This window comes from Gorilla gorilla, chromosome 1 (genome assembly GCF_029281585.2).
Source record: "Gorilla gorilla gorilla isolate KB3781 chromosome 1, NHGRI_mGorGor1-v2.1_pri, whole genome shotgun sequence".
Taxonomy (NCBI): domain Eukaryota; kingdom Metazoa; phylum Chordata; class Mammalia; order Primates; family Hominidae; genus Gorilla; species Gorilla gorilla.
Window position 1 is genome coordinate 181,027,194 of NC_073224.2, and position 72,089 is coordinate 181,099,282.

Below are 72,089 nucleotides of genomic sequence, written 5' to 3' on the forward strand. Positions count from 1 at the left end.
CTTTACTTCCAAGTATGTGGTCAATTTTGGAATAGGTGTTGTGTGGTGCTGAAAAAAATGTATATTCTGTTGATTTGGGGTGGAGAGTTCTGTAGATGTCTATTAGGTCCACTTGGTGCAGAGCTGAGTTCAATTCCTGGGTGTCCTTGTTAACTTTCTGTCTTGTTGATCTGTCTAATGTTGACAGTGGGGTGTTAAAGTCTCCCATTATTATTGTGTGGGAGTCTAAGTCTCTTTGTAGGTCACTCAGGACTTGCTTTATGAATCTGGGTGTTCCTGTATTGAGTGCATATATATTTAGGATATTCAGCTCTTCTTGTTGAATTGATCCCTTTACCATTATGTAATGGCCTTCTTTGTCTCTTTTGATCTTTGTTGGTTTAAAGTCTGTTTTATCAGAGACTAGGATTGCAACCCCTGCCTTTTTTTGTTTTCTATTTGCTTGGTAGATCTTCCTCCATCCTTTTATTTTGAGCCTATGTGTGTCTCTGCATGTGAGATGGGTTTCCTGAATACAGCACACTGATGGGTCTTGACTCTTTATCCAATTTGCCAGTCTGTGTCTTTTAATTGGAGCATTTAGTCCATTTACATTTAAAGTTAATATTGTTATGTGTGAATTTGACCCTGTCATTATGATGTTAGCTGGTTATTTTGCTCGTTAGTTGATGCATTTTCTTCCTAGTCTCGATGGTCTTTACATGTTGGCATGATTTTGCAGTGGCTGGTACCACTTGTGCCTTTCCACGTTTAGTGCTTCCTTCAGGAGCTCTTGTAGGGCAGGCCTGGTGGTGACAAAATCTGTCAGCATTTGCTTGTCTGTAAAGTATTTTATTTCTCCTTCACTTATGAAGCTTAGTTTGGCTGGATATGAAATTCTTGGTTGAAAATTCTTTTCTTTAAGAATGTTGACTATTGGCCCCCACTCTCTTCTGGCTTGTAGAGTTTCTGCCGAGAGATCCGCTGTTAGTCTGATGGGCTTCCCTTTGTGGGTAACCCGACCTTTCTCTCTGGCTGCCCTTAACATTTTTTCCTTCATTTCAGCTTTGGTGAATCTGACAATTATGTGTCTTGGAGTTGCTCTTCTCGAGGAGTATCTTTGTGGCATTCTCTATATTTCCTGAATTTGAATGTTGGCCTGCCTTGCTAGATTGGGGAAGTTCTCCTGGATAATATCCTGCAGAGTGTTTTCCAACTTGGTTCCATTCTCCCCATCACTTTCAGGTACACCAGTCAGATGCAGATTTGGTCTTTTCACATAGTCCCATATTTCTTGGAGAGTTTGTTCATTTCTTTTTATTCTTTTTTCTCTAAACTTCCCTTCTTGCTTCATTTCATTCATTTCATCTTCCATCACTGATACTTTCTTCCAGTTGATCGCATCGGCTCCTGAGGCTTCTGCATTCTTCACGTAGTTCTCGAGCCTCGGCTTTCAGCTCCATCAGCTCCTTTAAGCACTTCTCTGTATTGGTTATTCTAGTTATACATTCTTCTAAATTTTTTTCAGAGTTTTCAACTTCTTTGCCTTTGGTTTGAATTTCCTCCTGTAGCTTGGAGTAGTTTGATCGTCTGAAGCCTCCTTCTCTCAACTCGTCAAAGTCATTCCCCATCCAGCTTTGTTCCGTTGCTTGTGAGGAACTGCATTCCTTTGGAGGAGGAGAGGCGCTCTGCTTTTTAGAGTTTCCAGTTTTTCTGCTCTGTTTTTTCCCCATCTTTGTGGTTTTATCTACTTTTGGTCTTTGATGATGGTGATGTACAGATGGGTTTTTGGTGTGGATGTCCTTTCTGTTTGTTAGTTTTCCTTCTAACAGACAGGACCCTCAGCTGCAGGTCTGTTGGAGTTTGCTAGAGGTCCACTCCAGACCCTGTTTGCCTGGATATCAGCAGCGGTGTCTGCAGAACCGCGGATTTTCGTGATCCGCGAATGCTGCTGTCTGATCGTTCCTCTGGAAGTTTTGTCTCAGAGGAGTACCCGGCCGTGTGAGGTGTCAGTCTGCCCCTACTGGGGGGTGCCTCCCAGTTAGGCTGCTCAGGGGTCAGGGGTCAGGGACCCACTTGAGGAGGCAGTCTGCCCGTTCTCTGATCTCAAGCTGCATGCTGGGAGAACCACTTCTCTCCTCAAAGCTGTCAGACAGGGACATTTAAGTCTGCAGAGGTTACTGCTGTCTTTTTGTTTGTCTGTGCCCTGTCCCCAGAGGTGGAGCCTAGAGAGGCAGGAGGCCTCCTTGAGCTGTGGTGGGCTCCACCCTGTTCGAGCTTCCCAGCTGCTTTGTTTACCTAAGTGAGCCTGGGCAATGGCGGGCGCCCCTCCCCCAGCCTCACTGCCGCCTTGCAGTTTGATCTCAGACTGCTGTGCTAGCAATCAGCGAGACTCCGTGGGCATAGGACCCTCCAAGCCATGTGTGGGATATAATCTCCTGGTGCGCCGTTTCCTAAGCCCGTTGGAAAAGCGCAGCATTCGGGTGGAAGTGACCCGATTTTCCAGGTGCCGTCTGTCACCCCTTTCCTTGACCAGGAAAGAGAACTCCCTGACCCCTTGTGCTTCCCAAGTGAGGCAATGCCTCGCCCTGCTTCGGCTCGTGCATGATGCGCTGCACCCACTGTCCTGCGCCCACTGTCTGGCACTCCCTAGTGAGATGAACCCGGTACCTCAGATGGAAATGCAGAAATCACCCGTCTTCTGCATTGCTCACGCTGGGAGCTGTAGACCGGAGCTGTTCCTATTCGGCCATCTTGGCTCCTCCTTCCGATTTTAGATCTTTCCTGCTTTCCTCACCTCCATGTCCTGGAGTCATTCTCAAGGATAGCATTATCTTTATTATCGTCATCATCCATCATCGTGATACTAAAACCCACCACTTCCTATTAGCGAATGCAAATAACATGCTAGTGAGCATGCTAACTCTCAGTATCACTGCAAATGCTGTTCTCCTAACCAACACTCCTGCCCCTTTCTCCCACCTGCCACTCTAATACACCAGGCCTTCAGGCTGAGGTCAAAGGTCACTCTATCCTCCGGGCAGGATTAAACTTTCCCTCCTGTGTGTTCTGTGAGGCCATAACATGTCTTCCTCGCATGCATGCACTGCAGCATTGCAACTGCTCTCTCCCTCCTGTCTCCCCCGTTTTTCCACCTTGAGCTCTTTGGAGGGTATTGATCTTTTAATCATTGTGGCATCCCTAGCACCTAAGCATTTAACATGGTGCAAATTAAACACCCAGTAAAATGCTGGAAGAAGAAAATGAATCAATGCCTCCTCTCAGGCTAGTCACCTCCTCTATCCAAACCTGCTCTTGGCAACTCCTTTTCATGGAGGTACTGATTTCTGAGAACAGCATGGGGCAGAAGTCCTCGGCAGATTCCTGCTTGATCAGGATCCAAACCTCAAAAGTAAGGAGGGGGTAAAAGGCAGTATTCTAAGTGCTTTGTATGTCATTAGTCTCTACTCATTTAGTCTCTACAACTACCCTATGTAGTAGATTATGTTATTATACAAGTTTTACACATGAGGAAACAAAGGCACCAAGAAGTTAAGATCTGCCTAAATTTCATAGATAGTAAGCTGGGAGATGGAACTTGTGATTGAGCTGGGGTTTGAAGACAAGCAAACTGCCTCCAGAGACCCTGTGTGCTTGACATCCCACTCCACCGCCTCATACATGTATTAAGTGCTTACTATGTACCAGGCACAATGCAGATGTTCTACATGCAATACATATTTAATCCTCCTAACAAACTTGAGATGTACTATTAATCACCCCCGCTTTAGAGACCAGCACAGCCACATCTGGGTTAAGGTTTCACACTTATAAGGAGTCTCCTGACTGAAGTGCAAGAGTTGGCTTTGACCTCCATTCAAGGCTCAACTGAGTGAATGGTTTGTGGGGAATATCTTCCCTGAGAACAATGCAGGTTTTCAGCAGTAAAGTGTCCCTATCCCATTGCCCCAGACCAGACCTAGAGAGCCTGGAGGGTGGTCAAGAAAGAGTATGGACAGCTCAGAATTAAAGCTGGTAGCCAGAGGCCAGTGCCAGAAGCCGCCCTCTTTGAGCTGGCTATAGGGAGAAAGGAAGGGGTTTGGAGTCAATAGACCTAGCATCAATAACACTGCCCCTTCCCTCACCCCCTCATGAGCTCCATAATTTTGGATTCTTTAAACTTTTGTGCCTTAGTTGAGGCATTGGTAAGTTGAGGGAGATAATATCTCCTTTACAAGGCTGTTATAAAGATTACATGAAATGGGGTATGTAAAGCCCCTAATACAGAGGTCCCCAACCTTTTTGGAACCAGGGACCAATTTTGTTGAAGACAATTTTTCCACGGATTGGGGTAGGGGAATGGTTTCAGGATGAATTCAGTTCATTACATTTACTATATACCTTATTTCTATTATTATTACACTGTAATATATAATGAAATAATATACAACTCACCATAATGTAGAATCAGTGGGAGCCCTGAGCTTGTTTTCCTGCAACTAGACAGTCCCATCTGGGGGTGATGGGAGATAGTGCCAGATCATCAGGCATTAGGTTCTCATAAGGAGCACATGACCTAGGTCCCTTGCATGCAGTTCATAATAAGGTTCACTCTGTTATGAGAATCTAATGCCGCCACTGATCTGACAGGAGGCAGAGCTCAGGCAAGCAACAGGGATCATCTGTAAATACAGATGTAAATACGGCTGTAAATACTTACTGGCCCACCACCTACCTCCTGCTGTGTGGCCTGGTTTCCAACAGGCCACCGACCAGGATTGGGAATCCCTGCCCTCATACATGCCTGGCATATAATCATGATTTAATGTTAATATTAAAAATAATAACTGAGGCTCACAGAAGGAATTGGCTCAAGATTGTACAGTCCCTTCCTACTCAAACTCTTCTTTTTGTAGTTTCTATTTTCATTGTTGACTCCAGCACCCTGTCAGTTACCATAGTTTAAAAGCTCAGAGTCCTCTTTGTCATGTCCTTTCCCCTGAAAGCCCCCCTCCCACCTGACTTCCAGTTTAGGTAGCGAGCAAGTGCGCAGTAATGGGTAAGTCTATCTGCTGGGTTGCATCCTCATTGTTTCTGGCCCCTTCTATCTCTCTTCTGGACTAATGCAATAACCCTCTCAAGAACTAGAGGCCAGCACAGTGCCTAGTGTTTAGTAGGTACTCAATAAATATTGCTGAATGAATGCTGTCATGCTCTCTTTAGACATTTTCATTCTCAATTGAAACTTTCCCTGCAAACAAATTATCTAATCCAGAGATAACTTCAAATGCCTTGCCATGCACACACAAGGCCCCCTCCCACCAGTTCACATGTGGTCCCATCTCCCCAGCTGACCACACCCCATGTCATTTCCTGTTGTATCCTTCATAATTCTCATCATTCCTCTGCCTTTTTTCATTCTGTTCTCTGTGCTTGGAATGCCCTTCCCTTCCCTTCTAGGTCTGCTCTGTGAATCCCTAGTGACTTTTCAAACTACTGTTGATTGATTCCACAAATATTTATTGAGTACCCACTATGTGGCAGACACTGTTCTAGGCTCTGAGGCTATACTGGGGAACAAAATAGAAGTCCCTGACCACATGATGCTTACAGTTTACTGAAAAACCAGTAGCAGAAGCATCTGACCTGGTTAGAAATGGGTGGGAGGAGGCGGACTTGCAGCTCTAGCAACCTCCCCCAAGAACCTTTTCTCAAACGCTCCTTCCATTCTCAGATAGCATCATCCACCTTCATCCTGGTGCCCTCTCTGTACCTGGGACACCTGATTGTAACTGACAGTTTACATGTCTGTCTCCCAGTGATGGCTGGGAGTGTTTTCCTTCTGTGTCTGAAGTTTGTTCATTGGAAGGAAGGAGTAAAGAAGGAAAAAAAGAAAGGAGAGGAGGCTGGAGGAAGGAAAGATTTCCAAGTAGTGGAACAGGAAAGTTTCAAAGAAAAGGAAGGGCTGGAGAGGTGAGTGAGATTTCAGATTCCTCCTGTAGACAGATTGAAATTTATCCTTTCCACAAACACTCACACCCTAACTTAGATAACTCAGGTATTCAAATGGCTGAAACCAGCTCTAGAACTCTTCAACCCTGTTGGTCTGGATCGTCGGCATTTAGCATGCTTCTGTGGCTCCCAAATCTGGATGGCTTTTAGCCGATCCTTCACAGTCACTCTGAGAAATAAGTCAACTTCACCAAAAAGTTGAGGTCACTGAGGAGAAGGGCATGGGAGAACAGGAAGAGAATTAACCCTTGGCCTTTCACACAGAAAGGACCTAATTTAATGCTACAACCTCCCCAGTGTGGTATTATTAACCCTTTTGTGGTGGAAAACACTGGAGGTCAGAAGTAAGTAATTTGCCCACAGTTTCCAGATAGTGGTAGAGATCAGATCCAAACATATCATCTAGCCCAAGATACCATACCCTTATCTCAGTCCAAGTTTAGGGTCTATAGCAGTGTTCCTCAGCTTGACACTGTTGACATTTTGACCTGAATAATTCTTTGTTGTGAGAGCCTATTGTATTAGTCCGTTTCTACACTGCTGATAAAGACATACCAGAGACTGGGAAGAAAAAGAGGTTTAATTGGACTTACACTTCCACATGGCTGGGGAGGTCTCAGAATCATGGTGGGAGACAAAAGGCACTTCTTACATGGCAGCAGCAAGAGAAAATGAGGAAGAAGCAAAAGTGGAAATCCCTGATAAACTCATCAGATTTTGTAAAACTTATTCACTATCACAAGGATAGCATGGGACCGGCCCCCATGATTCAATTATCTCTCCCTGGGTACCTACCACAAGACCTGGGAATTCTGGGAGATACAATTCAAGTTGAGATTTGAGTGGGGACACAACCAAATCACATCATTCTGCCCCTGGCCCCTCCAAATCTCATATCCTCACATTTCAAAACCAGTCATGCCTTCCCAACAGTCTTAACACATTTCAACATTACCCCGAAAGTCCACAGTACAAAGCCTTATCTGAGACAGGGTAAGTCACTTCCACTGATGAGCCTGTAAAATCAAAAGTAAGCTAGTTACTTCCTAGATACAATGGGGGTACAGGTGTTGGGTAAATACAGCCATTCCAAATGGGGGAAATTGGCCAAAACAAAGGGGTTGTAGGGCCCATGCAAGTCCAAAATCCAGTGGGGCAGTCACATTTTAAAGCTCCAGAATGATCTCCTTTGACTCCAGGTCTCATATCCAGGTCATGCTGATGCAAGAGGTGGGTTTCTATGGTCTTGGGCAGCTCCACCCCTATAGCTTTGCAGGGTACAGCCTCCCTCCTGGGTGCTTTCACGGGTTAACGTTGAGTGTCTTTTCCATGCACATGGTGCAAGCTGTCAGTGGATTTACCATTCTGGGGTCTGGAAGATGGTGGCCCTCTTCTCATAGCTCCACTAGGCAGTACCCCAGTGGAGACTCAGTGTGGGGGCTTCAACCCCACATTTCCCTTCTGTACTGCCCTAGCAGAGGTTCTCCATGAGTACCCTGCCCCTGCAGCAAACTTTTGCCTGGGAATCCAGGCATTTCCATACATCTTCTGAAATCTAGGCGGAGTTCCTAAACCTCAATTCTTGACTTCTGTGCACCTGCAGGCTCAACACCATGTGGAAGCTGTCAAGTCTTGAGGCTTCCACCCTCTGAAGCCACAGCCCAAGCTCTATGTTGGCCCCTTTCAGCTATGGCTGGAGTGGCTGGAACACAGGGCACAAAGTCCTTAGGCTGCAAAAAGCATGGGGATCCTGGGCCTGGCCCATGAAACCACATTTTGCTCCTGGGCTTCCAGGCCTGTGATGGGAGAGGCTGCAATGAAGGTCTCTGACATGGCCTGGAGACATTTTCCCCACGGTCTTGGGGATTAACATTAGGCTTCTTGTTACTTATGCAAATTTCTGCAGCCAGCTTGAATTTCTCCTCAAAAAATGGGTTTTTCCTTTCTACTGCATCATCAGGCTGCAAATTTTCTGAACTTTTATTCTCTGTTCCCCTTTTAAAATGGAATGCTTTTAACAGCACCCAAGTCAACTTTTGAATTCTTTGCTGCTTAGGAATTTCTTCTGCCAGATATTCTAAATCATCTCTCTCAACTTCAAAGTTCCACAAATCTCTAGCATAGGAACAAAATGTTGCCAGTCTCTTTGTGAAAACATAACACAAGTCACCTTTACTCCAGTTCCCAACAAGTTCCTCATCTCCATCTGAGACCATCTCAGCTTGGACCTTATTGTTCATAACACTATCAGTATTTTTGTCAAAACCATTCAACAAGTCTCTAGGAGGTTCCAAACTTTCCCACATTTTCCTGTCTTCTTCTGAGCCCTCCAAACGGTTCCAGTCTCTGCCTTTTACCCAATTCCAAAGTCTCTTCCACATTTTCAGCTACTTTTTCAGCACTGCCCTACTCTACTGGTACCAATTGACTGTATTAGTCCATTTTCATGCTGCTGATAAAGACATACCCAAGCCTGGGAAGGAAAAAGAGGTTTAAGTGAACTTACCCTTCCACATGGCTCGGGAGGCCTCAGAATCATGGCAGGAGACAAAAGGCACTTCTTACATGGTGGCAGCAAGAGAAAATGAGGAAGAAGCAAAAGGAGAAACCCTGGATAAACCCATCAGATCTCATGAGACTTAACATTAGGCTCCTTGTCACTTACGCAAATTTCTGCAGCTGGCTTGAATTCCTCCTCAAAAAATGGAGTTTTCTTTTCTACTGCCTCATCAGGCTGCAAATTTTCTGAACTTTTATTCTCTATTCCCCTTTTAAAATGGAGTGCTATCATGAGAATAGCATGGGAATAGCACGGGAAAGACCAGCCCCCATGATTCGATTACCTCCCTCTAGGTCCCTCCCACAACATGTGGGAATTCTGGGAGACACAATTCAAGTTGAGATTTGGGTGGGGACACAGCCAAACCATATCACCCGTCCTGTATATTATAAGATGTTTAGCAGCATCCCTGGCCTCTACTCAGTAGATGCCAGCAGCACTCTCACCTTCCTATACATAAATGTCTCTAGACATTGCCCTACATTGTCTGGAGGACAAACCTCCCCACTGGCCTATCCCAAATGAGCAACTTGGACAAGTTGCTTGGCCTCTCTGGGCTTCTGTGTCCTCCTCTGTAAAACAGTCTGGGTGAGTGATCTCCAAATGCTCCATGACACATCAGGGGGTAGGTAGTAATTTTATTTATATTTGTATTCTTAATCTTATCTATGTATATTTCATTTTATCCAAGATAAGAAATTAACCTTTAGTATTAAAACAAAGTATAACAAAAATATAGTATTTGCTATATAAATTTTGTTTTTTGAGGCAGGGTCTAGCTTTGTCACCCAGACTAGAGTGCAGTGGCACAATCTCAGCTGACTGCAGCCTCAACCTCCCAGGGCTCAAGTGATTCTCCCACATCAGCCTCCACAGCATATGAACCTACAGTCATGCACCACCACGCCTGGTTGATTTTTTTAGAGACAGGGTTTTACTATATTGCCCAGGCTGGTCTTGAACTCCTGGACTCCAGCGATTCACCCACCTCTGCTTCCCAAAGTGCTGGGATTACAGGCATGAGCCACCGCACCCGGCCTGCTATACAAATTATTGGCAGAACACATATATGTTTCTAAATAAATATGATTGATGAGGACATGTTTCATATATTTACTGAGAGAGATGAGCAGCCAGAAGGGTTTAGAGACCACCCTGTCCAATGGTTCTAAGGTTCCTGTCAGGTGCCTATCCTCGGAGTTTGGAGAATGAAGGAGAGCCCTCTGCAGGATTGCAATGCCAGTGGCACTTGTCATTTCTGAGCTTCGGTTTCTGCGTCAATTAAATGGAGAGAAGAAAGAACCTACCTCATGTGATTGTTACATGGATCAAAGGAGGTAATGCATGTGCAGTGCTTAGCACAGTGTGTAGAATGGCACTCAGAAATGTTCTCACGTTTTAGGCCAGGCATGGTGGCTCGCGCCTGTAATCCCAGCACTTTGGGAGGCCTAGGTGGGGGAATCACCTGAGGTCAGGAGTTCGAAAACAGCCTGGCCGACATGGCAAAACCCTGTCTCTACTAAAAACACACAAAAAATTAGCAGGTGTGGTGGTGGTTGCCTCTGGTCCCAGCTACCCAGGAAGCTGGGGCAGTAGAATCGCTTGACCTGAGAGGTGGAGGTTGCAGTGAGCCAAGATCACGCCACTGTACTCCAGCCTGGGTGACAGAGCGAGACTCTGTATCAAAAAAAAAAAAAGGAAAGAAATGTTCTTATGTGTTCTATTACAGATGAGGAAACTGAGCCTACAGAATATTCCAAAACCCTCCTTAGGTCTCCTACTTTTGTATGGTGAGGCCCATATTCAAACCTTAGTCTCACCTTGGTCCAGCGCACCTCCCCACCACTTCAACCCTATGAGACTCCAGAGAAATTACCAAGGAAAGAGATCACTGTGTTCTTGCCCTTACACACCTGTGTCTATAGTATCTGGCACACAGTAGGGTGTATTAAACATCTCTTGAGCTTGGTTGAATAAATAAACTGGCTCCCAGCCCCATTTCATGTTATATTTCTGTCAGCTTTGATTTATACTTTCCTTGGGGAACACAAAATGCAAAGCTATTGCTTTAAACGGTAGACAATAGGAAGGTGTTCATTAAAATTTTTTTAAGTAAATAAATGAATGAATGAACAATCAACCAAGACAGTTTGTTTTGGAGTCAAACCTTAGTCATAGTCATATTTCACAAAAATTCCAAAAGTGTTCAGGAAATGATACTCTCCAGCACCCTAGAATGTTCCTTCAAAGCTTGTATCATGGTTTATAATTGTATGGTCATCAGTTTTTCCTCCCATCCCCCTCACATAGACTGCAGTCTACACAAAGTCAGGGACTATGTCCTTTGTGCTCATTGTCATATCTCTAGTGCCCTGTACTATGCCTGGTATACAGTGGCACTCACTAAGTGTATACTGACAGAACATGTGAGTCCATAAAGTGAGATATCATTCTAGCATCTCTTGCATTTTAGAGCTCAGGCTCAGAAGAGGGAAATGTCTTGGCCAAGGTCTCTCAGCTGGCTGGTGTCAGAACCAGGTCTATTGACATAATTTATTTCTCCCTCCCTTCCTTTACCCAGGAATACTGGGGACTGTGACCTTCCAGGTGCTCAGAATCCCAGGGATGTCTCTAAAGAGAAAGGAACTCTCTTGAAAATCCCTTGGGGGAACCAGTGGAAGATTTATGACAGCGGGGGAAGGAACCCCTCCAGACTTTATCAAGGCCCAAGCTGAGAACTCAGCACAGCCTCATCCTCTGCCTACCCTAGCTCCTAACTCAAAAGAAGTGACTAAAAAGTGCTTTGCAAATGCACAGTTGTCCCAGAAGGAGGCATCTGTTAGTGCACACCAGCCCTGCGCTCCCCAAAACCACGTAGCTCCTCTTCCACCCACTCAGTCACCAGTCTTTTCTCTGGTCATACCAATCCATGTGAGCGGTGGTTGGCTATGCTATTTACTGCTTGTGTGAAAATTTGGGCAAAATTCCTGATATCACTATGCCTCAGTGCTCTCTATGTAAAATGGACACAGTAACAGTGTCTACTTCACAGGGTTGTTCTGAGAATTTGGAGTTAATATATGTAAATGGCTAAGGGCAGTATCTGGCACATTTGTGCTGTGGAAGTGTGGGTTTCTATGACTCTGTGCTGAGCACTGACAATACCCTCCTTATCTCTTAGGCCACTCCATTGTGATCTCTATTATGAATGCATGTCTGTGGTCCCAGCAAATACCTACTTCCCTACTGTGTGTCAGGTCCCATGCTTGCTCATCTTCCCAGGGCCATTACTCCAGAAATTCTCTCCTTTCTCTCTGGTATCATCAATGTTTGCCTCTAAGACTTCATAATTCTTAGTAGCACAAAAAAAAAAAATACTGTTATTTCTCCTATACACACACAAACACACACACACACACCCATGCACACTCTTCTTTTGAGCCCACATCCTCCTCCAACTCTGTCTCTTTGCTCTTGTATAGCCAAACTCCTCAAAAGAGTTGAATATAGGCCCTACCTTCAAATTCTCTTCTCCCCTCTGCTATTGGATTTACCCTGGTCAGGCTCTTGCCCCCACCCTATTCCAAACTGCTCTAGTTAAAGTGAACAGTGACAACTCACCATAAATCCAGTGGTCAAGTCTCAGTCTGGATCTTAACAAATGAGGCAGCAGCATTTGAAACAACTTTTCACTTCCTCCTCCATGACACTCTTTTTGCATTTGGCTTTCAAGAACAGTTTCTTAGTTCCCCTCCTATCTTGTTGGCTTTTCCTTTGTCTCCTTGGAATGTTCCTCCTCATCTTCCCAAACACTTATGCTGGAGGCCCTGGAGCTTGGTCCCTGCCTCTTCTCTTCCGTATCTACCTTCATGCTCCTGTGATCTCATCCAGGATCCTGGCTTTAAATACCATCTGTACACTGTGGACATCCAAATGTCCAGCCTCTCCCCTATCTGCTCAACACCTCCATGTGGCCATCTTTAGGCATTTTGCTTTTAATAAGTTAAAAAACAAATCAATTTCCTGGAAGTCCTAGCCAGAGCAATCAGGCAAGAGAAAGAAATAAAAGGCATCCAAATAGGAAAATAATAAGTCAAACTATCTCTCTTCACTGATAATTTGATTCTATACCTAGAAAACCCTAAAGAGACTCTACCAAAAGGCTCCTGGAAGTGATAAACGACTTTGGTAAAGTTTCAGGATACAAAATCAATGTACAAAAATTACTAGCATTTCTATACACCAATAATGTTTGAGCTGAGAGCCAAATTAAGAATACAATCCCACTTACAATAGCCACACACACACACACACACACATCTAGGAATACATCTAACTGAGGAAGTGAAAGATCTCTACAAGGAGAACTATAAAACACTGCTGAAAAAATCATAGATGACACAAATGAAAAAATCTTCCATGCTCATGGATTGAAGAATCTATATGGTTAACATGGCCATACTGCCCAAAGCAATCTACAGATTCAACATTATTCCTATCAAACTACCAAGACCGTTTTTCACAGAACTAGAGAAAACTATTCTAAAACTATTTTAAAATTCATATGGAAACAAAAAAGAGCCTGAATAGCCAAAGCAATCTTAAGCAAAAGAACAAAGCCAGAGGCATCACATCATCCAACTTCAAACTATACTTTAAGGCTACAGTAGCCAAAACAGCATGATATTTATACAAAAATAGACACATAAACCAATGAAACAGAATAGAGAACCCAGAAATAAAACTGCACACCTATAATAATCTGATCTTCAATGAAGTTGACAAAAGTAAGCCTTGAGGGAAAAACTCCCTATTCAATAAATGCTGCTGGGATAGCTGACTAGTCATGCGGAAGAATGAAACTGGGTGCCCACCTTTCATCATATACAAAAATTAACTCAAAATGTATTAAAGATTAAATGTAAGACCTCAAACTATACAAATCCTAGAAGAAAACCTAGGAAACATCATTCTGGATATCGGCCTTGGGAAAGACTTTATAAGTCTTCAAAATCGATTGCTACAAAAACAAAATTTGACAAGTGGGACCTAATTAAATAAAGAGCTTCTACACAGAAAAAGAAACTACCAACAGAGTAAACAGACAACCTACAGGTTTGTTTCCTGGGTATGTTTCCTGGGAGAAATTATTCATAGACCATACATCCGACAAAGGTCTTATATCCAGAATATATAAGGAACTTAAACAACTAAACAAGCAAAGACAAATAACTTGATTAAAAAATGGACAAGAGACATGAACAGACATTTCTCAAAAGAAGACATATAAGCAGCCAACAAACATGAAAAAGTTCTCAAAATCACTAATCATCAGAGAAATGCAAATCAAAACCACAATGAAATACCATCTCACACCAGTCAGAATGGCTAATTATTAAAAAGTCAAAAGACAACAGATGCTGGTGAGGCGACAGAGAAAAGGGAATGCTTATACACTGTTAGTGGGAATGTAAATTAGTGCAGCCACTGTGTAAAGCAGTTTGGAGATCTCTCAAAGAACTTAAAACAGAACTACCATTTGACCCAGCAATCCCATTACTGGGTGTATATCCAAAAATAAATAAATCATTCTACCAAAAAGATGCCTGTACTTGTATGCTTATTAAAGAACTATTTACAATAGCAAAGACATGGAATCAACCTAGGTGCCCATCAATGGTGGATTGGATAAAGAAAATGTGGTACACACATGCCATGGAATACTACATGGCCATGAAAAGTATAAAATTATGTCCTTTGCAGAAACAAGGATGCAGCTGGAGGTCATTATCTTAAGTGAATCAACACAGAAAAAGAAAACCAAACACCACTTGATGTGGTTTGGCTCTTTCCCCCTCCTAAATCCCATCTTGAATTATAACCTCCATAATCCCCACTTGTTGAGGGAGAGACTTGGTGGGGCGTGATTGGATCATAGGGGTGGTTTCCCCCATGTTGTTCTCGTAATAGTGAGTGAGTTCTCACAAAATCTAATGGTTTTATAAGGCAGTTTTTCCTGCTGTCTCTTGAACTTCTCTCTCCTGCTGCCATGTAATACATGCCTGTTTTCCCTTCCACCATGATTGTAAGTTTCCTTAGTCCTTCCCAGCCATGCTGAACTGTGAGTCAATTAAACCTGCTTTGTTCATAAATTACCCAGTCTCAGGTAGTATCTTTATAGCAGTGTGAAAATGGACTAATACACCACATTTTCTCACTTATAAGTGGGAGTTAAACATTGGGTACTCATGGACACAAAGGTGAAAACAATAGACACTGGGGACTGCTAGATGAGGGAGGAAGGAGGAGAGGAAGAGTTAAAAAACTAACTACTGGGTGCTATGCTCAGTACCTAGGTGACAGGATCAATCATGCCCCAAACCTCAGCGTCATGCAACATACCCAGGAAACAAACCTGCACAGGTACTCCCTGAATCTAAAATAAAAGTTGAAATTATTTTTAAAAAATAAAAATTATAAAAGAATTTTAAAGTATGTTAACAATTTCTAAATATTTGAGAAGTTTCTATTATCGATTTCTTGTTTAATTTTGGTATAACCAGAGAACGTGCTTTGTGGGGCTTTAATTTATTAAAAATTATAAGTTTATTTTATGACCCAGAATATGATCTATCTGGGTATATGCTCTGTGGGCACTTGAAAAGAATGTGTATTCTGTTGTTCATGGGTGGCGTGTTCTACAAATGTGCATTAGATTAAATCAGTTGACAGTGTTATTCAGGTTTTATATATCTTTGCTGATTTTCCATCTATGTGTTTATCAATTATTGTGAAAGAAAATTTTGAAGTTTCCTAAGTATAACTGAATTTTTCCATATCTCCTTTTAGTTCTTTCAGTTTTTGGTTCATTTATTTTGGATCTTTGTTAGTTGCATAGTATATTTGAGTGTTTATCTTCTTGGTAAATTGACCCTTTTAACATTATAGAATGTCCCTATAATCTATCTATATCCTTATATTTAAAATAGGTTTCCTTCAACCACAGAAAATTTAAGAAGTAATTTTTTTAAATCAATTTCCTGCCTTCTATCTCCCCCAACACCTCCAAATTGCCTCTCTTGCTGTCTCCCATCTCAGTTAATGGCCTGTCAAACTTTCCATTTGCTCAGGTACAGAACCTTTGGAGGTATTCTTAACTCTTCTCTCTTTTTTACACCACCTTTTCAATGTCAGAAAATATAGTCTGTTCTTCCTTCAAAAGATGTTCAGGGTCTGCCCACTTCTTACCATCTCTGCCACCTGGACTGAGCACCATAACCCTCACCTGGGTTGTCCCTACATCTTCATAACAGGTCTCCCTGCTTCCATCCTTGTTCCTCTGCACTCTGTTAGTGACACAGTCCCCAGAAAAGTCCTGTTAAAGCAGGAGTCACACCAAGTCACTCCTGTGTTTGAACCCTCCAAAGGCTCCCATCACAACCATAATATAAGCTAGAGTCACCACAATGACCCATAAGGTCCTGGATGATCTACTTCCCCTTTCTCTGCACCACACAGATCCCTGTTTTCATACTGCCTCCACTTCTGTGCCCCCACGCTGCCTCCTTGCTGCTTCAGAAAGGAGGCTGCTGCTCCCCCGTCAGAGGAGGCCATGCACAGTTTCCCCAGCTCCACTCCTGCTTTCACTCTGGGCATCTTCCCACCCACTTCAGTGTGCACGCCCTCACCCTCCAACCCTCTCTCCCCTCTTCCACTTTCATTTTCTCCTGGCTCTTCCCCCATCCTGACACCCTGAGTGTTTCCCTCACTTACCTGCCTGCCAGCCCTCTCTGGAATCTGAGTGCCATGACAGTGTGTGTGTACTGGGGCAAGGGGGTTGGACAGGTTTATTTAAGGCCCCACCAGCTGCACATAGTCAGCACTCAGGCAATGTTCGGTAAGCGGATGAATTTTCTGTTGGCTTTGTCTTCCTCTATAGGTTGTGAGGGAAGAAGCTGCCTCTTCTCATGGGTGCTTTCCTGTTGGTGCCCAGTGGACAGGCTTCCACAGCCTCTCATGGTATTTGTCAGATGAATGAACAAATGAAAAGAGAAAAGAACACACTGAAGAGTTCTGTCGCAGCTGAGGCTGCCTTGGGCTGAATATGTCATCTTCTTCCAGAAGCCATGGTCCTCCTCAGTGCCTTCTAAGGCAAGCCACACGTGGGGACTTCGGCTTTACAGGGTATGGCCTCCAATCATCCCCCAGGGGAATTGCCCTGCCCACAAGCCCAGCCATGCTCTTCCAGCATGTCCCCCTAAATGCCTTCTCCTCCACTACGAGGCCCTTCCTGATAAGTACCTCGGCCCTCCAGGCCCTCTCTGACTCTCAGTCACCTTTCCATCTCTAGCCTCACCCCGCCATGTGCCTGGTGAGTCAACCTGGGAGGAAGTCTCCAAAGTCTCCCTTCAGCTTCTGCCCTTGGGCAGAGTGGGGCCCAGAATGCCTCTTCCAGAAAGTTCCCTGACCCACTCCTTTCTAGTGTGGGAACTCAGTCCCTTCTGTCTGCCCCCTTAGCACCCTGTACTTACCTATATTGTGTTTCAGTGCCTGATTCACTTGTATATCCTCCCACTGGACTGTGAGCCCTTGAAGGAAGGAACCAGGCCCCTTCTTTCTCTGTATCCCAGTGCCAGACCCTAGAGGAAGCTCAGGAAGCACTTACTGACTGATTGACTGGATAAATTTATTTAATAGAACTCAGACCATGTTCTGTGATAATAATAAATCCTCATATTTGTATAGCAATTTGCAGTTTGCAAAGCAATTTCCAATTCATGATCTTATTTCACAACAACTCTTCAAAAATAGCAACTCATTTATTCATTCGTTCATTAACTCATTCACTGACGCTGTGTCAGGCACTGTTATAGGCACTGGAATGCAGGTGCAAACAGAACAGACAACTATGCCTGCCTTTGTGGAGCTTACTTTCCTACAGGAGGGATCACCATGTCTGTTTTACAGATGGGCAGACAGAGGTTAGCTCTGGGAGGCTAAGCAACCTGGACAAGGTCACAGAGCTTACAGGTAAAAGACCCCCCAATCAGGATGAGGGATGACTGATTCCAAGTAGAGGGAAGACATTTTTCACTACGGTTACCTCAGGGATTGTGTCTTCTGTCTCTCTCTGTCTCTCTCTCTCTCTCTCTCTCTCTCTCTCTCTCTCTCTCTCGCTCTCTAAGTTAACAACAAATAAAAGGAAACTTGGCAGAAATCCACACCCTGGGACTACCTTGGAACTCCTTCCCTTGTCTGATGTGTGTGTTTAACAAAGATGTGAGAAATACCTGCCAGGTCTCTTCTTGCTGGAGCCAAGAAGACAGAAGCCACCCAGCATTGTGAGCACGTCTGCTTGTGTGCAAACCCGCAGGCATTTTTAGCAACTTTGGGGAACATAAAGAAAGCTGTTGGTTTTGTTTGCACATATTTTTCGCCTCTGCAGAAGGCTTCTCACCAAGCGGCAGCCTCAGAGTTGCCTTCTATTTGATCTTAAGACACACAGAGTCATTACAGCTCACTAGCTGAGCTACAGTTGGCAAACTGCTTAACCTGCTCTTACTTCTGTTGTTGGGAAAACGAATCTGATGATAAAAGTCTCTGCCTCTCAGAGTGGCTGTGGGAATTAAATTCAGAAATGCCAGCCTGCCTGTGAGGCTTTGAGACTGGAAGGAGGCAGCTTGGGGAGGAGAAGGCCTTGTTAGAATCTGAAGGAGCTGGGATTCCAGTCCATCAGCTGCAGAACCTTTGGCAGGTAACTTAATCACCTTCACTCCTCCAGCTTCAGTTTCCTTCATCAATGGGAATATTAGTACATATCCCAAAGGCTTGTTATGAATGTCAGCAATAATGGATATATAGTGTCCAGCCCTGAGCCTCCATGTAATTATTGTCTAGTAAATGGCATGCAGTGTGCATTATCATCATCATTATTGTTATTTGTATGTGGGTGGTAAGGTCAAAAAGGATTTTAGAAATTTGAGACTAAATATGTTGAGCCAAGTATTATGTCTTATGTATGCCCATATACCTGATGCTCAAAACTCTACCCAGCAGCTGGCAACTGCTCAGTAAAGTTTGAAGAACTGGATTAGATGAAGGAGGAGGAGACCAAATCCCTCAAAGTGGTTAGCTCAGGCTTGAACAAGAACATGTGTTTACCACATATTTACCATGTGGCACACCTTTGTCTTTACTTGTGTTTGCTCCCCATAGAGACTCACAAGGCAGATATCATTATTATCCACAGTTTACAAATTAGGAAACGGACACTAAGTCAACAAATGACCTGCTCAAGGTCACACTGTTAGTGGGTAGCAGAGCGAGGGCCGGAACCCAAGAGAGTCTGACTTCTGAGTCCACACTCTTAATAACCTCTGCCCTGCACTGCCAGGAAGGGTTCTGGTTTGAGGTTTCCTCTTATTCTAACCTAGTTGATTTCCTGGCCCTCTGGTTGTTTTTGATGTTCTATGCCAGCAGGAAGAGCAAACCTTCTCTCCCCATAGCAGCTAAGTAAGTGATCTGCATGGCCAGCCCGTGTTACTGTTTTGGTGTATTTGTGTTCTAATTTTCCCCCATAACAGTAGGCACTGGGAGTGAAAAAGGAGACAGCCATCACCTATCTATCCCCCAGGAGGGGATAACCTCCTGGGCAGTCCCATCCCCCTGGAAGCAGATGTTACTTCCTGCCACCACAGGGCACAGGGGTTCCTACCCATGCCCCTCTCCTGGGAAGCATGCCCTGGAACATAGAGCTGAAGGAGAGGACAGACTGGGTGAACCTGCCCCAGAGACCCCCTAACCAGAGGCTGGGAATGAGGAGATACCAAATCCCACCTCTGCTCCTAACTCTGCAGCTGCTTCATTTAGGATATCACAGTGGATGTTTCCAACAGCCTTCTGTGCCGTCTCATGTCTAGCTGTAGAATCATGTCTCCTCAGTGCAGAGAGGGGAAGAGGCTTGCCCCCAATCACACAACTATCAGTGGAGGAACCAGGACTGCCGTTTTTGTCATTCCCAGGCCCACGACCCTTATATAGTGTGATACCGGAGATGGAGATCAAATGCCAAAGGAGTTGTTTTAAGGACTATATCAGTTCTGTTTTGGAGTGGCACGAAAACATGGCAGCTCAGAGTTCCATTTCTAAAGTCAGAGCAGCTGGAGTCTGAATTTCAGCACTGCCCCTAGTTTAGGGACCTTGGGCAAGTCACATAATGTCAGCAAGCCTCCAAGTGGAGGAACTGGTACCCTTGCCTCACAGGCTGCTATGAGGATTAGTTAATTGAGTTCATATAAGGCCCTTAGCCTACTTCTTGGCAAACAGAGAGAGGTCCAAACATATTAGCTTTATTTCTTCCTTAATTCTCCAAACATGTATTAGATAGTAAAATGGGCATTTTACAATATTTCATTCAATATTCACAACAAGACTCTAAGGAATTAAGATATCCACTGAATAGATGAGTAAACACAATGTTAGAAAGGTTGAGTGACTCCTCCAAGGTCTTTTAGTTAGTAATTGGAGGTCTGAATTCTCTGACTCGAGTCCTTATTTTCTATGCTAGTTCATGGAGGCATTTTGTGTTGTTTCATTGTTTTGTTTTGTTTTAACACAAGGTTGGGGTAGATGAACTAATATTATCTTGCAAGTTGACATAAAATGCCCATGTGTGAGATTCCTGTTATTAACTCCCATAGTGCCTACCTTCTATCTCTCCAAGCTTGGTGCACTTAGCATCTGCCTCATTAAAAATGTATATTCCAAGGCCCTGTCTCCAGATCCACTGAACCAGAGTTTCTGGGTGCAGAGCTGTTTACCAAGCTCTCCAGATGTTTCCAAAGTACTCTTAAGTTTGAGAACCACTTCGTTTGGGAGTCAATAATCCAACAAGCACTGATTGACTGGAAGAGGGAAGACAGTTTTCAAAAAGCAAAAGTCAAACAGATAGCAAGCTTGAAAAGCCATCTTATGTGTCAGTATCAGGTATGACCAGGAGGGACAGGGGAGAAAAGGACCGAGGACGCTGAGAGCGAGCAGAACTAGTGACCCCCAGTTGCCCCAGGTGTAGTGCCAATAGGGAGTTCAGGCTGAGAGTAGTAAATATCCATCAAGGTAGTTTAGCAACGCTACCAGGGGTATCCCCAGGGGCAAGGAAAACATCATGTTACCAGGTCTCATGGCAGGTGATAGGAAAGAGCCAGGAAGAAAGGCAGCAGGGACCAAATTTGAGCTTCTGGGAAACTGGCTGGAGGAAAAGGTAGGTACTGGGGCTCTGACAGAGTCCTGGTTTCCATAATAGAGATTTAAGAAGATCATCTTCATCAGGCAAAAAACCAGCTTGCAAGTCCAAGGCACAAAGTCAGAGGGGAGCTAAGAATAGGGAGAACTTGATTCCAATATTCCAGCAAAAGCCCAAGGGATATGGGCAGGGGAATGTCTATGGTGGAAACTAAGTGGTCCCAGCAGCAAGATTTGCAGGGCTGCAGGGGGAAGGAGTCAGGAATTTATAACGCACCCAGTTAGCCACTCCTTCAAGCCAGCCACTTACCTGCCGCACATTGGGGTCTATTTTGATACCGGTCCTGCCGTGAGCCTTGTGACTTCAGTTAAGCCCCTTCATGACTCCAGGCCTCGTTCTTCCTCTGATTCATGAGGGTCCATATGTAATAACTCTAATCGAGGTCCCTAGCAGCTCTTGCAGCTACCTCCAAGAGTTTCTGTGAGAATTAACTGTAGACATGCACCATACAGTGATGTTTCAGTCAATAACGTATCACATATATGACGATGGTCCCATAAGATTATAACACTGTATTTTTACTGTACTTTTTCTATGTTTTGATACACAAATACTTACCATTGTGTTACAATGAGCTACAGTATTTAGTACAGTAACATGCTGCACAGGTTTGTAGCCTGGGAGCAATAGGGCATACCACATAGCCTAGGTGTAAAGTAGGCTATCCCATCTAGGTTTGTGTAAGTATACTCTATGATCTCACAACAATGAAATCTCCTAACGAGGCATTTCTCAGAACATATCCTTGTCATAAGTGAGGCATGACTGTACTATATCTCTAAATGAGCTAGAACCTCTACACATTCATTTATTTATTTATTTTTGAGACAGAGTCTCACTCTGTTGCCAGACTGGAGTGCACTGGTGCCATCTCGGTTCACTGCAACCTCTGCCTCCCGGGTTCAAGTGATTCTCCTGTCTCAGTCTCCTGAGTAGCCAGGACTACAGGCACACACTGCCATGCCCAGCTAATTTTTGTATTTTTAGTAGAGACAGGATTTTACCATGTTGGCCAGGATGGTCTCAATCTCTCGACCTCGTGATCTGCCCTCCTTAGCCTCCCAAAGTATTGGGATTACAAGTGTGAGCCACCGCGCCCCACCTACACAGTTTTCGAATTTGTTATCTTGCTAGTTTCTATCTGATCTGTATACACACATCTTCCTTCCAAACCCAAGCACAAACAGAACACAGGTCTCCAGTAGATTTCAAACCAATGTTTCTCCTACTGGCCAGTCTGACTTGCCCTGGTTCTGTGACACGGGTGACAGCAGAGAGCTCTGCTGGGGGCCTGAGAACCTCATCTTGTATTAATGCAACAACAGAGAAAAAAAAAAAGAAAAACAAAAGGAAGAAGGGGAACAAGAAGGAGGCACCAAACACGCAACACTTCTTGAGGAGGTACCCAGGTCTACAAGGAACATAGGCACACTCCATGCAAGTGACCGACTCCAGGAGACCAGCTCCATGGAAGCACTTGGTTAATTTGGAAATGTATGAAATTATGGGGGCAAACTAGTCTGCTCACCCAACAAATAAATACTAGGAAGAGGAAGCAAAGCTGAAATATTTCCAGGCTGAACGGCAGCAAGAGGAGGGGACAGAGGTTTGCCTGTGTGGCAAAAATGACTGAAATTTTACAAAGATTTTTAAAGTTAATGATAAGGATATCCTGGCTGGTGTGGTGGCTCATACCTGTAATCCCAGCACTTTGAGAGACCGAGACAGTGGGATAGCTTGACTCCAGGAGTTTGAGACCAGCCTGGGCAACACAGTGACCCCACACATCTTAAAAAATAAAAACAAAGAAAGAAAGAAAAGAAAAAGAGGGGTATCCTAAGTACTCAAAGTGTCAATGGGGGCCATCAGGTGGGTGATAAAGTGCCTTTGGAGCACACAACTCTGGCAATTATGAACTGTGATATTGATGACAAGGTGTAGCACCTCACTTAGCCTTAGTTTTCAATATGTAGATGTAGTTACTACCTGTTTGTTAAAAAAATTAAAGATAACTGTACCATATCTCATAGAACTTAAATTATTGATTTCAGCATCTCTGAAATTAAGATATGTCACATTTTAGAGTCTATGAAACAACAGTATGTAAAACTCATTACACAAACTGGACACTCAATACTTATGGACAATTATTATCTAGTAAGAGCCAGAAGTTGTGCCCTGTAAGACATCCTGCAGCACACTTAAGGCAGCTGACAGCAACACCAGGATGGCCAGATTGCTAGAGAACAGGAACCACATCTTCTGTTCATGGTACACTATTCATGGTCTGTTGCATGAGTGGATACACCTGAAGGGCCCTGAAGCTCATCATTCCAAATCTGAGATTCCAGATTCCATGGGCATTAATGTTACCATAATAGTACCAACCACCAAAAAGTGTTATATTTTCTGAATCCAGAATCAGGACACACAATTTATCATCTACAAAATGAAATAAGACACTCAATGTCTGATCTAACTTAAGTCATCTGCTGTGGTCAGAACCATCTAGAACAACCCAAATTTCTTAGAACCATATTACTTCCTACCTCTGAATGTTTGCATATGCTCTTCCCTCTGTCTGGAATTCCCTTTCTCCTCCCTTCCTTTCTCCTTTCCTTCTCCTGTGCTAGAGGCATTGGATACAGGATGGGCAAATGGACAAGGCCCCTGCCCACACATCAGTTCCAGCCTGGCAGAAAAGATAGTTAAACAAGGACTAACAAGTAAGGGCAGAAACTGCAGGGAGTGCTGAGATTAGGCAATGTGGTGAACCTCTGTCTCTCTATACTGGCTCCCTGACAAAACCCAGCTTTTCTTTCGAGATACAACTCAGTATCCTCTTTTTTGTGAGGCTTTCTTCTGTAAGGCTGTTCTGGACCCCTCAAGTTAGGCTGACTTCCCCATCAACGGACTGCAACCCTGGGGTAGCACCTTTCACTCTGACCCCGCTTCTAGACTGTGAGCTTCTTGAGTGCAGAAATGTGTCTAATTCATAGCTTGGTTCCTAGGACAATGGCACGCACATAGTAAGTGCTCAGTAAGTGTTGCTGCATGAAGATGATTTGATGAATGATTAATTTTGTGACTAGCGGATTTCTCCCTATGAAGAACCTCAAAAAAATACAAATAGCCAATTGTGTTTAGCTCCCTTTTTTACTGGGTCTCAGTATAGTCTCTGTAAACAGGGAATTAGAGTAATCAGCATATTTCCTCTCTTTTATTTTCCTATTTTGTCTTTCTTTTCTTTTGTTCTTTGAGTAGAACCTTTCCATCAACTGCAATTGTACCCAGAAGCCCAAGGTGTAATGTAAATAAAGTCTGAACTTCTCTGAAGCTAGAGATGGGACTCAAATCCTCAAAGCTCATCTCCACTTTCCTTTTGCCAGGAAGAATACATTTCGATACCCTCCATCCTCCCTGTCACCCTAATGCTAAATCAGCCTGAAATTAACTATATCTCAAGTAGCCGGAACCACTGGGACCAGGTATTACAGCCGGGAAAATAATAACAAATATTTATAGAGTGCCTAATACATGCCAGGGCAGCCAGGGCTTTTTAAAAAGGATCTTGTTTCTTTTTTTTTTTTTTTTTTAAGATCTGTTTAATTTTAATTCTTTTTATTTTCAGTTTTTATGGGTACATAGTAGGTGTTCTTTTTCCTTACCACCCCTTTCTCTTAGTCTCAAATTATTTCTTTTCAAATTAAAACTAATCTTGTATTGTTAGCCACCTTAAATACTTTTGAGAACAAGTTAACTTTATAAACAGATACTAATACAAAACACAGTATTCATTTAATCCTCACAACAAATCTGTGGAGTTAGTTTTAGAAATTCTGTTTCATACCTGAGATCAGCGGGGCTCAGGGAGAAAGCGAAGTTGCCCAACATCACTCCAGGAAGTTCGCAAGCACAATCCTAGCTCCCTGCTAGTGGGGCTTGCCATGCCTGGCACCACTCTCACTAGCAGGTTTACGTTTACTAATTTATTTAATCCCCATAAAACCCAGTGAGATGGATACCGCTGCTGTCGCCACTTCACAGATGAGAACACAGAGGATTACACAGGTGAAGTAGCTTGTCCAGGGCCACATGACCAACAAATACTGGGCCAGCCCTCGAACCAAATTATCCTGATCCATGCCCATGCCTGTGTTTGTACCAATGTGGAGCCCATCTGGCCAGTCTGACTTGCCCTGGTTCTGTGACGTGGGTGACAGCAGAGAGCTCTGCTGGCGACCTGAGAACCTCATCTTGTATTAATGCCTTCTTGCCTCAGAAGCCTGCTGCCTCGGAAGCCCTTAACTTCCCTCCTCCCTTTAAGGGCCTTCTCCTTCCCTCCTGAGCGGGGCTGGAGGAAATGCAGAAAGGCTGGGGCCATCAGAGTAGAGTCAAGGCAAGTACCATGATCATTAAGCAAACCAGACCATCTGGGGGCAAATCTGAGTCTCCCTGCAGCCTGGCTATTGACCTCTCCCAGGTTAGTTAATGTAAGTCTCCATTTTCTCAGCTACAAAATGGGGATTATAATAGTAACAATCCCAGAGGTATTGTAGTAGGGCATGAAAAGTGCTTAGAACAGTATCAGTCGGCCTCTTGGATCCGTGGGTCTTGCATTTATGAATTGCACCAACTGCAGATTGAAAATATTCAGGAAAAAAATAATTGCAAAGTTTCAAAAAGCAAAACTTGAATTTGCCATGTACCAAGTACTATGTTAAATCCACACAAGTGAAGTGATGTCTAGACATTGTGTTAGGTGTTGTAAGTAATCTAGAGATGATTTAAAGTGTACAGGAGGATGTGTGTAGGTTATATGCAAACACTACCCCATTTTATCTCAGGAGCTTGAGCATCCTTGGATTTGGGTATCCACAAGAGTCCTGGAACCAATTTCCCTGCGGCAATGACTGTATACAATAATTGTTGGCTACAGTTATGTGTATGTAAAAAGCCTAGCGATTAATAGCTGCTGTCTATGTTACTACAGTCGAGTCTTTGTCTTGGGGGATTCCATATATCCATGGAACTTTTGACCAGGGGGAAGCTAGAATTAGCCAAAAAACTGAGTCAGGATGGGAATCCTGATCTTGTTCCTTCTTATTCAGGTTATTTTCCTGTGGGCAGCCTTCCAACAAAAGCCTATTCAAACTGACAAATGCTCTCAAGTAAACCTTTACTGTCTGCCAGACCCCGCTTGAGCCTCTAGGTCCAGAAAAACCAAAGAGGCACAGGGTATCCCTTCCATTTTTTGTTAATTGTGGGAAAATACTCATAACATAGTATTTATCATTTTAACCTTCATAATTGTCCAATGCAGGGACATTAAACACATTCACAATGTAGTGTGAATCACCTCTATCTACATCCAAAATTTTTCGTCATCCCCAGCAAAAAAACTCTTTACCCATTAAACAAAAAAACCCACCTTCCTTCCATTCCCCCCCAGCCCCAGGTGACCTCTATTCTACTTTCTGTCTCTAACCACATTTAAAAAGAATGTTTTTGGCCAGGTATAGTGGCTCACGCTTGTAATCCCAGCACTTTGGGAGGCCAAGGCAGGTGGATCACGAGGTCAGGAGATTGGGACATCCTGGCTAACACAGTGAAACCCCGTCTCTACTAAAAAAAACAAAAAAAAAAAAAAAAAAAAAACAAACAAAAAAACCCACAAAAAATTAGCCAGGTGTGGTGGCAGGTGCCTGTAGTCCTAGCTAATCAGGAGGCTGAGGCAGGGGAATCGCTTGAACCTGGGAGGCAGATGTTGCATGAGCCAAGATTGCGCCACTGCACTCCAGCCTGGGTGACAGAGCGAGACTCCATCTCAAAAAAATAATAATAAAAAAAAAAGAATATTTTTATTGTGGTAAAATATACATAACCTCAAATGTATCATTTTGACCATTTTTAAAATTACAGTTTAGTGTCATTGAGTACATTTGCATTGTGCAGCCATCACCACCATCCATCTCCAAAACTTTCATTTTCCCATAGTAAAATTTTGGACCCCTTTCCCCCAGACCCTGACATCCACCATTCTACTTTCTGTCTCTGAACTTGACTACTCTAGCCTCCTCATATAAGTAGAATCATACATTATTTGCCTTTTTGTGTCTGGCTTATTTCATTTAGCACAATGTCTTCAAGGTTCATCCATGTGTAGCGTGTTCCCTCCTTCTTAAGGCTGAGTAATATTCTATCATATGTATACACCACAGTTTGTATATCCATTCATCCATCAATGGACACTTACTTGTCTTGCTTCCACCTTTTGGCTGTTGTGAATAATGCAGCTATAAACATGAGTGTGCATTTCTCCCTATCTTTGAGCCTCTTGTGGTCTAATGTGGGGGAGGGACATGTAGATCCACCTTCAAGTTGCCTTCAATGAGCTTCTGTTTCCTCATCTGTAAAATGAGGGTCATGTGGGAATTAAATGAAACAATGCATGACTTAGTGCAGTGCTTGTCACACTGTAAACATTCTATAGATATTAGCTCTTGCTGCAGCTACAGCTGCTATCAGGCAGAGATTTTTCAAAAGAAGAGAGGACTGGAAATGGGATGTTTAGCTTGAGATCTCTCATAAACATCACATCAACCTACTCTCACAAACATCCTGGCAAGTAGGCCTGAAGATCTCGATTTTCCAGACAAAGATACAGACTCAGAGAGGCCCTCAACTATGAGACAGAAGAAGTGAGCCTGCAACATGGCTTGCTAGGGCTTCTTACTTTGTCAAACTGTGTGAGCCAAGACAGAAAGGCCCAGGGGAAAGCAGCAAATAAAATCTCCCTTGAATGCAGGGCTGTCCTGGGGTAAAGCAAACACACTTGTCCCAGGCAGCTGGAGGAAGGAGCTGGGAGGGCAGATTGAGGAAAGGTGTTACACAGAGGCAGGAGCACAGCCTAGGCAAAAGCCTAGAGGTAAGAGGTATAGCATCTGCAGGAGAAATGGCAGGATGCCAGTCAATGAGGTGCAAAGGGCGTGTGCATGGAGGGTGGGGCCAGGCCACAGAGGGCATTGCAAGGCGGACCAGCCCAGTCCAGTTCCTGGGCCTGAGAGGGCTCTGAAGAACTGCCCAAGGTGGCATTTCAGGGAGATTAGTCAGACTGATTGGACAGACGTGCTTGCCTTGCAACACTTTCCTGCCTTCAAACCACAAGCAGTATTTTAAAAATTAATCTTGTGTCTTACCAATATTATGTACATAGTTCAAAAAGTCAGATAGTTCTACAAAGCCCATTCCCCAGCCCCATTTCCCTCCACGCTCAAATCTTACCACCCAGAGACAGCCACTGTTCAATATTTCTTCCAGTATTTAAGTCCGTGCTTCTAAATATTATGTCTACACGTCTCTTTCTTAATTTTTTCATTAGTTATATGGCCTATTGACTTTCTATTACAAAAGAGAACGACTTAGCTCTGTTCTGTCATGGAAACACTTTACCTTTCCCAACTTTCCAATCTAGATATAACATTCCTTTTGTTAGATTAGTTTTTATAGCATTGTGACCACATAAATCACAGCTAAGCCATATTGTATCATGATTAAATTTTTGCTTTTATATGACTTATTCTTTTCACTGAAACTGATGCCTCATTTAAAAAAAATCTATTAGCTTTATTTCCTAGGTACACACATCCCTCTCCCCTCAGTGAGAAATTTGAGTCTGCTCTCAGAATCTTCAAGCACATCAGGTAATCAAGCCATCCATCTTGCTTCCTTCTGGAGCTCTCAGTGGTCCTGTTCTCACCTGGATGTTTGTTCTCTGTCTGCTGCCAAGATGTAGCTGTCCCCTGGATATGGCAAGGGCATCCCTGACGCCAGACAGGTGAACATCATTCATCTATAGATTTTACTCAGAAAACACCTACTGTGTGCTTCCAGTTGCCAAAGAGGTCCCATGCTGGAGGCTGGTGATGCAGAGATGACTTGGATACAGTTTTTACCTTCGAAGGGCTCTCAGCCCAGTTGGGGTAAATACAGTTAAGTGATGGGCCAGAGGTAAGCCTGGACGTTATGGGAACTCAGCCTTTGGAAGAGCCAGGAGTTATGAAAGGCTTCCTGTAAGAGGTGATGCTAAATGAGCCTCGGCTCATTAGGAGGAGTTTTCCAAGTGTTATGGGAACAGATTCCTGGTAAGAGAACATTATGTGCACAGTCACGGGAGCATGACAAGACATGACTCCTTCTGGAAATTTAAGTAATTAATTAGTGATGATCATGTGGAAGGGTTCCAGTCGAGGGGTGGGCAGGGTCCTGTGTGCCAGGTTAAGGGACCTGAGGGCAGTGGGGAGCTACTGAAGGATTTTAAGAAGGGGTGACATGGTCAGGCCTGCATTTAGAAGGGCTAGTGAAGGGGACATTGAGGTCTAGCAGACGATAAAAAGGCCTGAGCTAACACTGGCACTGGGAGTGAGGCATGGGGCTCAAGATACCTTTTAAAGAAACCAAATGGACTGGACTTGGGGACACAGGGGATGTGGGGATGACCGATAATTCCCAAAGGAAAAAGTGTTTCGATTCCACATATGTCTCCTGGGAAACCTGAAGGTACTCTAGGCTGGGAAAGCTACTGGCCTCTTGGGGTATTTGGGGACCAGACATGCTAAGGGGGTGGATGCCCAGAGGCTAAAGGAACAGGACCAGGGCCTAGGGTCTCTATAAATTGGAGAGCAGAAGCAAGACTGAAAGACCATGTGGTGGAAAGTGTTGGTGCAGCCTGATAGGTAAGACCATGAGCTCTAAGCTCAGGCAGCCCTCAGTTTAAGTGCCAACTCTGTCACCTGCTTGTTGAGCCTCAGTTTACCCATCAGAGAAATGGGGATCATAATACTACCTACCTCATGGAGTGGCTGTGAGGAATAAATGAGACCTTATCTGTAAAGCACCTGGCATGATGCCTGGAACAGAAGAAGTGCTTCGTTTTGTGTCTTCCTATTGTTGGTCTTGGAGAGTAAAAACTGCTTCAAAGATCAGGTGACATTTGAGGCGATCTCAGAAAAGGAGTAGGCAGAGATGGCTTCATGGGCAGGCCCACAGGGCCATGAGCACAGAAGAGCCCCATACATGATTGAATGTTCTGCTCTACCATCTTGAAATTCTCAACGATTTTTGAGCAAGGAGCCCCCCCCATTTTCATTTTTCACTGGATGCTGCAAATTCGCTAGCTGTGCTGTCATAGGAGACCATTCGGCAGAGAAGAGGAGGGGAATGCTTTTGAAGCAAAAGGGCTTTGAGTGTGCAAAGACACGCTGGAACTCAAGGCTCAGCCTGTTCTGAGAACAACCAGCACGAGTTATGATGTTCCTAGCTGGAGAGTTGTGTACGAGGTAGAAGCTCCAAGTGGAAAACAGTGAAAGGCCTCAAATGCAACACTAAGGAATCTGGCTGTTACAGATTGTATATGTGGGGGGCTTCCAAACATTTCAAATCTGAAAATGTTAAGGTCATTGATGTTCAGGCAGAACACTGGTGAAACTGGAGGTGGAATGGTGTGGAAAGTGTTGTGATCTATATTTTATAGAAGAGAAAACTGAGTCCTAGAGAGGTGATATGAGCATGGCTGCAATATGATTTTCACAGGCCCTAGGCAATTTTGCCTATGTGGACTCCTTTCTCCAGAAAAGTGTGCATGTATGTGTGTGTGCGTAAAATTATACTTTACAACTACATTGACATAAAGACAAAGATCTTACTATTCTATAAGAAAACATTTTCTTATAGGCCCAAGGTGCTGTGTCTGCTGTGCTGAACAAGTAAGTCATCCGGGATGTCAGTTGCTCTCTTTTCAGATGTTGTAGCCAGGACTCCTGGACCTTTCTGGAATGGGTGGGAAGTCCTGTTTCTCCTCAAAGGGAATGCTAGCTAGTCCCAAAGGTCATTTCAGCTGGGGCCTTCTGTGCCTCCAGGGACACTGTGTTCCAATCTCCTACAGAAGGAACTGAAGTTTGTCTGGGTTTGGAACTGGAAGATGGGGCTGACTGACAGGTAAAGGAGACAGAGTTGTGAATGTTCTGGGGTTTGGGGAGAAATCAAAGGTCTCATATCTGCAGATGTTTGCGACTTTACCCTTATGTCACCTACAGCTTCAACCCCAGGGACTGGGCTGCCTACCTACTCCACCCACGGGGAGGGCGGGGAGGCTGAGTCAGCGGCGGCGGCTGAGGATGTCTGGAGAGGAGAAAGATCACCGTCTGTCTGTCTGTTGGGGTTCCAGAGAAACCTGTCTGGAGAGGGGGAAGCATGCAGGCCTTCCTTTGCACGTATGTCAACTGCTCACGTAGCCAGGAGAGTCGACAGAGGTTCTAGAAGGATAGTCCCTGCTTTACCTCCTTCCTGAGGCTTTCCTTAAAGATCTTCACTGGCCTTCTCTCCCTTTCCCCCTGAAACCCGGGACAGTGACAGGATGGCCTAATTCATGAGCTTCAGTCCAGTCCTCCCCCTCTCCCAGCTTTGACTACGCATGTACCTGGTGGGGAGGGAGAATGGCAAACAAAAGACAGCATAAGGAGGGCGGAGGGACTATTTGGGAAAGAAAAATAGATCTGGCATAGCAGTCCCTTTAGGTCTCAATCTTCAAACCTGGGCTTTCTCCGGGCCCAGGGGTTTATGAGTGAATGAATGAATGAATGTTCAACCTTTCCTGGTCTTAGAAGTCACCCCACTGTCTGTCCTCCAGTTCTTATGGTCAGGAGATAGCCAACTGCTTCTAAAATAGGAAGGAAATTGATCAGAAAGGAAACCTGCAGATAAATTTGAATGAGAATTATTGAGACAGTTCCTACCTGATTACCTCTATTTTCTCTACAAAGGCTGAAGGTTTGGTGGGATAACAAATAATAGGAATCGCTACTGCATAGAGGAGAAGGGATCTGACTGGGAATTTGCAAACACATTACAGGGCAGTGTGCGGCCTCTGTGATTTTGGTGGGTAAGAGTAATAGCTAATGTTTCTTGAGCAGTTATTATTGTCCAGGCACTGGGCTTAGTGCTCTGTATACGTGACCTCTTTGGTCTTCAGATGCACCTAAGAGGCAGGTGCCCCAGTCAAGATAAGCCAGGTCATACTACAGGAATTACAAAAAAAAATTCTAGGTGGCTGCAGACACAAAGGTCTATTTTTTGCTCCTGCTCCATGCATCCATGAATGTGGCAGGGGGAAGAGGTATGGCAAGTTGCAAATCCGAGAAACCAATAACGTTTGAAAGACTGGGAAGGAACAGAGAAAGGGGTTCAGAGTCTGGAATTCAGGAGGAGGTCAATGAGTCAGTCTGAGGAGAGCTCTGAAAAGATAAGAGGGAGGGGTCAGAGTGAGACCCAGCTATTTGAGATTTCAAAGGTGGAGCAGTAGCCAGCCGAGATAAGAGCTGGGTGCGGCTCTGAGTATAGGTGGCTGCTGCGGAATAAAGCAAAGGTCCCTGGAGTTGAGGAGGTCAAAGGTGGGAAAGAGGGAGCCACACTTCTAGTCTTGGGGAAAAGGGGGTCTGGAAGGATGCAACAAGCCCCTGGTGAAGTACAGTGTAGCTTCTTGGGGTATAAATTTTACCAGGACATGAGATTTGTAAATAATGTTTTTTAATAGCCAAACCTGGAAATAAAATATAAGATTTCAAAAAAGTGTGTGTGGAGGTCCACATGCCTCTACCGTGGAAAGCTGGAGAAGCACTGGGTGTGAGGGGGCCACTTACCCGTCATAGATGACAGCAACCAGGAGGACTAGAGATGCAAACACCCAAGGACCAGGGTCTTTTCTGATTTCCATCTAACGATGATAATAATAAGAGCTAACAGTTCATGAGAGCTTATTACATGCTAGGCACTGTCCTAAACACTTTAGGTGTATAGCTACTTCAGTCATCTCATGATGCCCTGTAGGGATGTACCATTTTTATTCCCATCTTACGAGGTGGAAAAAGAAGCCTAGAGGAATTGTGTAAGTTGGCCAACATTGCATCACTAGTGTAAGTCACAAGTGGGATTTGAACTCAGGTAAACCAGCTTTAGAACCCATACTCTTAAATGCTGCACTAGTGGTTTTCCAACATGTGTAACCACTAGAATTGCCTGGGGTGGGGTGGGGTGGAGGATTTGTTGAAGCAGGATGTTTGGTCCCTCCCCTAGAGTTTCTGATTCAGTCAGTCTGGAGTGGAGCCCAAGAATTTCCATTTCTAAGAAGTTCCCAGGTGATCATTGAGCAGCTGGTCCCAAGGCTGCACTTTGAGAACCTCTGTTCCGCTTCATACCACCTCGCAAATAGACACACACAGCTTCTCTTAGTGCATGGCAGATCCAGCATCTCTTTCCAGATGTGATTACCAAATGTGTGGCAGCAGGTGTATCTGTTTCACAGGAGGGTAGAGGATTAAGGTGTAGGTAGCATTAGGGGACACAAAAGAAGCTCAGTCCTGCTTCTTGGCTTTGAGGTGTGTGGAATATGGAAAAGCAAACCATCTCCATGGGGACAGCAAAGTATACAGGTTCCACTTCAGATCCAGAGACAAAGGCATGCAGAGAGGTGAGGTTTTAAGTGGAGTATATTTGGCACAATACGGGGATACTACAGGGCACAGTAGGAAGAGGGAGCAAAGAAGACAGCAGCAATGGGCAAAAATGAGCAAGAGTTGGATGTGAGTGGGGTACTGCTGAGGGAGACAGGAGTTGTCTAAAGAGAGCAGTGCTGCAGGAAAGAAATGCAGACAGGCAGTCCCTGGAGATGTTCCTGAAGTTGTTGCTCTCCAGTCCACTTTCAGAATCTTCCCAGCGCAGAAGCTGATGACAAATAAGGTAGAAACTGATGCCCAAATAGAAGTGAAAGAGCTTGAGGCTTCTCAGGGAAAAGGAAGAGAAAGAAGTTCAGAGTGAGTCAAAATCAGGTGTTGGCCTCTGCAAAGCCAGCTTTTAAAAGCTTAAATGCCCTTCCCATTCATTCCTTTGCATGAGTGTGTGGGCCACTGCAGTTTCCCACCCGCCATCTCTCCTGCAGTTTGTGGTCCAGCTTAATTAAGAGTTCTGCTGGTCCATTAGTGTCGTTCACCTCTCTAATTGGGCACCAGCTGTGTTTTCTCTTGACAACGACTCCTTTATGGAACTTCTAAAATGCATTACATGAAAAAACATAACTGTTTCAGGGTTATATGATTATAAAACCAGGAACACTTGTTTTCTATAGAAATGAAGAGTTCATCTTTCTATGTTCCAGAAACTGTTTTTTGAAAAATGGGGAGGGGGAGTATTGAAGGGCGAATTCTCCATTTGTTTATGTTCGGAATATGAACGCTGATTGTGGTTTTGCATAATCACAGGTGTTGGTGCATAAAGACTTGGGAAGTTTCCTGGCAGAAAAGTGAGACTTGAGAAATTGAACCATGAATGGCTCCATTTACGAACAGCCACCAATGATTGACAGAATGACTATTAGTAGCTAATATTAGCTGAGCTCTTCCTATGGGCTTAACCCTATGCCAAGCACTTGACATAGATTACCTTGTTTAAACCTGGCTGTTGCCTTATGGCCTTATTAGATGGGAGCAATTACTTTCCCCATTTTCACAGATCAGAAAACCGAGTCCAAGGAAGATGAAATAATTCATGTTTAAGGTCACACAACTCAACATGCAGTGGCTGAAGTGGAACTGAAACTCAGGTCTGTCCCATGCCAAAATTCCTTTCTGCTTCTCTCCAACTAAACAATGCAATTAACTGGTGGAGCTAAAGTGCTCTGCTTGCAACAATTGCAAATATCAACAACAATCTCCCCTAACATTGGTACAGAGCTTCCAAGTCACCAAGTTCATTTATGTTTGCTGCCTCATGTGATATGACAGCCCTGTTTGAGAAACAAAGCAGTTACCATAATCCTATATTACAGATAAGAGAACTGATCTAGATTATCAGGGCTAGATTACTTAACCAGGCACACACTACCAGTAAAGAATGGAGTCAGACCTTTCTAATTCCTAATCCAAATCTAGTGTCCATATCACTACTTCCTACCCTCTCCCAATGTAGGTTTCTTGTTGAAGAAAGGGAAGATAGACAGACAGATAGGTAGGTAGGTAGGTAGGTAGACAGATGCATAAATAATAGATGAAAGATAGATATTTCCAATTATTCATTTATTCGTTTGTGCCTTTATTCATTTAATTAGCTATATTATATTTTTAATTTCCCTATCCTGATCACTTATAAGTTTATTTAGTTGCTGCCTGTCACCCCTCCTTGGAATGTGAACTCCATGAGAGCTGGCCCTTGTCCCTCTTTTTTTTTTTTTTAAATCAACTTTTATTTTAAGTTCCAGGGTACATGTGCAGGATGTGCAGGTTTGTTACCTAGGTAAACATGTGTCATAGTGATTTGTCGCACAGATCAACCCATCACCTAGGTATTAAGCCCAGCATGCATTAGCTATTCTTCCTGCTCTCCTTCCCCCCACCCCCACCCCAATAGGCCCCAGTGTGTATTGTTCCCTCTCATGTGTCCATGTGTTCTCATCTTTCAGCTCCCACTTTTGTAAGTGAGAACATGTTGTGTTTGGTTTTCTGTTCCTGTGTTAGTTTGCTGAGGATAATGGCTTCCGGCTCCATCCATGTCCCAGCAAAGGACATGACCTTGTTCCTTTTTATGGCTGTATAGTATTCCATGGTGTATATGTACCACATTTTATTTCTAATACATCATTGATGGGCATCCTTGTCCTTCTTGATAATTATATTTCCAGGCCCCCAATAATGCCTAGAACTTAGAAGATTCTTAATTAACATTTATTGTTGAATCCATTCAAACAACTATTAATTAATTTGCTCAGTAAATATTTATTAAGTATCTACTATGTGCCCGGCACAGTTAGGTCTCAGAGATACTGCCCTGAAAGAGACAGGTACAGTTCCTACCTCCATGGAGCTTTCATTCTAATAGGGGGGGGAGATTTATTCACAAGTAAATGAGATCATTGCTGCTGATTGGGATTTGCATCATGTGGGGCTTACCAGAGTGATGTGATAGAAAGTTTTTGTTCTAGAGCTGTTCACATGCTACTGAGCCAGACCTTGCAGCCCCCGAGGCAGTTTCCATCTCACGTGATTAGTAGGGGCTTTACAAACTCAGAGACAATGCAGTTAACTCAGAGTGGGAGGGATTGGGTGGGGAGGAATCAGGGAAGGCTTCCTGAAGAAGAAGCATCCCAGTGGTTTTAAAGACGACTAGAAGTTCTCCAGGAAAGGGGTGGGGAATATTCTAGGCCTGTGCAAGGACAGGTGGCAGAAGGCCAGTGGGCACACTGCAAGGGGTGACTGAGCCTTAGTGTGAGGTGGGAAGAAAAGAGGTGAGGGAGACGGGCATGAATCAGGTCCAGAAGCACCCTGTTAGGATGGTTAGTTTTATGTGTCAACTTGACTAGGCTATAGTACCCAGGTATTCAATCAAACACTAATCCAGGTGTGCTGAGAAGGTATTTTGTGAATATGGTTAATACCTAAAATCAGTTGACTTTAAGTAAAGAAGATTGTCCTCAATCACATGAGTGGGCCTCAGTCAGTCCATTGATAGGCCTTAAGAGCAAGACTGAGATTTCCCTGAGAGAGAAAGAATTCAGCTTGTGAACTGTAGCTTCAGCTCTGCCCAAGAGTTTCCAACTGGCTGACCTGCCCTGCATATATCAGAAATGTCTAGCAAGATCCCACAACTACAGAAGCTAATTCCTTGAAGTAAATCTCTAGATAGACAGATAGATGATAGATAGATAGATAGATAGATAGATAGATAGATAGATAGATAGACAGATAGATAGAGAGATAAGATGGATAGATTAGATTATATATAGATTTGATAGATAGGTGGGTAGATAAGATAAATAGATAGATAAGGCAGATGATAGGTAGATAGACAACATAGATAGATAGATGATAGATAAATAGATAGATGATAGATATAGATAGATAGATAGATAGATAGATAGATAGATAGATAGATGATAAATAGATAGATAGATAGATAGATAGATAGATAGATAGATAGATAGATAGATAGAATCCTAGTCTCTTACTGATTCTGTTTCCCTGATGGACTCCTTCCTGACTGATACACATCTACCTAGCTAAGAGACTTAGACTTCATCATTAAGGTGATGGGAAGGACTCATGGAGGGTTTAAGCAAAGGCGCAGCATAACCAGATTTGTGGGGTTTTTTGTTGTTGTTGTTGTTTGTTTGTTTGAGATGGAGTCTCGCTCTGTCACCAGGTTGGAGTGCAGTGGCTCAATCTCAGCTCACTTCAACCTCCATCTCCCAGGTTCAAGCAATTCTCCTGCCTCGGCCTCCAGAGTAGTTGGGACTACAGGCACACGCCACCATGCCCAGCTAATTTTTGTATTTTTGGTAGAGACGGGGTTTCACCACGTTGGCCAGGATGGTCTCGATCTCTTGACCTCATGATCCACCCGCCTCGGCCTCCCAAAGTGCTGGAATTACAGATGTGAGCCACCGTGCCCAGCCTGTGTTTTTAAAAAATAGCTCTGGCTGCAGTGTACAGTGCATTGGAAGGGGCAAGCCTGGAGTCGCTGGGAGACCAGGTTGGAAGCAGTTGCCTGAACTAAGTCATGGCAATGAGAACACCCAGAAAAGAGGGAATCAACTCAAGTGATACTATGGAAGCAGAATTGGCAAGACTTGGTGGCCAATTGCACAAAGAGGGCGAGGGAGAAGGGAGTTACAAGGAGCCCCAGACCCTTGGACATCTTGGTAGAAGCAGGGTAAGTGCTATAAGAGCAGGGACTATGTCCTCTCCTTTGCTGTAAACTTTACTCCTTGAACAGTACCTGCACCTGGAAGGTGTTTATTACACATTTACTGAATGAACGGCAGTGCAATTCTCTGAGATCCAGATCATGGGTTGGATGATTGGGTGGTGAGGATGAGGAATACACAGTGCAGGAGAACCTCCTTTCTCCTCACTCCATATACTCTCAGAGTGACTTCAGTCCAGGCTTATGGTATTAAGCACCCTGGGAGTATACAGAGTGAGGAGAAAGGAGATTGGGGACCGAACCTTGGAGAAATTGCAGCATTTAAGGACTGAAGGAAGGAAAGGATCCCTTAGAGGAGAATGAGAAAGTGGCCAGACGGGGAGGAAGGGAATCAGAGGCCACAGTGTCAGAGAACACACCAGGACAGAATGCTCCTGCTGCTGCTAGGGGGTGTCATTTAGATTTACAACAGTGACCTTGGGCAGGGCGGTTTTGTTTGGCATCAAGGGGACAGAGGCCAGACTGCAGACATTTGCAGAAGGCATGGGAAATGAGGTAGAAGAGGCAGTGTCTCCAGTGGTTTCTCTCAACCTTCCTACCAAAGAGTTGACAGACAGCTCATTACCACCTCATTTTAAAGGCCCTGAAACTGAGGCACACAGAGACAAAGTTGGTTCAAAGTCATCAGCAAAGGGGAGTTCTGCTAGAAGACCACAGCTGTCCAGACCGCACACTACCTTTTATGACTTGGCAGGATACAGACTTTGAAAGAGTGGTTGTGCAGGGTGGGGCCCAGGCCCTGTACCGGCTGATTGCTGACGACGTGCAGGGCAAGAGCCTCCAGGGCGTGCAAGAACATTTTCTCAAGGGGAACCACCTTCCCTTGAAACAGCTTGTTCTGCTGAGTTGACAGGAGAGAGGAATGGGGACTCCTCAGTCCCGGGCCTTGTGCCAAAACACGGAGCAAAGGCTCCGGAGAGGCTGAGCCTGGCTGCAGTCTCTCTGGGCCCTGTGTGGGCCATCCCAGCACCTTAGCCTCTCAGGGCACTGGAGTGAGGCCGCATGTGTCAGATTTGTTTGTTTTGAACTAATATTAAGAGTACTTACTATGGGACAGACCTGGTATTCATTTTATGTACTCGAATTTACTAAATCCTCATTACATTCTTTAAGGAATGTATGCCGATTGTCCTTATTTAAAGATGAAAAAACTATCCCAGAGAAGTGAAGTCACTTGCCCAAGGCTTCACAGCTAGTTCTGTAGGTGGGAGAGCAGGGATGCTCAACTTTTGAACCTGTGGGGTGGACAAATATTTAGCCTTGGAGTGTGGGTTCAAATCATCCCCAGACGCAGGAATAAGGATCCAGGTCAGGTCAGGCTTCCCTCTCTGGCTCTGGGACCTTGGGTAAGTTACATCACTTCTCTGAGACTCGGCTTCCTCATCTGTAAAATGGGAGACATGTTGCTCACCTCACAGGATAAAAGAAAATGTTTTTAAAGTATCTCATGGAGAGTCTCCAGTCTAGGGTGGGTGCTCCATGAAGGTTAATTCTCCTTCCCCCTCCTTTTTCCCCCCCATAAGCTTTGGTCCAAACCAGTAGGTTGGAAGATTAGGGCAAAAGAACTGGACTGTGAATCAGAAAAAAGCAAGAGTCTAATGCTGCTTCTGAAGCCTAATTATTTATTTTGAGCAAGTCACTTTTCCTTGATAGAGCCTCAGTCAGTTTCCTCAGCTCTAAAATATGGGAAGATCAGCTTAGTCCAGGATGGCATTCAAGCCCCTAGCACCTCCCTCCTTGCCTCTGCAGGCATCACCAATTGATCATGACCTTTTCCACCGAGCCAGAGTAACACCCAAGCACTCTTCTTAGTAACGACTTCCTATAGGTTGTGTGTAATTCTTCCAGTAAACAATTACGCCGTGGGTTAAATCACCATATTTCAAGAATGTACTTGCTGAGATGCAAAGCCCTCTGATAAAGATAACATATTAATCTTGTCATCTATTTGCATTAGTAAGGATAAGTTCATATAGGAGCTCCAGAAAGCACAGGTAAGTTTGTTGTTGCAGTTTTGTGTTTGGGGTTTTGTTTCATTTTAAATTGGGTGGGGTATAGATGAATAAGCCTGGGATAGAGGATTGATCTCTGCATCCAGAAGAAAACAGGGAAAGGGACAGTTATCGAGAGGAAGTGACCAGTAATCGCAGTATACAGATGAGAACACTGTGCTGGAAAATGAACCAACTAACTGAATTAGCTATTTTCACAGCTAGTAAATGGCAGAGTTGGGATTCAAACCCAAGCAGCTCCACCTCCAGAACTGACAACTATGCCATAAATGCAGAATCCATTTATTTAGTCCAAAAGTTATTACTGAATGCCTACTCTACACCCGGCACTGTTTTTAAACCTGGGGATGCAGTAGTGAACAAAATTGTCCAAATGTCTTGCCTCATGAAGCGTACAGTCTAGGATCACATTGACTTGGCACCTGTTATGTGCCTAGTGCTTCACCAGCACTGGAGACAGTGAGGCCCAATGTCAATAGCTCTTCTTGGCAGGAACATATGTTTGAATCTTAGCTCCACAGCTTCCTATTAGATGAGGGAAGCCATTCCATCACTTTGCTCCTCAGTTTCCTCTTTGAAACATAAAAAGAGTAACAGCTACTTTCAAGGATTTCTGTGAGGTTTAAACAAAGCAATATTTGTAAAGCACACAGTATTGCAAATTTTGGATACTCAATACATTGTAACTAGCATTATTAATTCTGTATCACCTTTATTTTATTTTATTATTATTATACTTTAAGTTTTAGGGTACATGTGTACAATGTGCAGGCTAATTACATATGTATACATGTGCCATGCTGGTGTGCTGCACCCGTTAACTCGTCATTTAGCATTACTGTATCCTCTTAACAGCTATATGAAGTACGTACTGTTTTCTCCATTTTGCAAAAAGGAAATTGAGTCTTTGAGAGTTTAAGTTTCAGAGAGGTTAGGTAACTTACCCAGGGTCATACAGCTAACCAGTGGTGGAACTGATATTCAAATCCAGGACTACTTGACTCCATTGCCCAAATATAACACTGTGGCCACATTTTTTAAATTCACAATTGGAGTAGCTGCAAGGCAATGGCAAACCATGTTCCTCTTTGGCGTCTTATGCAACAAACCATATGGACCCTCAAGCTCTTACATAACTGGCCCAATGCTAACAAGAGGAAGTTTAACAACAACACAAAAAACAGATCACATTCACAACAGACCACCATATGTTCTCCCATCCCCTGACAGCAGCCATCCCAACTCCTACTCGGGCACCCACAGAAATCTTCTCCACAACAACAGTTTTATTCCCAAGTGACTCAAACGATTGATGCCTTTATAAAAAGAAGGGGCAGCAGGGAAGAGTCTGCACTCCTTCAAAAGAAATCAATCTCAGTAACTCCTCGGGAAAGCCCAGAGACCTTCAGCCTCTACTTGGCCTTTTCTTGGAACCTGGAAGCTTCTCTGGGGACAGCATGGACTCTGAGACATGGCAGCCCCCTCACTCAGAATGAGGGAGGCCATGATGATTTCTGGTTTCTGTGTTTACAAGCCAGATAGCCTGGGTTGTTTGGGTCACCCGCTTCACTTGCTCTCAAACTCTTACATACTTTGGTGTTCTGGTGCTCAGCTAGAGAGTCTCAAGTTTGCTGCAGGCTTTCTGGAAGTGCCACTTCTGGAGCTGAACCCAATTCTGGAAGGCTGGTTTGACTGTGAACATCAGGCAAGGGGTGCCTGTGGATGCCTCCAGGCCAGGCACCATCTTCCTCCTCTATGTATAATGTTATGCCTAGTCTCCTGCCTCCTTCACCGCCTCCCGTCTATTTCTCTGCCCTGCAGCCAAAGCAATCCTGCTAACATGTGAATCCACTTCTGTAGCGCCACTGCATAGATCATGTCCACGTGGCCCTGTGCAGGCAGGATAGCCTTCATGCTCCTTACGGCCCCTGTGGTCCTGCATGCTCTACCCCTTCACCTCCCTTTGGCCTATACCCCTGGTCGTCTAAGCTCCAGACACATTAGCATTCTTTCCATTCTTTGTGACTGCACTTGCTTTTCCTTCAGCTCAGCCCATGCATCCATTCTCCTTCTGCTCACTCCTCATTTGTTTTGTTTTGTTTTTTAGACACAGTCTCGCTCTGTTGCCCAGGCTGGAGTGCAGTGGCACGATCTTGGCTCACTGCAACCTCCGCTTCCCGGGTTCAAGCGATTCTCCTGCCTCAGCCTCCAGAGCAGCTGGGACTACAGGCACACACCACCACGCCCAGCTAATTTTTGTATTTTGGAGTAGAGACGGGGTTTCACCGTGTTGGCCAGGATGGTCTCTATCTCTTGACCTCGTGATCCACCCGCCTCGGCCTCCCAAAGTGCTGGGATTACAGGCCTAAGCCACTGCACCTGGCCACTCCTCATTTTTTGAATCTCAGCTTAACTGTCACTCTTCCTTCTCTTTTCCAACAGTTTATTTGGAAAAACTTATTTTTCCAAATAAATAAGTTTGTTATTTAGAAATAAATAAATAAGTTTATTATTTGGAAATAAATAAAAAAGTTTATTATTCTTTTTCTAATTTTTTTTTCTTTTGTTTTGGAGACAGAGTCTTGTTCTGTCGCCCAGGCTGGAGTGACGTGGTGTGATCTCAGCTCACTGCAACCTCTGCTTCCCGGGTTCAAGCAATTCTTGTGCCTCTCCCTCCCCCGTAGCTGGGATTACAGGCGCCTGCCACCTTGCCTGGCTAATTTTTTGTATTTTTAGTAGAGACGGGATTTCACCATATTGTCCAGGCTGATTGTCCGTGTTGTCCACCGTGTTGTCCAGGCTTGAACTCCTGAGCTCAAGTGATCCACCTCAGCCTCCCAAAGTGCTAGGATTACAGACGTGAGCCACTGCGTCCAGCCTCTTTTCCTATATTTTTAACATATCTTTGGTCTATCTGTTTCTGTACTTTTTAATTAATGTAAGTACTGAGGTAAGAATTTTCCTCTGAGACTGCTTTATGGTATCTCATGGTTTTGATATATAATATTTTCATTAATGTTGTTTTTAAACTTGTCTGTCTAAATTAGAAGTTATTTAAATGAAGTATGTACATCACTAAATTAATTTTTAAATTTTATTATAACTTTCTTGTTTGGTTGCTTTGTAAGAAGAGAATATTACCATGAGTATCTCTGCATTTTGGAATGTTCGAGGTTTAGGCAGCTAATATATGATAAATTTTCATGAGTATAAAATGAACATTTGAAAACAATATAAAATGTGGTCTCTATTTTCAGAGTATATCATTTGAAACATATCAATGAAATTGGCTTTATATTTGTTATTTAGGTCTTTGTTACATTTAATTATGTATTTTACTTACTTATGCATGTATTTATTTATTTATCCATCCACTTGATCTATCAGGGATTGAGTAAATAGGTTACATTTTTGTACCATGATTATTTTGTTGTTAATTTTGTACCATGATTATGTTGTTGTTAATGTCTTCTTACAGCTTTATGAATATTTCTGCTGTGTTATTTTGGGTATAGATTTTCAAAATTCTTGTAGCCTCATTGTGAATTTCACACTTCATCATTGTTGCATACCCCTCCTTGTCTGGTTTAGTTTTTTTTTTCTTTAACCTGAATTCCGCAGTTTCTCATATGAAATGGCAACCTCAGCGTTCTTTATGTTTGAATTTGTCTATTATACATTTTCTCATCATCTTATTTTCTTAATCTTTTTGGGCAATTTGGGGTTTTGCTTTATGATCCGGTCTGACAGTATTTCTCTTAGTAAGTGAATTAAAGTCCATTCATACTTATTAATATAAGAGCTATGTTTGGCTTTTATTTTTGTCATTTAATTTTATGTTTTAGTTTTGTGTTTGTCATTTAATTTTATATTCCCAGCTTTATATACATTTTAATTTTAAAGAAATATATTTTTGTAATAACTTTATTGAAATGTAATTTATAAATGATTAAGTAAACATATTTTAAAGTATACACTTGTAATAAGTTTTCACATACATATATATCCATGCAGTCATCACCATACTCTAGATGGGGAACATACCCATCACACCCAAAATCTCCTTTTGCAATCTCTCCCTCCCATCCTAGTTCACTTCCCACCATCCTGCCCCACCCGCCTTACCCTCAGCAACTAAGGATCTGCCTTCTATCACTATAGTTTTAGTTGCATTTTCTAGATTTTTCTATTAATGTAATCATACAATATGTACCCTTGTTGTGTCTGACTTTCTTCTCACTCAGCATAGTTTTGCTATCCATCCATAATACTGCATGTTTTTCTTTGTATTGCTAAATAGTATTCTGTTGTATGGATATACTATAATTCATTTACCCATTTTCCTGTTGATAAACATTTGTGTTGTTTTCCATTTTTAGCTATTACAAATATAGCTGTGATAAACATTTGTATACAAGTATTTGTATGAACATATATTTGTTTTTCTCTTGGGTAGTACCCAGCAGTGGAATGACTCATAAGGTAGGCGTATATTTAACATTTTAGGAAACTGCCAAATTCTTTTCCAAAGTGGTTGCACTATTTTACATTCCCACCATCAGCATATGAGCGTTCTGCTTGTTCCACACCCTTACCTATACTTGAGATGGTCAGTCTTTCTAGCCTCAGTGATTCTAATAGGTGTGTAGTGGTATTTCATTGTAGTTTGAATTTGCTTTCCTCTAATGGTGCTGAGTATCTTTTCATATGCTTATTTGCCATCCATGTATTTCCCTTGGTGAAGTGCCTGTTCAAATCTTTTGGTCCCTTTGTTTTCTTATTATTACATTTTGAGAGTTATTTATATAGTCTCTATATAAGTCTTTTTATCAGATATATGCTTTACACATATTTTCTTCCAGTTTGTAGCTTGTCTTTTCATTCTCTTAACAGTGTCTTTCAAAAATAAGTTTTTAATTTTGTATGAAGTCTAATTTATTAATTTGATCTTTTATGGACCTTTTATGCTTTTGATATTGTATGTGAGAAACCTTTGTTTTATGTTTTGTTCTAGAAGTTTTATAAATTTTAGTTTCACGCTTGGGTCTACGATCCATTTTTAGTTAATGTTTTTGTGTGATGCAAGTATAGGTCAAACATCAATATTTTTTCATAGAGATTATCCAGTTGTTCTAGAACCATTTGTTGAAAACACTAAATTGCCTTTGCATCTTTGTCAAAAATCAGCTGCGCATATATCTATGGATCTACTTCTTGATTCTATATTCTGTTCCACTGATCTATTTGTCTATCATTGCATCAATACTACATTGTTCTGATCACTGCAGTTTTATAATGTACTTTGAAATCAGGTACTGCTACCTCTCCAATATCGTTCTTTTTCAAAGTCATTTTGGATGTCCAAGGTCTTTTACATTTCTATGTAAGTTTTAGGATGAATCTAGATCAATCTGGGGGGAACTTACCTCTTAAAAATATTGAGTCTTTGGATCCATGAATAAGGTGCGTCTCTCCATTTTACTGTCTTCAGTAATTTCTCCCAGCAATGTTTTGTAGTTGTCAGTGTACAGTGTCTGACATCTTCTGTCAGACTTATCCCTGAGTACTTCACATTATTTGATGCTATTTGTAAAGGTTATTTTCTACAACTTAAATGTTCAATTTTCATTGCTATGATATAAAAATATAATTTTAATCCAATATTAATCCTGTATCCTGAAATCTTGCTGAACTCACTTATTAGTTCTAGTACTACTTTTCTCTATTCCATCAGATTTTCTTACTAGGCAATCATGGGTTTTTTTGGTTTTTGTTTTTGAGACAGGGTGTCACTCTGTCACCTAGGCTGGAGTGCAGTGTCACAATCGCTGCTCACTGCAACCTCCACCTCCCAGGTTCAAGTGATTTTCATGCCTCAGCCTCCCAAGTAGCTGGGACTACAAGCACATGCCACCACACCCAGCTAATGTTTGTATTTTTGGTAGAGACAGGATTTCACCATGTTGGCCAGGCTAGTCTCAAACTTCTGACCTCAAGTGATCTGCCCTCCATGAGCTCCCAAAGTGCTGGGATTACAGGCGTGAGCCACTGCACTCGGCCCAATCATGTTTTTGAGAATAAAGAGTTTTATTTTTTTTCCCCAATCTGGATTCCCTTTATTTCTTTTTCTTGCCTTATTGCATTGGACAAAAACTCCATTACAATGTTGAATAGAAGTGATGAGAGTAGATGTCATTGTCTTTTTCCCAATATTAGGGAGAACACACTTAGTCTTTCACCATTAAGTATAATGTCAGGTGTACATTTTTCTTATATGCTCTCTATCAAGTTGAGAAAGTTCCCTTCTAGTCTTAATTTGCTTAGAGATTTTGTCAAGAATGGATGTCTCATCTATTGAGATAAGCATGATTTTTCTTTTTTGCCTTGTTAATAAAATAAATGTTATTAACTGATTTCTAATATTAAACAAAATTTTTATTCCTTGAATAAACTCCATTTGGGCATAGGTATTATTGTTTTCATATATTGTTGGATTCAATTTGCTAAAATTTTATTTAGAATTTTTTTATTTATGTTCATTATGGATATTGGTCTGTAGTTTTTTTGTTTGTTTTTTTTTTCATTTTAACATATTTGGCTTTGGTATCAGGGTAGTTATGGAATCTTAAAATAAGTTGTAAAGTATTCTCTCCTTTTCAGTTTTCAGGATGTCTGTGTCAAATTTATGTTTCTTCCTTAAGTGTTTGGTAGAATTCATCAGTGAAACCAATTGGAATTGGAATTATATTTGTGGGGAGATTTTCAACTACAAACTCAGTTTTCTTACTAGATTTAGGGTAATTCAGGTTACCTATTTCTTCTCAAGTGAGGTTTGATAGTTTGCGTCTTTCCAGGAATTTTTCCATTTTATCTAAGTTCCCAGAGGTTTCTTGATTTTTCTCAAAGAACCAGTTTTCAGTTTCACTGATTTTCTTCATTATCTTTCTATTTTCTATTATATTGACTGTCATTCTGATTTTTACCCCTTTCTTTTTTCCACTCACTTTGGGTTTGATTTGCTCTTCTGTTCCTAGTTTCTTAAGGTGGAAGCTGAAGTCATTGATTTGGAACTTTCTTCTTTACTAATATAGGTGGTTAGTGCTGTGGATTTTCCCTAAGTACTGTTTAGCAGCATTCCACAAATTTTAATGTATGGTATTCTGATTTTCATTCAGTTTGAAATACTTCATAATTTCCTTCTGATTTCTTCTCTGACCCATGAGTTAGTCACAAGTATGGCAGCGATGGGTATTTTTCCCTCTAATCCTTTTGTTGGGTTCTTCCCCCAGCTTTGGATAGCTTCCTCACATGTGTATGCTGACCAGAATCTTCTGTGGATCTTTGAAGCCTTCTCTCCCTGTGGCTTTATCCTCTCCAGTACTCTGTCCTGTGAATTCTGTCTACCATGGTCTCTCTGAACTCTCAGTTTCATCTCCTCTACTCCAGAAGTCTGCTGGACTCTGTCTGGGTCCCTTCCTTATGTCACAGCCTGAACACTGCCTCCAGGCAGTAAACTGAAGCAGTTGTAGGCTCACCTCATTTGTTTCCTTTCTTTTAGGGATTGCTGTTCTTTATTGCCTGGTGTCCAGTGTCTTAACAGCCATTATTTCATATACTTTGGTATTTTTGGTTGTTCCAAGTGTGAAAATAATCCAGTCCCTCTTATTCATGTTGGCTGGAATCAGAAGTCAGTCTAGCTTGCATTTATGGACGTATGTATGTCATTTACTATAAAAACAGCTCTATTTTGTTTTTTGTTTGTTCTTTCTCTGCTATTTAAGATGGGTTACATTTCTATTTTAGTGGTTACCAGTTTATATCTTTATAAAACATCCTTAGTTCTCTCTACTTTTTTGGACACTATCTGCTAGTTCATTATAAGTGATGACACAATTAGTGTGCTTATCTTCCTCCTTCTTAACAAACCCATTTCAGTCAACAACATTTTCCTTAGTGTGTCTGTTTATATGGATACTTATGTAATTAAGCTTATACTTCTATTATTTGAGTCTTCTACTTTCCCTCCTATTTTTATTGTCCCTTTAGTATAATTTCCTGGTAATAAGGGCAAAAATGTTGACTTAAACAGACATATTTCATTAGAAGTCCCAAAAGCATTGCTTTAGAGTATAGAGAAATGTATCTGAGCCCTGGTTCCTCTAATTATCAGCTCTATTCTGACCTTGGGGTAGCAGCTTAACCCATCAGAGTGTCAGTCTTCTAGTCTATAAGGAAGAATAACAATACAGTTGACTGAAGAACAACATGTGGATTAGGGGCGCCAACCCCCTGCACAATTGAAAATCCACGTATAACTTTTGACTCTTCAAAAATTTAACTTCTAGTAGCCTACTTTTGACTAGAAATCTTGCCAATAATACAGTCAATTAACACATATTTTGTATGTTATATGTACTATTAGTATATACTGTATTCTTACAATAAAGTAAGCTAGAGAAAAGCACATATTGCTAAGAAAATCATAAGGAAAAGAAAATATATTTACTATTCATTAAGTGGAAGTGAATCATAATAAATGTCTTCATCCTTTTTGTCTTCATGTTGAGTAGGGTGAAGGGGAGGTAGAAGGGAGGAGTTGATCTTGCTGTCTGAGATGTGCAGAGGTGGGTGAAAATCTGCATATAAATGGACCCTCACAGTTCAAACTGTGTTGTTCAAGGATCAACTGTATCTATTTTTTAAGGTTGTCATGAGACTTACTCCATATAACACATGAAAAATGCTTAGCATAAAGCCTGATGCATAGAAAATGCATACAAAATGTTAGTTATAGTTATTATTAATAGAAATAGAAATCAACAAACAAATATATATGTACTATGTACTATACACCAGGCACTGTGCTAGCCACCTTACATTCCTTGTGTAATCTTTACAGTGAATCTACGGCAAATGCATTACCTCATTTTAGAGAGGAGGGAGGGAGGCCGTAAGAGGTTAAGAATATAACAAAAGTCGCTCAGCGTGTGCAGGAATGACAATGGTGAAATTAAGACCTAAATGATGCCAAGTTCAAAGCTCTTGCCACTACTCCACAGCTGCCTCTATTGTGCTGAACCTTGCTGTGCTAATGAAAGCAGCACACATACACATACACGCACATATGTGTGCTCACTTTATTCTGAGAACAAACTTGGCCTTACAGCTCAGTATGTATACAGGATACACCTGGATGAATATAACCTGCCTGTTTTCCCAAACCCTAGGTTCAGAGTCTGGCTTGCAGACAAGGTACAGATGGAAATCTTTCTGGACTCAGGCCAAGAAGAGGAGAAAGGGTGAGAAAGGCTTGCCCCATGGCCTGCGGTAGCGCTGAGTATACCCTCTAGATTAATCCTTGGAGAGTAGCTGGAAGAATGAAGCCAGTGATGTCTCTGGCCTGCCCAGTGCTTTACAGTTTACAAATTTCTTCAGCACTCACGCCCTTTTAGACTTTTGATGGCAGTATTATAGCTGAGGAAATGGAGGGTTAATATCCTGCCCAAGGTCACATGTTAGTTGGTGATAGGGCCTGGACGACAATCCCAGATCTCCTGGCCACCTGTCCAGCGCATTTCTCATGATACGGTTTTGACTTTATGGATAGTATTTTCCCTTTTCTAGTTCTGTTGGGGCATGATTGTACCCCATAGATGTGTAAAAGGAAAATCAATATTTGACTGGATACTGAACGTCCTCAGCGTTATGCTATGAGCTGCAACAGATAAAAAAGCTTAAAGTCTGGTCCTGGTTCTTAATATTCATTCATTTACTCATTCATTCATTCATTCATTCATTCATGCTAAGGATTCACTAGTACCAGGCCCTGTTAGGATCTGGGAAATACCCTTCAAGGGGCTCACTATATAATAAAGTAGACGGATTCAAAAGTCAACTGTTCTAACTCAGAAGGAGAAGAGCTAAAATACATGTATTTGGGGTGTGGTGGGTTGTACTATTGAGAGTAGTTAACTTTGCCTGTGGGATCCAGGAAGGTATCCTAGAAAGATGAGGGTGGAAAGCCTCATAGGAGCTGAGGGATAGAATCTGACACAGATGGAGGCAGAAGTGGGCCTACCAGTGAGTGGGTGTGGCTGAAGGCAGGAAGGGTAGGGCAAGGCTGGGAGTTAGGTGGGCCACATGCCCACATTGTGGAGGCCTCATGGTCATGCTGAGGAGTTTAGGCTCTATCCTGTGGATGATGGGAAGACATTCCAAAACATTAAAGCTAGGCAAAGTGGCTCACACCTATAATTCCAGCACTTTGGGAGGCTGAGGTAGGAGGATCATTTGAGTCCAGGAGGTCGAGACCAGCCTGGGCAATGTAAGGAGAGCCCCATCTTTACAAAAAAATTATTTTAAAAATTAGTGGGTTGTGGTGGTGCATGCCTGTAGTCCCAGCCACTCAACCACTCAAGAGGCTGAGATAGGAGGATCGATTGAGCCCAGGAGGTTGAGGCTTTAGTGAGCTATGATTCCGCCACTGCACTCCAACCTGGGCATTAGAGCAAGACCTTGTATCTAAAGAAGAAAAAGTAAAAGAAAAAAAAAAGTAGTAATAATATGATCAGATTTGATTAGAAAGCTCACTGTGACACATGTGAGAAGAATGGACCAACAAGAGTGGGATCAATGAAGAAACTGGTCAAGGTGAGGCCCACAGAGCAGGGTGTGGGGGGATGGGGAGAATTGTTCTGGCTAAACCCTACTCACATTGTAAGGCTCAGCATAGACAACAGCTCAAAGAAGGACCTTTAATATGGTTAGGAGCTCCTCCCCAGGGACCCCTCTCCAATGCCCTCAAAGCACAACCTGAGCTCACTAGTGGTTACAGCTACAGCTTTTAAGCCAACTTTATAAGCCATTGCACCTTCCTCCACTGCTAGTGAGTTGTGTGACTTTGGCCAAGTTGTTTATTCACTCTGTTGTCTTGGTTTCCTTATCTATAAGGTAAAGACAATAATATCACCTATCTCTTAGGGTTATTGTGATGATTAAGTGGTTTAATGTATATAACGCTCTTAGAGCAGTGTCCAGCAGTGATTAAGTGTGCAATAAAAGTGGGCTTTTATTATCGCTACACCCACTTGCTATTGAGAAATTGTGTATTTATGGATGCACCTGACCAGCCAGGGAGCTCCTTAGGGACAGGTATCCCTGTGCCAGCGGAGGGCCTGGGACAGAGCAGGCCCTCAATAAATATTTATTAAATAAATTGGAGATGTAGGGGAAGATACATTCAATGAATATTTAGGAATTAAATTGTGCATTGCTGGGTGATGGACAGAACATTAGGTAGAGGGTTCAGGAGGAGAATAAAATCATTCTGAGCTTTCTAAACTGGGACAAAAAGATGATGGTGATGCCATGGCTGAGACAGGGAATCTGAGAGAAGGAGTTGGTTCAGAGAGATAAGTAGCTAACCTGCCTGAGATCCAATCTATAGAAATGGACAAAGCAGAGATTTGAACCCAGGTCTGTAAGAGTCCATGTTTCATAAACAAGTTTATGTAACCTTCATGTCTGTATGTCATTGCCTAGCACAGGGCCTAATGCAGTAAGTATTTAATAACATATGTCAAACGAGTAGGTAGATGCTTAAGTAAATGTTTCTCCTTTGTAGATGCCAGGGTATTATGGTTGCTTTTCTTTTCAATGGTAAATAGAAGTCTGTGAAGACAAGAGAAAAAGAAAAGAAAATCTCCATTAAAGATTAAAGAAAGAGGATCTAGTAACCAATATTTCAAATGAATGAACATGAGGAGCCATCATCCTTCTTTTTCCCTTTTTCTGACACATCAGGACATTTTTTAAATGATTTCCAGCTTCATAACATACTCTTGCAAACTGCTAGGAAGGATGACTAAAACTACCCACCAGGAAGTTTTGCAAAGCCCAAGCCAAAAAAAAAAAAAAAAAGTGATATCAAGGAATCTAGGAAACAGGAAAATGCCTGGTGACAGGGAGACCAGTCATGCAGGCTCCTCTATACATGATCCCCATTTCAATCACCACCTCCTCCGAAAACAGATTTCTTAAGTCAAAGTGCTTATGGAATTGGCACCTGAGCGTTAGGGCAGGAAGAACTGTCTACATAGTGCCTATTTGAAATTAATAAGTTCTCCTTCAATACAAGTCTGGGTAGCAGAGCAGTAATAATAATAATCATTATAATGCCTATAATTTATTGAACATTTCCCTCTAAAAACTGGTAAGTACTTTATGCACACTATTTCATTGAAACCTCGCCAAATCCTACAAGAAACATACTGTTAGCGCCATATGAAAGACAGGAAAACTAAGCCTCAGAGAGGTTAAGCAACCTGAGCAAGGTCACTCAGCAAGTAAGGTGATATAAACCCTTATTCATGGATAAATTTTCTCCTTGACTCCTTTGAATTTGGAGCTGTGCATGGTTTAACTTCATCCAAATAATCCTAGTTGAGGCATGGAGCTCACATTCTAACTCCAGGGATGACAAGAGTATCTCTGCTCAAATGCCTTTTGCCAGTCCAAAGAAATTTGAGAAGTGTTGTGCAAGGATCAAGAGACATGGATTCAGAGAACTGGGTTCCAGTATTGACTTTGCCACTTATTGCTTGTGAGGCTTCTGCTGAATACCTTAAATTCTTTGGGTCCCATTAGTTTCTTAGTTTTTCCTCCTTCCCTTTCAACCCTCCTGCCCAGCACATACTCTGGAATATAAAAGGATTTATTTCAATGATCTCTCAAAGCTCTTAGGAAACTAATTTTTTGTTTCAATAATTGTATCTTTTCTAATAAAAATTTTCTAGTTAAAAAGGGATACAAACGTTTTAAAGAGAAACATACATGTTAAAGAAAAAGCAACACATACTTGTTAAAGGATACAAAAGAGTAGAAAGTAAAATGTTTCTTTTTAGTACAAGTAGAGTTATTGCTAGAATTTTAAATTTAGAAAAAACTATTAAAGGTCGGGCACGGTGGCTCATGCCTGTAATCCCAGCACTTTGGGCTGAGGAGGGTGGATCACCTGAGGTCAGGAGTTCAAGACCAGCCTGACCAATATGGTGAAACCCTGTCTCTATTAAAAATACAAAAATTAGCCAGGCATGATGGCGGGCACCTGTAGTCCTAGCTACTTGGGAGGCTGAAACAGGAGAATTGCTTGAACTCAGGAGGCAGAGGTTGCAGTGAGCTGAGATCACACCACTGCACTCCAACCTGGGTGACAGAGTGAGACTTTGTTTCAAAAAACAAAAACAAAAACAAATTAAAAACCTATTGAAGAAGGTTGATAAAGCTTTAACATTTAGCAACAACAACAAGCATGTTTGAACACTTCTTGTCACTTTCCTAAATATTTATTGACTTTCCTTTTGAAAGCATTTGTATTGCATATCCCCTTTCCAATATTCAGTGTTAAGGCTTAACAAGTCCCTAGGAACATTTTTATTCCTTTGGTGACTGAAAGTAAAATAAAGCAAAACCAAATCTTCTTGGGGAAATTTCTGTCCAAAATAATTCACTCCACAGCCTCTAGTTAAGAGCCTACTGTTCTCACGACTTGTGCAAGGAGATGCACAGAACACAATGTGGTCTAGTTGAGGGGACCCAGTGCTCAGTGGAGACAAAGCCAAAGAGGATCTGTGAGTGAATGAAGGTGAGTACCCAGTGCTGTGGGAGTGCAGATTAATTCTGTCACAGAGGAAGTGACAGAGGCTGCGTCTTGAAACGTGAACTGGAGTCCAACAGATGGCAAAACCTTGGGAAAGCAACTGCTTAGACAAGCTCTTGTTTGGTTACCCAGTGCTAGAGTGACCATATAATTTATTTTCCAAATTATGGGACCTGATAATAAAAGGGGAACTATTGGCAATTATGTCAGGACAATGGGTGTAAACCAGAACCTCCTATGTAAACCGGATGATTTGGTGATTTTACTGTGTGCAAAGATTTTTATATCACGAACAACAGGTCCCTGAATTGCATTTCATGCTTATTGAAACCTGTGACAAGATAGTATGTTAAAAATGCTCCAGAGAAGGCTTCCCCACCCTGGGTAACTTTCTGAAAAAATTGTAGAGGTTTCCCTAACAATGCTTTTTAGTCCTATTGCTGGATTTTAGCATAACATCTATATGGCAAATTGTTCCAACTTAGGAACACATTCTTGTATTATCCTTAAATTCATTTGGTAGCAACTCAAGACTTTCCAAACCACACTGATACTCAACCTTATAAGTTTTGATCTTCCAATAATGCTTTGGGGACCCACTCAATGCTTCAAACTTCAGTGCTTCTAGTTGGTGTTTTTTGATTTGTTTAGCTGTGTTCACAGTTGTAATTCCATAGAGGCAGCAAAGGTTCTCTCTTAGCTGGGACTATTCAGGAGTGGGAGAGGAAAACCAATGCATTTTAACACAGGATTGATGTTTTCATCTAGATGTGACATCTGTGGTGGTGTGCTATGGGGCAGGAGGAATAGCATGTGCAAAGGCATGGAAGCAAGAACAAGCTTAGAGTATTCAGGGGACTATGTGAGATTCTCTGGCTGGGAGTGGAGATGGGAATGTGGTAGGAGAAAACGTGAAAAAGGTGAGTTAGGACTAGATTGTGGAAGGTCTTGAATGCCACCCCAAGGAGTCCGGACTTCATCCTGTTGGGAAAGGTGAGCCTCGGGAGCTATTTGAGCAGGATATTTGTGGTTTTTCGTTTGTTTGTTTGCTTGTTTGTTTGTTTGTTTTTAATGACAGTAAACTGAATAAAACCTGGAGCCAATTTCTCCCTCCAGTTTTGCAGGTCTGATTAAGCCTAACTTTTTGCTAATGTGTTCGCTGCCTCCACCACACTCCAAACCCTACCTCCAAGGAAATGTATCTCAATTGACTGGGAATTATAGATGCACATTTCTGATGATTTGAGTTCAGCCCACTCCCAATCAAGGCTGTACTGAAATTCCTTAGCATCCCACAGCTCTGTCCCCAGGCAGGACCCCGTCAGTGGGGGGCTGGGGGTGAGGCCCAAAAAAGTAGGAGCAGAGGCTTCTGTCCTCTGGCCACCCAATTGTAAACTACTCCTGAGACCCTCCCTTGGTGGAATTCATATTCTCCCTTTTCTTAACCCTTAATACAAATCATCTCTTCCTGGAGCCCAAGTGCAAAGTCATGAATGAAATTCACGTAAAAAGGCAGCTGTACCCTTTTTGGCTGTTCAGGATTCTTAATAATGAACAGGCTTGAAAGGCAATAGGTTCTTTGTCCCCAGAGGTATCGAAACAGGCATGTGTTAGAGAGGATTCTTGCAGGCCTTGGGAGCCAAAGCCTGGCAAGTGATGATCCTACATCCCACCCAACTAGTTACAAGCTTGTTAACCTCTAGCCTCTGTTTCCTCAGCTATAGAAAGGGGATCATAGTAGTGACTTCTTTACAGGGTTCTTGAGAATACTAAACAAGACAATGATGGCACTTGGCCCAATGCCAGGCACTAAGACCTGCCCAGAAAAAGCTGGCAATTATCAAAACTGGTACAATCCTCTACCTCTGAGTTCATGGTAGCCAGTAGTTGAGCTTCATGCTTCCAGGAGCAAACCAGTCATTTATTTTTTAGTGTGACCCCTAACTGGGAACATTACACAAGCAAAGTCCTAGAGGCACAGAATTAATACACTGAATATTACCCTTTGAAGTCATCTAGCAGCGGGAGCCAAACTTATCATTTTGCAGAAGGGGAAACAGATTCAGACAGAGGGAGGAACAGGCCCAATCCAAACATAAAGTTAAAGGCAGAGCCAGGATGAGAACCTAGGTCTCTGATACCTACTCCTGCTCTTAACTCTGCAACATGCTTTCTATCTCACTATCTTAGTAAGCAACATTCAAGACCTTCACGATTCCGTCTTCATTCAGTGAACATCTGATTACTCAGAGGTTCAAAGTGCTTTCTATATCTTAACTCATTCAATCCTTATAGCAACCCCACAAGGCTGATCTTATTGTCAATCTCCATGTTGTAGATAAGGACAGTGAGGCTGAAAGGGGTTAAGTCACTTGGTTAAGGCTCACAACCAGTAGGTAGTAAAGCCAAAATCTGAAACTGGACAGTTGGGCTCCTAAGCCTGTGCCCTTAACCACAACACCATATTGACCCTTCAAGAGTGAAGAAGTATGTGGCGTCTGCCTTAGACAGGCATACTCCCCAGGTGGGAGACACAACCTGCAATAAATGTGTGCAGCCTCGTACTATGGGCACCAAGAGAAGAAAGGAAGGAAGGATTAATTTTACAGGGGGAGGAGGGAGAGAATCAGGAAAGCTGCCTGAAGGAGGTGAGCTTTATCCAGTTTCCAGAGCTGACTCACTTTCCTCCAGGTTTCTCTGCAGATGGAGGAGTCTTTGCTGAGGCAGGCAGGTAGAAAGGGACTGGAGCTTAAGGGATGCGGTCAAGGAAGTCAGTGAGAGAGGGAGGGCAGGACATTAGGCTTGAAGTGTGTGAGGTGGGCAAGTTAATGAACCTCCAAGAGCCTCAACTTTCTCATCTGCAGAATGGGGATGATAACACCCGCCTTCTGAAGCTGTTTGAATATTAAATGAGATAATGTGTATATACTTCCCGACCCAGTGTTATTCCTCTTTATTTACCTTTCATAAAACTATTTCGCTCACTAAAAATAAATTTAATTGAGCATATTTTTGACACAGTAGCATCAATAATCTTGAGTGTCATTATCAGTCATTCATAATAACAATATAATGAATAATAATGTTAATTGCCATTGAGAGCACTAAGTGCTTAAAATGTATGATCCGTATTTATCCAATCTAATCCTCAGAATGTATCTTAAGGATAGGTAAGGCGTCATTATCCCCATTTTACAGATGAGGATAATGAGGCTGAGAGAGATGGAGAAAGATATACAAAGGTCACCCAGCGAGGAAGCGGCAGGATGGGTATTCAGACCCAGGTCTGTTGGTCCCGGAAAAATGTCCCCCCACACAGAGGATGTCCCGTGTTTGCAGTTTATGTTGGTCTTGGCCACGTCCCTCCGCTCTTTCTCAGAAGGAAAACAAACATTCTAAGAGGTCTGCTAGGCCGAGGGAACGCGAACGCCAAAGAGAGGGAGGGAAGGGGCTGGCCGAGGCCGGAGGATGGGCCCAGACTGGGAGGGTGGAGCCGGCTCCTCGCCCCGAGCCCGATAGCCGCATAAAGCCTGCTGCTTTCACTGGCCCGGTGGGGGCCAGCAGGGTCAGGGCCCGCAGAAACCCTCAGCCTGGCAGGCTGGGAGGCCGCGGTGCTGCGCTGGGTCGGCGCGCTCCCCGAGTGGCGCTCAGGCGGGGCGCGTTCATTTCATCTGCAGACTGTCGGGAAGGCTTCCCGAACTCCTCCTCCCTGCCCGCCTTTGCGCAGGGCCGGGCTCTTCGGAAACTGAAATCACGGGCCGCCCGGCCCCCACCAGTCCTCGTGGGATCCGGCCCGGGTTTACCTTCTATGGGGAGGCCCAGGAGGGCCGGGCGGAGCGCCGGGGCGGGCGTGCGCTGACGTGGCGAGCGTCTCCCTCCACCCGCTCCTCCCGCGGGCACTGCCGAGGCCCAAGGGCGGGAAGCCGGGCGGCGGGCGGGACGTGGCCTTGGTCCCGGCCCTGCCCCGCCCCGCCGCCACTGAGACTCCCAACGCCACCAACGTCGGAGTTGCAGTTTCTTTAGCTGTCATATGCAGACAAGTACTACCCACCTCGCCTTTGGAGTAAGCAGCATGTATGTACCGTACCTGACACCTAAGAAATGCTCAATGTATGGTCCCTACATGGTGTCACTGTGATTGTTGTCGTTGTGGTTACGCTGGGTTGGGCAGCTCGCCTTGTGAAATAATGAGCTCCCATTGCTGAGACTGTTCAGGCACAAGTTGAATGAGTTCGGGGGACAAAAAGAAATACGTTAGAACAGGAAGTCCCCCAAATTTGGCATCCCTCAATACCGATCTGGTGACTTCAGAATCACCTGGGAAGCTCAAACAGCACCTCAGACCAGGGATCGAAATCCCGGAAGGCAAGCTCGTCTAAAAGTACAGCTTCATGTGTAAACCACTGATCTGGGCCAATAGTCCCTGCACTTTTCATCTTCAAAGACCCTTCCGTGATTCCCTCCTGCCCCACTGACTGCACAGTGTAAAGTATGTTGTTGACCAAACTAGATTTAACTCACAGTTAATTTACTCTCTAACTAAATTGTTAATCAAAGCCCCAGAGTTCATTAAACAATTATTGAATACCTACTGTGTGCCAGGCACTGTGCTGGACACTGGTGGTCTGGTGGATGGACAAGGACTCTGTCCTCATGGACTTACCAGTCTGGGGAGGGAAAGCAGAAAATGAACAAGAATTCAAATACTGACACTGAAGCCAAGAGAATCCAGCTGAGCTGAAGTCACCCAATATTCCTACAATGAGCAGATATGGGTGTATCAAAAGCAAAAGCAAATAGAAGCCTGGCACGGTGGCTCACACCAGTAATCCCAACACTTTGGGAGGCCGAGGCAGGCAGATCGCTGCCTGCCTTAGAATATATTGTGATAGAGAAGAGTCCATGAGTTCAAGACCAGCTTGACCAACATGGTGAAACCCCATCTCTACTAAAAATACAAAAATTAGCCGAGCGTGGTGGCGCACTCCTGTAATCTCAGCTATTCAGGTGGCTGAGGCACAAGAATCCTTTGGACCCGGGAGCAGAGGTTTCAGTGAGCTAAGATCATGCCACTGCATTCCAGCCTGGGGGACAGAGTAAGATTCTGTCTCAAAAAAAAAAAAATGGAACTGTATAATTCCCCTGAGAAAGGTGGGTGTACCCCTCAACACACAAGCACACATGCATATACCACAGCATTATTATTTTCATGGATCCCAAAAGGTCCAGGTCCTAGATGAAGAACATGTAAGGCCTCATGAAGAAAGTGCCTAAAGCCAGCATACAGGAAGACCCTGTAGACCAGATTCCTGCCTATGTGACCAGTTACACTGCCTGCCTCACCTGTGAGGAACTACTAGCAGCTGCCCCCAAACACTCCAAGTAGAGTAGCTGAGAGGATGGGCTCTGAAGCTAGGCTGCCCAGGGCTGAATTCTAGCTCTATTCCTTACTAGCTGTGTGAGCAAAGGCAAGGTGACTGTTCTCTATGTGCCTATGTTTCCTCTTCTATAAAGTGGTCTGAATAATACCTACTTCACAGAATTGACATGGGAATTAGAGAGATGGCACTTAAAACAGGTGGTAAGCACTCAATATGTGACCCGTTAAACTGTATCTTTTTTTTTTTAAGCTTTGATGCTCTCTGTCCCTGGAGTAACCCCTTTCCCCCTTTCTCTGCCTGGAGAGCATATCAGCCCAATGTCCCTTCCTTTCCAGAGGCCTCCTTGCTTTACTTCATCAAGTAATTTGATGCTTTTCCTCTATGTTCTTGTGGCTCTTTTTAGACACCTCTTAAGCACCCGTCATATTGCAGTCATTTGTCTTACTGTTGTGTAGGTGTTTGCTCTCTTCACTGGATTATGAATTCTTAAAAAGCAAGGGCCAGATTTTATGTATCTTTTCATCTCTAGGGACAAGACAGTCCCTGGAGTAAACAGTTGACACTATCTGTTGAATTAATGAGTGGACAGATGGATGATGGATAGATGAGTGAAGTGACTTGCCCAGGATCACAGAGTTTAAATCCAGGGTCTCTGTTTAATTTACGTTGGGAAAATTACTCTTCTGAGCCTCTGGTTTCCCATCTGGAAAACAGATTTGATAATAATGGCTCCTACATCTTGGCATGGGAGGGTTCAACAAAGTACACATAGGGAAGTATTCAAGAATATAAGCTCTAGAGTCAGATTGTATGGGTTCAAGTCCCAGCTCCACCACTTATGAGCTGTGTGATCTTTGATAAATTCTTAACCTTGCTATGCCTAGAGGAGGCAGAACACATTAATGAGCTGTTCAGAAAATTAAAAGACATACTCTCTGTGAAGTCCCCAGTGCCTGGCTCAGAGTAGGTATTCAGTAAGTAAATATTGGTTTCCTTCCCCCAACCCCCACCTTCTCCAGACCTGTAGGGTTTGGACTCTGAATACCCAAAACAGCTGTTCAAATGCCATGTTTTGTTCCTAGTGACTAATGTCCCTTAAGCCAAGGTTGGAAAGACGACTCCAGAATTGAGCTTACACTTGGGTACTGAGTTAGATGAGGGGAATGTGGCTGAGTGGTTTATTTAATTAATAAGGAAACTTTTGAAAGGAGACAGTTTAAAATCAACAAACATATCACAAAATTGAAAGCAAGAGCTAACCCACAATTTCATATATGGGTTTCATATGTCATTGGAATATTTCTTTATGTAAAGCTATGAATAACAGGATCATCCAAACCCAAAATAATGTATTACAAACCATAAGAGCAGTGATCAGAATTGGTTTTGCAGCAAATTAGCCAGTTAATCAGTGTACAACATTGTAACAATTCTTGAATTTCCTTCTTCTCCATCACAATGTATTCTAATAAACTATTCAAAATTCTCCAATGGTCACATGTCAATTACTAAGCCAAAAAGTATGGAAGAAAAAGGGAAATATCTTTTTATGTTGGACCTAGTCTCCCATCACATGCCCACCCAGAACTCCCCAAATCTCCTTCTTACTCTGGGGTTTGGAAGAGGCTGAAATGTGGGTACTCAGGGCCCTGGAAGCTGGCAAGTATTTGGCAGTTCAGTTCAAAGAGGAAATCTGAGAGGGTAGGGGCCTCAGCAGGACCGAAGGGATGAGATGCACAGAGAGGGAGGGAGAAGGGCAGGAATCTTATTAGCAGAACTAGCTGCCTGCCAAGTAGGGCATGTGTCTGAATTTCTGAAGAAAAGAGAGGATAGTTGCTGTTAGTTTTAACTTCAGTCCTTCAAAACTTGGGTAAAAAGGGAATTGTGCGTGTGTATAATACTCCACTCTCTATTTCCCAAATAAACTATCTGCATCTTCCATCTGAATCTTTCTTAACCTGACCCTTACTTATCCATACCTTGAGCCTTGTTGAAACCCTGTTCTAAGAACTCCTTCCTGATCTCTTCCGTTTGGGAATGAATCTCTACCTTCTTCTCTTACGTGCCCATGGTACTTTGTGTCCCCACTTTAAGACTGCTCACAGACTTATTTAATTATATGCCAGCCAACTTCCTTCATTCTTTTCCCTACTTACGTTCCTCTTTTTAAATAGCTTTATGGAGATATAATTGACATACAATAAACTGTGTGTATTTAAAGTGTACAATTAGATACGTGCAGACATGAGAAACCCTCAGCACCAGATAGTAAGCATGTCTACCACCCTAAAAGGTTCCTTGTGCTTCTCTGAATCCTTTCCTTCTGCCTCACTTCCCCAAACAACCATGGATCTGCTTTCTGTCACTGTAGATCAGCTTGCATTTTCTAGAGTTTTCTATAAATGGAATTATACAATATGTACTCTTCTTTCATTGGCTTCTTTCACTGTGCACAATTCTGTTGAGATTCATCCCTTCAACCTTCCCTCCTTATTGGATTGTGGACTTCGCCAGGCAGGAACGATGGCTCGCCCGGGGCATGGAGCTCAGTGATGGGCACAAAGCAAGACTCATGGAGGAGGATGTGTTTGGCAGCTCTGGATTTTGTGGGAGAATATATGTGGCTTTCAGGCTGGACTTGGTCACTTGTAGCTGCGTAGCCAGCAGTCAGTCAGTTACAATCGCAGCCTCAGCTTCCTCATCTGTAAATTGAGGGTGATGATAAACTCCCTTCTCTCTGGAGGGTTCTATGAGACTTCACTGAGCCAGGAGATAAAGTGCTCTGTAAACTGTGAAAGGTCAGTCCTGGGCAAAGGATTAGGCCTGGATCAAGCCAGCAGCACACTGGGAATGCCCCAGATCCCAGGGCTAGTCAAAGTCAGCGTTGTCATCCAGGGAAGCCATGTGGATTTGAGATTCCTCATAGAAATAGCCAATAAGGACTATGCCTGGTGGCCTTTAATCCTGGCCCAGTCACCACAATGTCAAGGTTTCTTTCCCCTTGACCCTCCCCCCTTCCTCTGCGTGGGCTGTATGTATTTATGAGGTCTCTCTCCCTCCAGAGAGCCACACGTGACCGGAGGATTCCTCCTCTGGCCTGGAGCCGGCTGATAAGGGCAGTCCATCTGCTGGGGGCTCCCAGGACCAGCAGGAACAGGAACCAAGCTGGTGGAAGGGAGCAGGGGAGACTGCCAGGCCTGGCTGCAGTTTCCTCTGGCTAGAACTGAGGAGAAGGGGGAGAAGGAGAAAAGGAAATATTTGTCGCATATTTAAAGTCAACTTGACCTATAAAATCACACCAAACTTGGGGAGGCTGCCTATCTCCTCTGATGGACTACATTTCTTATATGGTGTTGCTTAATAAAGAGAAGTATGGTGAACTGGAAGAGCCCAGAGATGGAGATTCAAGGCCTAGCACAGTCACTAATTTCCTGTGTGAGCTTGCAAAAGCTGGTTTCCGTCTCCGGGCTTTACTTAATTATAACCATTAACTAAATACCTACTGTGTGTTAGCCACGACACTGCATTTTCCATATGCTTTTATAAATGTAACCTTCAAAGCTATCCTGAGAAGTGAATATTCTTCCTCTCATTTTACAGTTGATGAAGGTGAAGTAACATGTACAAAGTCACCTAGGAAATAGCCAAATTATGAACTTAGTGCTATCTGGCAACAGAATCCACATTATTATTATTATTATTATTATTTTTTGAGAACTTAAGGACAGCAATTCTCAAGGAATTAGCTTAATACTGAATTATTTGGCTGGGTGCAGTGGCTCACATCTATAATCCCATGACTTTGGGAGGCCGGGGGCAGGTAGATCATCTGAGGTCAGGAGTTTGAGACCAGCCTGGCCAACATAGTGAATGAAACCCCATCTCTACTAAAAATACAAAAATTAGCATGGCGTGGTGGCGCTGGCCTGTATTCCCAGCTACTTGGGAGGCTGAGACACGAGAACCGCTTGAACCTGGGAGGTGGAGTTTGCAGTAAGCTGAAATGGCACCACTGCACTCCAGCCTGGGCAACAAAGTGAGACTCTGTCTCAAAAAAAAATTATAATAATACTAATAAATAATAATAATAGCAAATTATTTCTTGCTCATACTCTGTGGAAAGAAGGCTCTGTAACCAACTTAATATGGGGAATGCTGCATACAGCATATCCCTGTCTTGAAGACCCACGATTTCATTTTCATGTCTTAGAAGGTTCTGAAAAATCTTGGAGTAAAGAGATTTAACTCCTTCATTTAACCAAGGTCTTTGGGTTCAAGGCATGAATATATGGCCTCACAGGCAGCCACTAGTCCCAAGAATGAGTTCTGCTTGGCTGTGTCCTCACACATCCTCCCTCAAGAGTCCCTCATCATGGAGCTCAGCCCTCTAGCAGTGATCTGCTAAGGTCTGTCTTTCCCTGGAAAAGGGCTTTCCAAACTTTAAAGTGCTGCATGAACAAAAGGCCTCATTCCCCTAACTCCTAGTGAAGCAGGCTTACAGTCCCACAGGACTTTTCATGTTCTCATCACACATACTTTATATTGAACCTATAGGCAGTGGCCAATACATTGTCTAGCTTGGAGCAACTCCTTTCTGCTCCGTGGGCCTCAGTGTCCCCATCTGTCAAATAACATATTTGAGCTTTCTGTGATTCAGACACTTTTAGTCTTTTCTTATCCACACTTCTCTTTTTCCCTACCTACCACATTTCTTATTAAACCAAGTCTTCTGTTATTCAGGAAATAGTTTTATCCTTCCATATACCGTAATAATAAGCATTTCTTGAACGTTTGTCATGTGTCAGGCACTGTGCTAAAAGCCTTATAGATAGCATCTCATTTAAGCCTCTCCATACCCAAGTGAATTAAACACTATTATTATCCCCTTTTATAATTGTGGAAACTGAGGCATCAAGCAGTTGAGTCATGGATCACATGCCTCATGAGGAGAACAGCTGAAAATTACAATCCAGCATCTTCCCATGGCTCCCTGATCCTAGGCTGTGAATCAGGACCAGTCCTTGGACCTGAGCTCAGCCCGGGTCTCAGATTACGGAAAAGAGAACAAGGGTCCAGGGAAGTTTTTGTTGTTGTTGTTGTTGTTTGTTTTTTTGTTTTTTGTTTTGTTTTGTTTTGGCCTTTTGTTGTTGCTGCTGAAACCCATGGAGCATCCTCCTTTCTGTTTTGCAGAGGAAGGAAATATGGTTATACTTTCCTTGCTAAGGAAATCCAACCCTCCACAAGGCAGCTTTCTTCCCATCCCCTTGACCTTTTAGGAGAAAGGTGAGGCCCCTGGGAAGGCTCTGGGGGAGACCAGAGGAGCTCAATGTGCCCTGTCTAGGGCAGGGGTATTTTTAGAGCTGGCTGCACACTGTTTACAAGGAAGCCAGTCCCTTGAGCGTGCCCTCGCCCTACAGGGAAACACTGGCCGCCAGCCCCACCCACTGGCCCAGGCTCCTGCTGGCCCTCCCTTCCTCCCTCCCTCCCAGCTGTTCCTTTCTTATCGTCTCTATCAGCATGTGGGTGTGCTGTCATTAGCACCCTGAGAGCACAACTGAACAAAACTGTAGCCCAGGGCACTGAAAACCTCTCAGAGAGGGCCAGATGTGACCAGGTACTGGGGAAAAAATAAGAAGCTGCCGTCAGTTGAGAAGATGGCCCTGGCAACCGGCTATCAACTGAAAATCCTGCAAAAGGATATTTCTCCTGTGAAGCAGCTGTGGAACCTCATTGTCCCGGACTTCCTGAAAGTAAAGGCCTGATAACTGGAGAGGGTGGCTAGGGGGAATGAAGAGGCCACAGGCCTGGGCCAGGAGCTCAGTTCTGCCTCCACCTCTTACCACAGGCCAGTTGCTCTCAACTGTGACAAGTCACTTACCCTTCAGAGCCTCTCTTTCTGCTGCTGTAAACCAACGAGGGCTTGAATAGTGAGGGCTGTCCAATCAATGACTGAATGTCTCAGGCTCCTCAGTGATGAAATGAGAGTACTTAGGCCTGCTTCCTGGGGCTAGTGGTGGATATTAAATAGGGTGGTGGTGTTAAGCCCCTGGCACATGGTGGGCATGCAATACATGCAGCCATGAAGGATACTTTCCTTATCTTTAGCACTTTACAGTGTCTAGCACAAAGTAAGCACCCAGCATAAGATGCTCTTCTTTATTCTTGTAGCTCAGAGTTCTTTCACCTCTAAGACTACAAAAGCTCTCTCCAACTATGCAATTTTTATAATTAAGTATTTATTTCTTCTCCCCCAGCCCTGTGCCCATCCTGCTGTGATTCAGGAGTCTCGCAGAAGACATCAGAACGCCTTTCTCTGAGTCACAGTCTGTATCTTCTAGAAAAGGCTGTCCCTCTTCACCCCAAGCCCACTGGCTCCTGAGATACGACATCCAGACCCAGTGCAGCTGGACCTGGCCCAGGTAAGCCAGGCTTCCCAGGGTCCGATCCCAAGCTTGCAGGGTTGGGTGGGAAGCTGGACCCAGGCAGCCCCACCCCGTCCAAGCTTCTCCGGATGTGGGTACAGAGATTACAAGGCCTCCAGCCTCCTCAGAGGAAGTACCCTTCCTCCTCTGCCCTGTGGGCAGACTGGACTTCTCTAGCAGCTGCAAGAGATTGCAAGATTGTTATTTGAGGTGGCTAAACTCTCACCAAGTATTCTTCTCCTCACTGCCTCCTCCACCTGCCCCTCCAATTTCCCTCTTCCCTTCCCAGCCCTTTTTCCTTCCTTCTCCTCCACTCCTCCTCCTCCTCTTCCTCATACCCATTCTCTCCTCCTCTTCTTCCCTACAGCTGTGCTTTTGACCCAAGTGACAGTCTGCTTATATTCCTAAGGAGAGAGTCCCAGCCAAGGGGAGAGAGATTGGCTCCTCTCTGTGGCTTCACGCCTCCCCTCTCAGTCCTTCCACAAAGATGTTCTGGTGGCCTCTGGCGTATGAGGCCACCAGAACATCTGGCACTGGGCCAGCACCTAAGGGGCAAAGCCAGGGGCTTGCACAGAGCTAGTTAGCCTGCTGGCCTGGGCCAGGCAAGCACACTTTGTTGGTTGGGTTGCATATTAACAAGGTGTCACTTCTGGCCACCTTCTTTACTGTCTCAAGGTCTTGCATGCACGCTCTGTTTCTAGAGTCATTTCACTGTGTCCCCAACAACTATCATAACAACATATTACCTTAACTTCAACTAGCAGGTGCCACTTTGGGAGAATGCGGTTTTTTGTTTTTTGTTTTTTGTGTTTTTTTTTGACGAAGTTTCACTCTTGTCGCCCAGACTGGAGTGCAATGGCATGATCTCGGCTCACTGCAACCTCCACCTCCTGGGTTCAAGCAGTTCCTCTGCCTCAGCCTCCCGAGTAGCTGGGATTACAGGCACCCACCACCACGCCTGGCTAATTTTTTGTATTTTTAGTAGAGATGGGGTTTCACTATGTTGGCCAGACTGGTCTCGAACTCCTGACCTCGTGATCCGCCCGCCTCAGTCTCCCAAAGTGCTGGGATTACAGGCGTGAGAGAAAGTGTTTTAGAAAAGAGGTTCCTCCTGTTTCTCTCTATCCCCTGCCCACCAGGAAAGAGAAGCAGCGCTTTTGTTTGTTTGTTTGTTCGTTTTTGTTGCTGTTGTTGTTCTTTTTTGAGACGGAGTCTCACTGTGTCGCCCAGGCTGGAGTGCAGTAGCATGATCTTGGCTCACTTCAACCTTTACCTCCCAGGTTCAAGTGATTCTCCTGCCTCAGCCTCCCGAATAGCTGGGATTACAGCTGCCTGCCACCATGTCAAGCTATTTTTTGTATTTTTAGTAGAAACAGTGTTTCACCACGTTAGCCAGGTTGGTCTTGAACTCCTGACCACAGGTGATCCACCCACCTTGGCCTCCCAAAGTGCTGGGATTACAGGTGTGAGCCACTGCACCCGGCCAAAAAGCAGCACATTTAATGGCACAAGTGGCCAAATGAGTAACGGGGCCAGCCAGCTAACATAGGTGGCTTGAGTATGGAGTACTGGCAAGGAAGGATGTCAGGAGAGGAGGCTGGAGACCCAGCATGGGCCAAATCATGCCAGCAGCCACCGCTGGAAGCCATTGCCCCTCGCATTCTGCAGCAAGGACTGCCTCTAGGAAGATATGGAGGCTGGGCTAGAGAATGGAGAGAAAAGCAGCAGGCAGACCCAGAGGAAAACAGTGACAATTCTTCTGGCCCCATCGAGCCTCTTTAATCCCAAATCTTTTCTTCCAAGCCACCCCTGACTTTACAAATCTCAAGGGTTCTAAGAGGCATGTGTTCATTCCCAAGCCACTTCTATACTCACCTGTGCCTTGCTGCCTGAGTGACCTTAGATAAGTCCTTTAGCCACTCTGGACATATTTTCTTTGCACGTAATCAGAAAGAAGGTGTGTGTGTGTGTGCATGAGAACACACACACACAACCACCAAAGGGTGGTTACAAAGCTTTAATAAATAAGACAATGTTACAAGGAAAGCACAAGCAGTTCTCTTTATGCTCGCCTTCAGCTGCTATTCCCATTCTACGAGGGGAAATCCTCACCCGGAAAACCTTGTTCACACTGGCACAGGTCCCAGGGCGTGAGCCCCTGTGGAGGCTGGGTCTCTCCCTTTCCATTTCCCTTGTTGACTTCCAGCGCGACTGTTGTTAGCTCGCAGATGGACAGGCAGTGCTCCATGATTTGCCAGCTGCCAGGCTGAATCTGCCTTGGTTCCCTAGGAGAACAAGCCTGATATCAAGGATGCAAAGGGGGCCACGGGGCCTCTGCTCAAGGCGGGAATCTCGGGTGTCTACACAGAGTCAGACAAGGGCTTATGTTTAGGCTGCAGCTTCGAGATAACCTGCCACCTCCAGAAAGCCTCCCAGCAAGATAGAAGTTGGTGAGGTGACCTGGGAGTTAGGAAAGAGCAAGCAACAAGGGAGGAGAGGGAATCCCAGGAAGAGAGATGGAGCTTCGCAAAGGCACAAAGGTGTGAACGAGCAGGACAGGTTTGCAGTTCATGGCCGCTACTGCCCTGAACACAGCTTCTCTGTTAATTAGTCACATTTTTGCTTTGATCATTTCTTCTCCCCAACTGCCCCATCCCCATCAACTGCCAATTTTCGTGCAGATTCTACCATCTTGTGGGTCTCTAGTATCCATTTCCTCTTTTCTACCCCTATGACCATTGTCTGGGTCACATAGCTCTTCTGGCCTAGACTAATTAGAACAGTTTTCTAACCGATCTCCTTGCCTCTAGTTTCTCCCACCTTCCAATCCATCCACCTCATAGTTGCCAAAATAATCTTTGACTGTATTCCTTTTCTGCTTAAGTCCTTCAAGGACACCCCATCAACTCTGGGACCAATTCTGTAGCTTAGGACTCAGAACCTCCATAAGCTGATCCCATTGTCTTCCTCTCCTGCTTAATTTCCCAACAAAACCTACACATACCCTGAGTTATTACCACACTAACTATCGGTTCCCCCAAATAAAGCATACAATTTAATGCTGTCTGTTGCTCTTCCTTTTACCTGGAATTCCCTCCACCCCTATCTTTCTGGCTAACTCCTACTCCTTCTTCAGAACCCAGCTAAGGAATCACCTCCTCTAGAAAGGTTTTTCTGACCCCTCCTCTGTGCTCTCAGAGCCTGACAGCACATATATCTCTAGTATCGAGGGTCTTAGGGCTGGAATTCAGGAGCTTTGTGAATCTGTATGGGGGAAGAAATGTTCACTAACTTGTACATAAAATTAATTTAACATTTCCTTCAATTACAAATGTAGGCTCAAATCACAGTGATATCAATGGTTCCTGTAATTTATTACTAATAGAAATCATAGTTATGTTCATATCACTTTACAGTTGTTACAGATTATCTAAAAATTGTATCTATGATTATCAATATTTTGAAAATAAAATAGTTAATAGACCTATAGATCTGGTTACTCAGTGTACAAATATGAAACCACATGCATTATTACCAATTTATTTTTTTCTGTATTTTGTTAACTTTTGAAAAATAATTGCTTTCTTTACCATTGTATGTGCTTAATTTTATGCATTTTAAAATGTTATTCTGAGAAGAGGCCCAAGGGCACCACCAGACTGTCCAAGGGCTTCCCAGCATGAATGGTGACACCTTCTCTGGCATAATCCTCTTAAATCCCCACTGTAACTGTTGGTTTATCTTGTCCTCCTCTGTCAATAGAGTGTGTGCATCTTGAAAGAAGGGGGCCCTCTTTTTACATGCAAGACTTAATGCAGTGCATGGCACCTAGCATATTCCTAGAAAGATTTTTTGAAGTAAATACATGCAGGCAAAAAAGGAAGAAAAGAAAGGAAGGAGGAAGGGAAATAGAAAATTTGATCTTCAAAGGCCATCTACTCTTCCCTCTGCCTTGGACACTCTACTCCCAGCTGTGACTAGCTATCCTGCCTCCTCTATGCCTCTGTAACTCTAGTCTACTCTGTGACTCGACTCTACTCTCACTCTACTCTGTGACTAGCTATCCTGCCTCCTCTATGCCTCTTCTCTTATGTGATCTTCCCAGGGGGACCATCCATAGCACTGTATTTAAAATTACAGTTCCACCCCATGGGCATGCTCTGTCCCCCTTCCCTGCTCTGTCTTCTTAACACTTAGCACCATCAGACACACCATGTGTTTCTGACTTCTTGCTTATTAACTCCTTGCCTCTCCTCACTAGAATGTAAGCTTCATGAGGGCAGGGACCTTTATCACATTCATTCATGTCTGTATCCCTAGTACCTGATATAGCACTCAACAGATAATAAGCATTAAGTAACTTGAACGGGTCAATGGAAGCAAGCAAGTGGTGAAGGCCCATCAGTTAGCATGAACCCCATTCTGTTGGGAGAGGTTGAGGGCTGTCAGGGTCGGTGGCAGAGCCAACTGGCTATGGGTGAATGGTGGGAAGAAGCTTGGGTTGTTTGGATTGGGCATGGTCGGAAGGACCTGGCACTATGACTGGGGAGTTGGACCCCATGGTGTGCCTGTTTTCAGTGGAGAAATGACAGAGTCCCAGGAAGGCTGATCTGAGCCCGGGAGAAGGACTGGGGTGCAGTATGGAGGCTCACAGGGAACACATCTCATCTCAAGGCCATTGGTGTTGGATCAACAGCCTAGATTTGGGAAACTCCTGACACCTTATTTTCCTCAGTGTCTGGGAAAGCCAAAGCCTGTTCCCTTGTGAGGCCTGACAGCTCCAAGACCTCGGAAAGATTCAGGAACCACAACGAGTATGCCCCCTGGATTCCTCCCAGCTCTGTGTGCAAACCTCTGCCACAGAGCTTACTCAGTGAGGTGGTGGTGTTCTTCCTCCACCAGGCAGCGAGCTCTCTGATAACAGCACTACCTCACAGTCTTCAGTCGTTGGTAGTACAAGGCCAGGACTGACACAAAGTACATTTTCAGAGACCATTTATTGATGGAAAAGTTGTGATTAGAAAATCACAGATGTGATAGTGATCATTCGTTTGAATCACGAGGAGAGTAATGAACTTTGAGCTCCTACTGTAACCAGGTACTGTGCTGGCTACCTGAGCCACAGAACTGAATCAAATGGGGCCCCTCATCTCCAGGAGCTTGTGGCAGAGGAGGAAGCTCAACATAAAAATGGGTAATAACAACAGAGTGTGCCAAGGATTGAGGGACCACACTTAGGAAACCCGCCCCTCACCCAGTCTTCTGGTACTTACCAAACTAAATTACATTATTATTTAATTACTTGTACTCCGTCTTCCCATAAGAATATAAGCAATGAGAAAAGCTTTGTATTGTTCACTGCTCTCCTCCTAGCACATAGTAGATGCTCACTTGGGAAGTCTCAGAGGGGCACTGGTGTAGGTTTGATAAATATCTGTGAATATGTGCATGGCTTGAGGAAGCACAGAAAGTTGCATGTGCCTAGCTCAGTCCACGGATGGGAGCCACAGAAAACTTCCAGCAAGAAGAGGCCTTGGCCAGGAACACGGCGTTCCAAAGCTCACACCCTTCAGCATTCCCCATTTCATGACTTCTTCACAACTCAGCGAAGTAACACCCATTTTATGAATGAAGAAACAAATCTCAGAGACAGGAAGAAGCTTGGTAAAGGCCACTCAGCTGGGAGAGCAGGGCCCACATCTTCTGCTGAAAGTCTATGCTTTTTCCACACTGTTCTGCCTCTTGCCAACACATAACGAGGACTCCTTGTGGCAAAGGATGACTTGCTGTCCATGCAGGTTCTGAGGGGGTGAGAGACCATTCCCAAGGAATGGAGGGGGCTGGGTCCAGAGAGAGATCATCATCTCCAACATCAGCAGCTAAAGGAATGCACTTTCCCAGAAGCTCTACACAAGTTCACTCATTCTTCATAATCACCTGGTACTGGAGATTCAATTATTGTTCCCAATTTACAAATGAGCAAACTGAGGTACTATTAGGTAATTTTCTTAGATCACACTGGTGGTAAGGAAAGTGTCTGGGGTTCAAACCCACACAGTTGATCTCAGAGCCTACACTTTTAACCATTTTGTCTCCTGCCTCAATAGAACATGCCCACCTTGTCCAACTCTGGGAGGCTGCTAGAAACTTCCCAGTTAAGCACTCTTCATGTTTTAGACATGATACTGGGTACTCTGAGGAAAAGCTACAAAGAATAACTTTATAAACTTCCTGCCTTCAAGAAGTTGCCGACTCAGAAGACATAAGAAATCAATGAAACTAAAATGAAAGGTACAATGTAAGTGCACCGGGGATAGGACATTTGAGCTGGGCCTTGTAAATTAAAGAGAGAATGGTGCTCTAGGAACAGGTCGCAGCATATACCACCTCATCCAGGCATGGCAGTAGACTGCAGGTTAGGGAAACATCAAATCAATTTGTGTGTCTGGGGAACAGAGGGTATAGGGTGAAGACAGGGGCAAGTCAAAGGAGAATTGGGCTCCAGATCCTGGAGAGTTTGAATTAATACAGTAAATACAGAATTTGCTCACTGTTTAGTTGATATTGACCTATCAGAGGTGGGGAAAAAAGGAAGTAATATAACCTGACCTGCATTTTAGGAAGATCATGCGGTTTCTGGGAAGCACTGGAGAAGGAAAAGGCTGAAGAAAGGAAGACCGGTGAGTCATTTAGCTCTTTCTGCAAAATCAGCCACCCCATAACCTAGAGGCCTAAAATAACCACTGTCTTATTATTGTTCACAAGTCTGGGAGTCAGTGGGCAGCTCTACAGTCAGCTACCTGCTCACGTGTTTGGTGGGTACTAGATGGGGCAATGGAGATGACTGGGGCACGTGTCTCTTATTACCTTGGGCTTCTTCTCATGGTAGATGGTTGCCAGGTTACCAAGAAAAGCAAGAAAGAGCAAGCCCTGATGCACACAAGTTCTTTTCAAGCCTT